Source organism: Lactuca serriola, chromosome 5 (genome assembly GCF_051521515.1).
Source record: "Lactuca serriola cultivar US96UC23 chromosome 5, Lser_US96UC23_V15, whole genome shotgun sequence".
NCBI classification, from domain to species: Eukaryota; Viridiplantae; Streptophyta; class Magnoliopsida; order Asterales; family Asteraceae; genus Lactuca; species Lactuca serriola.
Genome location: NC_136412.1, coordinates 138,142,005 through 138,214,093, shown reverse-complemented (window position 1 = coordinate 138,214,093; position 72,089 = coordinate 138,142,005). Strand labels below are relative to the sequence as shown.

The 72,089-nt window shown below is 34.5% G+C and overlaps 2 protein-coding genes across 2 annotated transcripts; both read right to left on the bottom strand.

Annotated features, from left to right (window-relative positions):
- Nucleotides 1-11,698: 11,698 nt before the first annotated feature.
- On the bottom strand, nt 11,699-12,172 carry LOC145049831 (uncharacterized). Its single transcript, XM_078998186.1, has one exon. The coding sequence runs from the start codon at nt 12,170-12,172 to the stop codon at nt 11,699-11,701; it is 474 nt and encodes a 157-aa protein (XP_078854312.1).
- Nucleotides 12,173-55,394: 43,222 nt separating this feature from the next.
- LOC145051264 (receptor-like protein kinase HERK 1) lies at nt 55,395-57,066 on the bottom strand. The gene is made up of 2 exons (XM_078999338.1): nt 56,036-57,066; nt 55,395-55,828 (listed from the first exon to the last, which is right to left on the bottom strand). Exons 1-2 carry the CDS (start codon nt 56,948-56,950, stop codon nt 55,478-55,480), a joined length of 1,266 nt encoding a protein of 421 aa, XP_078855464.1. The 5' UTR covers nt 56,951-57,066; the 3' UTR covers nt 55,395-55,477.
- Between the last annotated feature and the right edge of the window lie 15,023 nt (nt 57,067-72,089).

Below are 72,089 nucleotides of genomic sequence, written 5' to 3'. Positions count from 1 at the left end.
GGAACCGGACAAACGGTTCTAGCGCCGGTTCTGGTTCCGGTCCCGGTTTTTCGGTTATTTTTCAAATTAGAATCGGTTTAAAATATTATAGATGATATGTTATCTTCTGGAGCTTGTAAATTGTAACACTCAGAATCAGAAAGACCAATAAAGAAAAGGAAAACCCTAAGTCAAAGGTGTCAACTCATCGAGTCCATAGGTGAACTCGACGAGTTGGAGCGGGTTCCGTGTTGGGATTTAAGTGACCGACTCGGCGAGTCGGAGGGACTGACTCGGCGAGTCAGGTCTGGGTTGGGAAACCCTGATTTCCGGGCTTGGTGCCCTATTTAAGCATCATTTCAGGCCTTCACGCCAGCCTCCATCACTCGCTTTACGTTCCCTCGAAACCCTAAGCCTTTATTGTAGTACTCTCAAACTTTCTTTGCCATTTGGGTGCTTAGAAGCAAAAAGGAAGAAAGGAACCTTGGGTGATTCAAGAAGTGGCAGTGGGCTCTGAGTTGGTGTGCTATTTCAGATCATTGGAAGGTATGGAGCTCATACATTGGTTGTTATTCGTTTAGATTCCCTTTCCTAGTTAGATTTTATCATTTTTGGCCATTTCCAAGGCCAATTCGTGTATTGTGCCTTTGTGAGCAAAGAGAACTTCGGATCTAGGGTTGTCTTGGCCAAGAAACCCATAAAGTATCAGTCTTTGGTGTGTTGGTGAAGCATGCTTGTCTCAAACCCTAGCCCTAGAGTGTTTTAAGCCTATAGCTCCTTGGTTTCACGTAAAGTTTGAAACTATACGTGAAGGATGGGCCTTAGAAGAGTGGATCTACAGTTTGGAGCCCCTGCATGGCTCGAAAAGCCACCGTATGGATTAAGAACTGAAGCTACTCGACGAGTTGTATGAAGATAGGCAGGAACTTGACGAGTTAGAAGAACAACTCGACGAGTCTGTTAAAGATTGTCGTGGACTCGGAGAGTCTGTTCTTGGACTCGACGAGTTGGATCTCAGAACCTCAACCTTTTCTGGTTAAGACTTAGATCGGTGAGTTGAGTGGTGACTCAGTGAGTTGGATAGGATGGGACTTAGAGATCGTTGAACTCGACGAGTCGACGGGGTGACTCGGTGAGTTGAGGCGTATTGTGAGTGTTTCTGAGTATAAGGACTCGACGAGTCAACGGGTTGACTCGGCGAGTAGATTCAGTCACGAAGGTTGACTTCGACCAAGACTTTGACTTTTTCAAGAGTGGACTTAGTTGGCTTCTAGAGTTCAGTTTGGATCTAAGTGATATATATATATATATATATATATATATATATATATATATATAGATATTGGTAGCTTGGGGAGCTAGTGGAGCAGCGGTTCAAAGAATTGTCGGACAACAGCCAGAGGGTTACCAACAAAGTTCAGCGGTGCAGGTGAGTTTCCCTTTGTGTGAATGGGTCTACGGCCACAATGTCGGCCCATGTAGTTATGAGTAGGAGGAACCGGGGGTTAGCCCTAGGCACTGTTTGCTATTATGATATTCAGGACCAAGGTCCAATGTCGGGCGGATGCCCAAGGAGTGGTTTGCATGATAGAGTATACTTGTTGTCTGTGTGATGCATGTATGTGCCTGGTAGGGAGGTGAGTGTGGGCGAGGTCCCGTATCTCACCAATAGCAGAGTATGGACGGTGTTCCATATCTCATTAGTAGCAGAGCAGGGGCGAGGCCTGAGATAGGTATGGAGTGAGTGTGGGTGGGGGGGTGTACCTCACTTACAGTAGGAGCTTGGACAGGGTTCCACGACTCACTAGTAACAGTATAGGGTCGAGGCCCAAGACAGGTGAGACCTTAGGACAGGAATACAGTAGGGTATGTTCAGTTATGTGTTATATGCTATTTTGCATTATGTGGTTAGCGAGCGGGGCCCAGAGACAGGTGGGGCCTAAAAGAAACAGATATGTATCCGAGCGGGGCTCGAAGCCAGGCGGGACCGTTGTAGCGGGCAAGGCCCGAGGTAGGGGAGAGGCCCAAAATAGTGGGTGTGGCCCAGTATGTGTTATGCGCAGCATAATAGATCAGACTTCTGTGATCTTTGGCACGGTCAAGGAGGGTATACTGGAGATCTTGGATGAGAGGTTGGGAGCCTTCCGTACCGAGATGATGGCCTTGATGGGAGCGCGTACCTTGACATTCCGAGAGTTTAGAGCTTGCGGAGCACCAGATTATCATGGGGCCAGGGACCCCATTGCCAGTAGCAGGTGGTTGGCCGATGTCGCCAATGCATTCCGTAGGAGCCGATGTCTTGAGGGGGACAAGGTCAGACTCGCCTCCTGTCTTCTAAAGGACAGAGCGCGGGATTGGTGGGAGGAGATTGGACATGCCATTGGTGATGATGCCACGTTGGACGCAATGACATGGAGCGATTTCTCAGCCAGGTTCAGAGCTGAGTTTTAACCAATTATTGAGGTGCAGCAGTTGGCACGGGAGTTTCAGGATTTGACGCAGACTACTGAGACTGTGGTGAAGATCACCGCCAAGTTCAGGGAGAGGGCCCTTCTTGTTCCGCAGTATGTCGCGGATGAGGAGATGAAGAAGGCCCGATATCACGAGATGTTGAGGGATGACATCAGACAGTTTGTGAGCAGGTCCAACTACAAAACATTGGAGGATATGATCACTCGGGCTAGAGAAAGGGAGATTAATTTGGAACAGATCCAGAAGAGGAAGTCGGACGAGGTTCAGGTAGCCATAGGTTCGGGCAAAAGGCCCAAGGGATCAGATTCGAGATCAAGGGATTACCAGAGTTGCGACTGATGCGAGAGGTACGACAGGACGTACGAGGGAGCGTGTAGGAGTGGTAGTGGTGGAGACTCGAGCTGCTTCAAGTGCGGCCGGACATGTCATTTTAGCATAGATTGTACTGTTACCACCACACAGGGATCATACTTGATATGTTTCCACTGCAGTCAGCGGGGCCACAAGAAGGCCCAGTGTCCTAGTTTGCTTCCTGCATGACGGGTGAGGTAAAACTGCTCCATGCGGTAACCAACAAACCCTGGAGCATTCTAGATATGAGCCGAGGGAGACTCGTACTGTGGGTTCAATGGCAATCCAGATGTGAGCTGTGGGCCCGGAAGGCAATCCAGACTCACACTATGGGCCAGGGGTAATCTAATCTGTAAAGATGTGGACCTATTACATGCTGTTAATTGTATATGTGTTATGTGAAGTGTATCGGAATGTTGGCATTCCAACCCAATGGTTGAAGGCATGGGGTATTCCATCCCGATGGATGATTAGACCCATAATATGATGTTTGTTATTGTATGTGTATTATGGTGTGTATGGGTATTTTGGGGGTAACTCACTAAGCCTTCGAGCTTACAGTTTCAGTTTATTGTTTCAGGTTCCGCAAATGATCGCGGAAAGGCGAAGGTGTGACCGTACACTTCCTCGATTGATGATTATGATTTTTGGGAACTCTGATGTTTAAACTATTTTGGAAACAAATTGTAATAATAGAATGGTTTTAAATGATTTAAAAAGTTTTAAATTGGCTCAGATTTTATGGATGTTACAGGGGCTCAGCTTGATAATACTCAGATTATTGAGAAATGTCAACAATGCAAATTATCAAGTGGCAAGATTGAAGATGTATATGTTTGCAAGTTGGTTACTATTTGTGGTGGTTTGGGTATTTTTTATTTAGGATTTAGGAATTAGGGACCCATGTAGTTGAATGTAATTTTGGGTGTTTTTGGATTATGAAATCGTAATAGGGGAATGTGGTAGTTTTTTGCTATTTGATATTGTAATATCGATTTAGGTTTATTTTGGACAACTTCATAAATGTATACCATTTTGATGGTTGATAATGACAATGTAATGTAGTTATCACCTAATGTTAATGTTTATTTGTTGTTTTAGAACGAAATTATCAAAGCCTCTAAATGTGGTTCCATATGTTGGGTTTTGAGCATTCTAACACTCCTAAGTGTACATGCAACCCTAAATACCTTGGATCTATGTTTTCTCTATTATACATGCAAATATGAACTTCCAAGGTATTATCCTAATCTAGCATACAAAACAATGAATATAACAAGATAGAATACATACCTCTTTGATGTAGAAAGTCTTCATGAAGCTTGAGTGCCTAGTGCCCCAAGTGTGACACCTCAAATGGTTCACACAACACCAAATACACTTGGAATAACTTGAGAGAAACTTGAACACTCCTTGAAATCGTCTAGCCCTCACACTCACATATAGTGCACAATTTCTTGAGCCATGGGATTCTTTTATATGGTGGCTATTAGGGTTACACCATGTAACTCATGACTTTACCCATTCCTTCTGCTCCATGGATTTAAACCTCCATGGAGCATCCATGGGTCACCCCATGGACTTAGTTCAACATAAGGAATCTTGGATAACAAGCCCACATATATAAGAATGAATGATTTACACAATCAACCCATATATTTAATTAGTCTCCTTTTGATCACTTAATTAATTCCAAATTAATTCTTGATCAATACTAATTAAATAACCTTATTAATATATTAGAACTTATAATATATTAACAAACCTTAAGTGTTATTTCTCTCATTTTAGTCTATCCAAATGCATGATGCCATGCAACCAAAATGGACCATGCCGGGTCGGGTCAAGTCTTACCAATTATAGTTATGGACTTAGACATTAATCCAACAGACTCCCACTTGGATAAGTCTAAAACTATTATTGCGTATGACTTCAAGAACTGACTGGCAATCGTAGCTCTCAAAAGCTTCTGTCAAACTCTGACCTTGTCGATGAACTCTGACCTTTGTCAATGACTTGTCCATTAGATAAGGGATCATATATTCCTCCATTCTAGATATCATATGGACTGAGATATGGATTATAATCATTCTCTCTGTCCATTTGTTGTTTCCCGATTTCCGATTTATGACGACTGACTAATTGAACAAATCAAATCAGTCCTGGCCCGGCCGAGCACTTCCATTTGTCATCATCAAATCATCGAGGGGCCCACAGATATCGCTTTTATCCCGAAGGTAAAAGGAATGGAGAAACTTCGACTCATATGGCTTGTTCTACTACTTGTTGAGTCATACACAAAGGCACGTTTTATAACATCGAGTTACCAATGCGTTTTCATGCAATCAATGTACTATCAACTCATAGTAACAACTCATATCTCTAGGTTTGAAGAATATAAGATATTATCGTCTCATGATCACTCGTGATAAAATCCATGAAGTGATTCCAATGAGCGCGGGTTGAATCCAATACTCAGAACTTATGAGCACTCATGAGTGTTGTAGCCCTTTGTCCAACACCTTAGACCTCTACAAGCCAACCCATGACAGTCTTAATTCATATCTACTTCCAATATATGACTGACTGTGGATGGTTTGAATAACTTAGTCATTCCGGAAGAATAACCTAGTTTATTCTGGAAGTCAAAACATGCAAAATGAAACACAAGAATAATTGAATCCAATATGGTATCAAAACCTATGAACATAAATAAAACACCTTTTATTTATCACCATATTATTACACATTATTCATTGTATACTGTTTCAGCTATCAACTTTATTCTTGAATTTAAAACAATAGTTGTCCCATGCTCCAAGCATGTACACTATGTTTTCTAAACACTAGTCATGTCATACACCAAGTATGCATACTATGTTTGTCTATGATCTTTACTTTGTGAAATAGATCAATTGAACATAACTCCAATGATTCTCTTTTCACACTCCCTAATCCTTATTGCAAATGCAAGAATTCCAAATTCATGCCATATACTAAAATTTGTTAGATTCTAAACTTATATGCATTGATCTTCTTGTAATGATTATGCACAAAGTCAGAAAGACTTGACAAAAAACATTACAGAGTATTCCAAAGGAGATCAGCTCCTTGGAAACATCCTTCTTGCATTAAGTTTCCTAATCTTACACAGATTAAATAATTTCTAACTTTGAAACATTTCCAGATTCCATTTTGACTATCACTTCTTAACAAGAGTTGCCTCCTTACAGATTATGTCAATATGGTCCTTCCAGAATTATCACTATACTTCCAACTGTCCTTGAGCACCCAATCCTTGGTAAACCTTAGATTGTCCTCGACAATTGATTAATCCTTTTAGTCATATCCAATTCTAGACCTTTTCCCTTTTTAATGCCCCAGGCATTTGGAAAATTTTAGAAAGGATGAATATAGCACATGTAATCGATCCTATATCCGAAGCATATGGGACACGATTCATGATGTCTCACAATAAAGACTAAACCAGTCTTTGCTATAACATTTCCATTTCTATTTGCCAAGTTCTCATAATTCAGATTATGAAAAAGGATGCCGTAATCATAATCGAATTTTAGAACGCAAATAATGGACTCATATATAGAATTTCCTTATGTTGAGCCATTCCAACATGAAATTCATATATATATCCTTGACTAAATGATTAAAACCTCACGATCTAAGCTTATAGATTTGAGATGAAGTATAATTTCCTCTCCCTTAATTATAGCAAAACAACTTTTTCCCAATTGAAACCTTTTGTTTTCTATAATTAACATTGCTAACTTGCAATACTTATCATAATTATCATGCTCCCACTAACATCATGATTATTAGCAGAACACTTATGCTCCCACTAGCTTTGACATGTACTCAGAAATCAGCTCGACTTCTAGAAATCAATACTTCATTGACTTTCTTACCAAAGTTCAGATTTCTGATACTAGATTGCTTTGATAAGACTTTATCAAAATCATACACCTTTCATTAGATAGCTCACAAGCTTATCTAAACAATTTTTAAGAACTATGAAAAGGGATGTCGTAATCATAGTCTCATTTTTTTAGACCTTTGCCACTTCTCACAAGTCCATGTTAGTGTGCCGGTAAACCACACACGCTCCACTAACGACTTTGAGAATGCAAATATCACAATTGCTATCTAGCTAAAATCTACTTAGTGAAAGTGTTTCCTCACCATCATTTTCATGAATCGGAGAGAAACCTTATGACACTTAGATTTAATGGTGTATGTGTTCTTATCCATGTGAATTGTCAAAACCATAGTCACAGGACAAGGATAATGACAAATCCAAACTCATATGGATTGAACTCAATCTAATTTCTTGCCATCTGGCAGCTCAAGGGCCTGCCATTGCTTCCAAGTTGTTATGCACCCAATTGAGAACTCTAAGAAATCATATGCAAAGCCAACTTTAATTGGAATGGACACAGAATATGTCAACACGATAGGTTATAAACCTCAAGTCGTGTGCTAGTGAAGAACTTCAGGTTTTATTCTTGATTAGTTCTTGAGACTTTCAAGACTTTTAAGACTCCCACTGTCCTCTTGACATATAAGACTTTCTTGTCAGATATTCAAGAGATAGTGTGGATTCTAATCAAGACAAACACTTCACACAATTGGCCTTAGTTGGTCTTTGTTTTATCCAAAACATCACAACTTACCAATTTCAAATGTACAAGAGTAGAAAATTTTACTCTTACATTTGCCATGTGTTTTAAACCTTCTTTAAGACATGTCACTCAAGTTACAATCTTGGAGTATGACTCTAAGAATTGCTTTTGGAACGAAGTATGAATCATCTTCTTGATTTAACCACTTCAACAATTTCATAGCTCCTCTTCTTAGCTATAAGAAGGCACTTAGAGGATGAATTGTGATAAGGTCTCTAAATCATTAAGATGATCATAAAACTGATACTAAAGTACTCTCCCATCTTTTCAGATTTGAGAAACTTTTATTCTTCTGCCTAATTTGATTCTTCTTATTCGCTCTGCCTTACATTGGAACCTTTTCCAATGTCTTAGAATTACACTTAAGCTTGTAAGTATAACCATATTTACTGATTAGTAAATTATGACGAATAATCTTATCGATCTTTTGTGGTGGACTTGACCAGTGCACAAGAATGTGTACTCGATCCCTTAGTCCTTTACATGACTCACACATCCATGTGAACAAGTAATTAGTCTTAATTTTCCAATACTTGAAAGTTCTCATTCATCATGCTATACAACTTGCATGATTCCAAGTTCCGGTCCAATTGAAACTTGGGTGATGAGAATCTTTCCTTATTTGGTAAATTTAGACACTACCACAAATGAAAGAATCAAATTCACTTTCCAATATTGCTATCAGTGGAATCTTATATGCAACAACTTTTCACAAATGTCATTGTAAGGATACTTAAAATCAAAACCTTTTTCTTTTATTTTAAAACTTTGCAGAAAACTTATCCTTACAATCTATATGAAAACCTTGTTGTTATCTATTCCTAAGCAATATAAATATCATAACACTTAAGTAATAGGCCAAAATTCTGATCACCGAACCATGCGATTGAAATCCATCTTCGCGATCAGAATCAGCATGCACTTAATAGAGTTAGACAATGGACTTTACCTGAAGTAGAGCCAAACTTATTGACTTTAACATCCTTAGGTAAATTTGGCAGCTTCGCAACCAATGCCCCTTCCTTTGGCAATAGTTACCTATGGAACCTTGATAATGGGACTATCTCAGACTTAGCCTCTCTCTTTACCATTTGGTCAACCGAGTTGACTATGGCCGATCCCTTTCCATAGGAAAGAGAGAGCTTTACTGGATATCCAATGTCATTATTGTCAATGTCCACAAGTTTTAGGAAGTTGATCTTAGCAAATAGATAAGATCATTAAAGGTCTTGTCATAGTCTGTTTCATTGGAGTCCCAAAGGAACTCACTATGTGACTTAGAAATCAGTTGAGGCACCAACTTTCTCAACACTTTGACACCCAACTCTCCCGGCTTGTCAATATGTGATTACATCTCCAAGATGTGATCACACATAGACCTTTGCTTGCCAATAGGGCTTGAGTGACCTTAAAATTTTCAAGAACTTGTGGGTTAGGGAGAATAATTGGAGTAGGTGAAAGAAGTATGATTTCCATGGGACATCATCTTCATTTAGGAAAGCTTGTTTCAAGAGACTTAGGAAGATCATAAATGTCTAAACCAGACATCTTTTTGGGAGATATTCAAGATAGTTGATTTAAAGTCCTTAATATGACACCCAATATGGAATATTAAGGCCAGGACCCAACAAACTATTTTATAACTTAGAAGAGGGATGCCGTAATCCAAGCTATAAAATATTTGAAGGTAGGTGAATGACGATTCACCAATTTCCACCAAGATAAACGAAATGTATTATTAGGTTTTAATTGGTTTTTGAAACTCCTAGATCTTTGAGATTCATTGAACTTTTCAATGGCATGTTTCAATCTCGAGTGTGCCCTTCAGGTTTTGTGACTGGGATGCCGAGGATCACAAAACAAGGTGTAAAGTAACCATGCAAATTACTTGGTACCCTTAAGTGTTTACCCCTCAATCGATGTGCCGGTTAACCACACACGCTCCATTGATACTATGATAAACATTAAGTTACCCTTTGCCTACCTTGTTAAATACGAGTTAGTGTGCCGGTTAACCACACATGCTCCACTAACCGACTTAAACAAAGTGCAAAGTGTAATTTCATGGATTATCATCTTATTCACATTTTCCTAAGTAACTAAGATTGGGTATTTATAAGAGTTTAGTTACTTAGTATTTATCATTAATACTTTTAATGAAGGGAGAATTCTAGTCCTTGTCCTACCCGTTCGGCTAACGACCCTCCATCGGTCAAGTAAGCGATGGGTGAGAGTGGACACCCATTAAACTGCCATTTTATAGGCAGTAACCTTATACCCCCCTCATAGACCGGCTTCGTGAATGAGGCCTACTAACGGTAAGACTGACTTTACTCTTATACATATATATAAATATTATTAACTTATAATATTATAGAGTATAAGGGTTGAATTTTAACTTTTAAAATTCTAAGGGCTAACTTGGAATTAAAGTATTCATGGGGAAAACATTACAAATTCCAAAACTTGAGGGCAAGTTTTGAAACTATTCAAAACTCTTGGATTTTCATAACTTATGATTTTAATTAAAGTTTTAAAAACTTTAATGAAGTGACTCTTGAACATCCATAACTTGAGGACAAGTTATGGAGTCATAAAACAATTTAATAAGGAAAAAGACTCTTCATTTTGTAACCTATGGCAACTTTTATGAGTTTTAAGATTCATAAATGTGACTTATAAGTTACATAAACACATTTTATGAACTTCTTTTAGATTAATTTGGATTAAAGCCAACTATCACATAATTTTATTCATTAATCTAAAATCACTCATAAAACAAGGTAACACAAAAAACTTTTGGTGATCCATAACTTATTCTTAAGTTATGGAATCCTTTAAAACATTAACACAAAATTTTGTAACTCCATAAAAACTTTGAATCAATTTTTTTTAAAACCTTTTCATATCCATAACTTATGGAGGTTTCAAAAATAAAACTCTTTAGATCAAACTTTTAAAACTAATAAAATAATCATATCATTTTATCTTTTATTAAATTTGAACTAATTCAACTCATAAAGCAAATTATTCAAATTTTACAAATAATTAGTTTTTCACAAGAACAAGTAATTATCTTAAAATTTGACAAACTTCATGTTTTTTTTCCTTTTTTTCCAACTTTGAAAATAAAATATTTGTAACAATATAACAGAAAACAACCCGTGGCTCTGATACCACTGTTGGGTTTTGATCATTCTAACACTCCTAAGTGTACATGCAACCCTAAATACCTTGGATCTATGTTTTCTCTATTATACATGCAACTATGAACTTCCAAGGTATTATCCTAATCTAGCATACAAAACAATGAATATAACAAGATAGAATACATACCTCTTTGATGTAGAAAGTCTTCATGAAGCTTGAGTGCCTAGTGCCCCAAGTGTGACACCTCAAATGGTTCACACAACACCAAATACACTTGGAGTAACTTGAGAGAAACTTGAACACTCCTTGAAATCGTCTAGCCCTCACACTCACATATAGTGCATGATTTCTTGAGCCATGTGATTCTTTTATATGGTTGCTATTAGGGTTACACCATGTAACTCATGACTTTACCTATTCCTTATGCTCCATGGATTTTAACCTCCATGGAGCATCCATGGGTCACCCCATGAACTTAGTTCAACATAAGGAATCTTGGATCACAAGCCCACATATATAAGAATGAATGATTTACACAATCAACCCATATATTTAATTAGTCTCCTTTTGATCACTTAATTAATTCCAAATTAATTCTTGATCAATACTAATTAAATAATCTTATTAATATATTAGAACTTATAATATATTAACAAACCTTAAGTGTTATTTCTCTCATTTTAGTCTATCCAAATGCATGATGCCATGCAACCCAAATGGACCATGCCGGGTCGGGTCAAGTCTTACCAATTATAGTTATGGACTTAGACATTAATCCAACACCATAAACATGACAACAAAGTAGTTATAAACCATAAACATCATTCTTTAACAATCATAAAGTTGTTCTAAACCATAAACATGACAACAAAGTAGTTTTAAACCATTGCATAATTCTTTAACAATCACAAAAGGTTGACATTATATTCATGACCAAAAGGGATAAAAGACCACAATAAAACCATGAAAACAAACTAGTTCTAAACCATTACATCCAAAATTCACAAAAGTGGTGCTAAACCAAAAGATATGTTTTTAAACAAAATAAACTAATTACTGCCTTGACTGGCACCTCCATTCCCTCCTTGACTATTTTCTGTATTCCCTCCTTCACCCTTGCAAGTCCTAAAGTTATGAACCCTATTGTTGCATTTCCCACACTTGACACTAACAAAATTTCTGGTAACTTCTTCAGGTCCATTTGCACCATGCTTATGCTTCTGACTATCATACTTTTTATTTTCACTTCTCTTTCTCTTGGTCTTTGGTTTCACAGGTTGAATGTGATGTGGTGGTGGTGTTAATTTCATTGCACATGTACTTTTTTGCCACATGGCTCTACCCTTTATAGGGTCCACATTGTAAGAGTAGGCTTCATTCCAAGTTTTAAGCCAATACACTTTGTTGACATAAGTGTAAAGCTCCCCAACTTTGTCTCCACTATCAGCCATTTCATGTATTGTAGCCATGGCATGTATGCATGGAATCCCATTCAACTCCCACCTTCTGCATGTACATGACATATTGTCACACCCCAAAACCGGAATGGCAGAAACGTTCTGGGGTGGATGACGTCATGTCAAGTATCACAATACATGCATTATAGTAATCAAAGTACAACAACCATTGCATTAATAGTAATAGTTTTACATGGTTTACATTACAATATATCAAAGTAATACAAGTAATAGTATAAGAGCAGCTTGGCACAAAACCGTCTTCAATAGAAGCTCCTGGAATGTACCTGTCTAAAGCTGACCTGAGAATACAAGTTATTTGAAAAGCGAGTATCAACAATTTTACAAATGTTGGTGAGTTCATAAGCATTTAGTGTCATTTTATCCAAGTAACTTTAATAAAAGTAGTAGCTTTAGAGTGTCCATTACATTAGTGTCTTTTCCAGAAAATCCTATATTTTCTTTAATAAAAGCAGTCTTCTACCAAGATTGGACGAAGTTATGTGGTAAAAAGTAGTTTTCCCTTAATCGCTATCATTATCAAAATATAGAATTTGATAATTAAAGAAAGCAAAAGAATTCAGGGAAATAACATATGCCTCAGCAGTGAAGACTGCTGACTAAGGCAACGGAATCATAGACTCCAGTAGAGTATCGAACAAACGACACGCCTGGCTCAGTCTAACAAGGAGAGACACAGACCCCAGAAGGTACCAAATGAAAGGTACGGCTAGCAAGGTCTAAAAACAGAGGATACAGACCGCAGACAGTATCAAATGAAAGATACAGCTAGCAAGGTCTAAAAACAGAGGATACAGACCCCAGGCAGTATCAAATGAAAGATACAGCTAGCAAGGTCTAAAAATAGTGTGGCTCTGAGAGTGGGTATCCGGCATATAGTGTAAATTGCTGGTAAAATACAGTGTAAAATATTGTTACCTTAAGGCCATGAATTATAAGGTAACATGGGATACTCGTAACCATACTAACCGACACTAGAGTACCTGACGCCTTGCAAGCGTCTATAAAATGTGGCATTTGTCACCCCTTGGCTTGGTAGGCCGTGGACTGTAGCTAGCAGTCAGAGTGTGGGGGTATCAATACCGTATAGATCTATACACACAATGCCCGCTCTCCCTACAGGAGACTCTGGTTACCAACTAGACGATGGAGAAGGCCGTGTCCCGAAGATGCATCCCAAATAGTGGGTAGTGGGTTCCAATATAAGTGCTGAACTAGAGGTAGAGACTCATAACTGAACTTACTAGAGTAAACCTATATGTCTATGCTTGCATACCTAATATATAACTAATGAACCAAACGACCTTCGGACGGCCATCCGATCCCACCAGACCAAATGTCAACGAAGAAAAGGAAATAGGGCGGACAAGCCTTCCTAAGTCCTTCAATCATTATTTATATGCATCTATACAAGCACAGGGATACATCTAACTACGTCTAAGTGTGTAACAAGGGGAAACGTATCGTGGAGTATAACCGAATCGTGATGTATAAATGTACAGTGTGGAATAACCGAATCGTGAAGTATAAGCGTACAGTGTGGAATAACCGAATCGTGATGTATAAGCTAGCGTACAGTGTGGAATAACCGAATCGTGATGTATAAATGTACAGTGTGGAATAACCGAATCGTGAAGTATAAGCGTTAACAGGTATAAGCGTATCACAAAGTGGAAACGTTATCAAGTAGGAGTTTAAACTAAGTAAAAGCAAAGCAATGGTGTCTAACAAGTAAGAGTATACAACATGAAAGAAAACCTTGATGAAAAACCTTGGAAAAACCTTTATACTTAAGTAAATCGTAACTTGGTATTCTTTGGTAAAATAAGTTTGAAAAACTTTAGAAATTTCGTGGAAACCTTTCATAAACCAGTTTGAAATGAAACTTTGAATAAACAGTATAAGTAAGAGTTTTGAACAAGTGAAAAACCTTTTGGAAAACCATTTATAGTATCCTACTTGGTAAAACAATTTACAGTGTGGTAAATCCTTGAGCATGCGGGTTATCAATCACATGTGATTGATATGATAACTGACATGTTTAACTTGTATTCCCCCCTATAAAACATGTAAAAACATTTAAAAAGGTTCATTCAGGGGTATGAACTCACCTGGTGTAAGTGGATCCGACGAAGGTGCCGGTTGGGTGCTCGGTGTCAAATAAAGACTTGAACACACTTAGTGACCTATTTAACATATGATAACATATGTTCACATACAATTAGTATATTTAATACTAATTAATCAAGTGTACGCACTCTAAAGAGCGGAAAACACTTTGGTGAAGTGTTTGGGGGTGTCCCGGGTAACATTTAAGGGTGTGAATGACTTAGGAATGGAGTTTACTCTTCAAGAGTAAACTCTATACACTTAGTTTACGGCCCTGGGACAACTCCCCATGAGTTTACGGCCGTAAACTCATGGTGAGGGTGTTCTAGGATGTTTAAAGGCCTTATATTGTTCGTGGAATTTTCCTAGGTCCAAATATAAAAGGTATGAATGGGTTTGAGGCACTTAAATGGACCAAATGGGAGTTTACGGCCCCAACCATGGGATTTTACAGCCGTAAGCTCCCAAGGACATCTTTCTTGGGTGTTGTAAGGGCTTAAGTGATTGAGAATAAATCCTATGTATTTTTCCAAGTCAAATGGGGAGTTTAGGGCACCATTTAACCCCTTTATAGGAGTTTACGGCCCAGGTACCCTTTCATGAGGGGTTTACGGCCGTGAACTCCTTATGGAGTTGTTTTAATTGAATTTAAGGTCCCTAGCTTGTTGGTGGTCGATTCTAGAATTTAATCCAAGGCCATTGGTGTGTTTAAGGGCATTTTTAACACACAAACATGAGTTTACTCCCCATGAAGAGGAGTTTACGGCCCAAGGATATTCTTAGGCAGTAAACTCATGTTTACTCCCCAAAATGCTAGCTCAAGGTGTTCTAAGTCCGATTCCATAAGCCTACAACTCATATCCAAGCCTTAGGGACAATTTGGAGGGGTTTTGGGGCTTAAAAACCCCATTAAATGGTGTTCACGGTCCAAGAGTGTTCTTGAGCCGTAAACACATGATTTTGTCCCTATTTTATGTTTTAAACTCGAATTTGCAGGCTAGATAAGTTATACAACGAGTTACGATAGTTTACCTACTCGTTTGGGGCTCGAAACGGACGATTTTTGGCTCGAATTTAAGTTGTAGAGAGAGAGAGAGGGGGGAGAGTGTAAAAAGTCTCTAATGGACTCCGCTCACCCTTATATAGGGGTTGGAGTTGGGGCTCAGTGGAATTCTACCCGATACTGCCGTTATACGGGGCTTTTGGTCGCACCCGATTTAGTGGTCGCAATAAAATTTACTTTTTCCAAATTAACATGGAAATGTAACTTAAGTGTTTTTACTTTATTTTATCACGAAGAATAACGACATAGAATATAAATAAATAAAACGTTTATTTATTTTACGACCCCAAATTAACGGAACTTTTATAAAATGGAATATTCCGTTAACGGTAACGGGGTAATGTAACGGAATAAACTTTGGGTTGTCACATATATTTGTCATGTAAACCACATGCTGGTCATGCATAGGACCATAAACTTCATACTTTGCAGTCTCATTCCATCTAGCCCTGTATTGGACTGAAGCTTCCCTGTCTCAGGTAACTCACTTAGCTTTGTGTTTATGGTTGTGGATTAAATATTGTTTTTTAGGAAGTCCCCTCCTCCCCCCCCCCCCCCCCCCCCCCCCGAGTATGGAAAAGGCTCGACTTGATTGTACCGTTACACATACATACACATCAAGGGGTTATCCCAGCTAAGTAGTATACATGTGTTCTAGCAGTACATATATCTTACCATAAAAAAGATATACAATATCACATATGGTATAATGAGAAGGCTCACCTAAATCGCAGAACCATAGAAGTACAAATACACTCTCAACTCTTTGCATCGATCAATCTCGTTAATCGTCTAATACCAAATAAAGGATCAACCTCAAACTACAACCCAAATCCTTATAGTTGGACCCATTGTCAAAACTGGTTAAAATTCAAAAGGACAACGGTAAAAAAAATCAACAGTAAGCGGTACCGTTGCATGGCGAGTCATTGACGGTGTCATGGTCAAGTCCAGACAAAAACAGACGTGTTGCAGCACACCACCATGCCGTTGGCCTTCATTGGCCATGTTGTGGTTTCGGTCAAAATGTATTTTCTTCACTAAGAGCTTAATCCTTATCAAGGCTCATAACTTCAAATCAGGTTCTTCCTAATTACATAATGGATAATGTCACACCCCAAAACCACGAACGGCGGAAACGTTCAGGGGTGGAGGACGTCATGTACAGTATCACAACAGTGTAATATAATAAACAAGCAACAACATCATCCATTGCATTATAAGTAAAGTTTAATACATGTGTGTTCTTTCATTGTAATAAGACACCAAAAATATACAATCAAAATAAAAGACGAGACTTGTCTGCTCCGTCTTCTCAAAACCTGGCCTCCGTACCTGTCTACTGATGACCTGAGAATACAAGTTATTTTGAAAGCGAGTATCAGCTTTAAAGCTGGTGAATTCATAAGTATATAAGTGTCATTGCCTTGTTTGTGAAAATCTGTTATGAAAAACCATGTAAACCTTTAAGTGAAAATGTTGAGGTAAGTATGAAATCCCTAGAAAAACCCTTATTTTCTATAAGTATGAAATGTAGTCTTCTACCAAGACCCGAATGTTCTATTTGTAAAATGATAGTTTTTCCTGTGTAATGACTAGTACTAAAAGTGCTTAGTCTAACTCATCGTTTATGTGAATGTATCACAAAATAAAGTAAATAGGAAAATATAACCATGAAAGTATTACTCTTGGGTTACCCGGGGGTAACACAACGTTGCTGACGTGAAAGATATAACCTAATGAACATCCGAAGATGGTTCAATTTAACCTCTGTGGCGAACAGTAGATTCCAGGAATGGTTAGTCCCGTAACTGACTTTACATCGATGTAATCGAAGTAAATAACCTAATGAACATCCGAAGATTGTTCAATTAACCTCTGTAGTGAACAGTAGGTTCTAGGAATGGTTAGTCCCGTAACTGACTTTACATCAATGTAATCGAAGTAAATAACCTAATGAACATCCGAAGATTGTTCAATTAACCTCTGTAGTGAACAGTAGGTTCCAGGAATGGTTAGTCCCGTAACTGTCTCCTAATATATGTAATGACAACCCAATGAACATCCTAAGATTGTCCAATTAACCTCTGTGGCGAACAGTAGGTTCCAGGAATGGTTAGTCCCGTAACTGACTCTACCTTGCTATAAGCGAAATAGATAACCTAATGAACATCCGAAGATTGTCCAATTAACCTCTGTAGCGAACAATAGGTTCCAGGAATGGTTAGTCCCGTAACTGACTCCCGTTGAATTGGGATAGGCAGGACGATTTACTGAAGGTACTAATAATTCATCCTAATGAACCGAGGTTCAGATATTCATGTAAGTATACACAGGTCGATGTATCTACGTAAAGGTATTCATGTAATGTGTTCATGTAAGCGTGTTCATGTATCATGTAAGCATATGTAAAGGTACTCATGTATCAGGTAATGTACTAATAAAGACTCATGAATGAACTGACTCTTGTGTGATTCCTTGTAATAGAAGTAATGTTTGATATCTTCAAATTATCCCTATGATAACTTACTGTAATAACTGGTTGATCATGTAGGTTTATACACTCTTACTACTCAAGGGTGTGGGAAACTAAATGAAAGGTGTAAACTATAACATCAATACATATATAAGAATATAAGTGTATATGCATAGTTTAGTTCAAGAATGAAAGATGGTTTTTGTAAGACATCTTATGGTATTTGAACAATAATCAACAATGACTTGATGTCATTTTAATAAACATTTCCAAGGTAAAACATTTGGTAACAATGTGCTTTTAAGATGTAAAACCATTTCATGCATCACATTTTGTAACATGTGAAATCTGTTAAATGACAAACACAGTTATAAAATACATATCAATGATTTAATAACATGTTTGTTTCTACTTGTATTCCCCCCCATTAAAGCATTTAAAATCATTTAAAACATTGATTAGGGGTATGAACTCACCTGTGGTTGGTGATTGGGATGAACTGAACGGTATAGGATGGCTAGGTGTCAAACGAGGACTTGTGCACACACTACGATCCTAATGAACATATAATCACACATATATGCACTCAATTAGACTCAAATGACTAATTGATAATGTTTAAGACATCCTAGACATAGTTAACACTTTATATAAGTGTTGTAAGCCGTAAGGATTTCATCTAAGTTATTGTGGGACAGGGTATTTGTGTTTAGGGTTTCCAAAGGACCCTATATGAGAGTTTACTCTCCATAAACCATCACACATGGAGTTTACAGTTGTAAACTCTTGAGTTTACGGCCGTAAACTCCCAAACATGTGTTTTTGGTGTGTTTTGAAGTCCCAAATGCTTTCTAGAATTATTCTAACTTAGTGACTAAGTCCTTGGAAGGGTTTAAGGTCTAGAAGTACTCCAAATAGGAGTTTACGGCCTCAAGGCCATTCCCCTTGGAGTTTACGGCCGTAAACTCCCTTGGGGTGTTGTTTTTGTTGCTTTCAAGCCTCTTGCACTTGTGGGATATGTTCTAGACTTTTATTCCTAGCATATGAAGGCATTAGGCACACCTTAGTGCCCTCTTTAGGAGTTTACGGCCCAAGAACCATGTCTTGGCCGTAAACTCACTTGGTTAAGTGATTTTGATGTGGTTTGGTCCTTCCATTAAGTGTGTAACAATTCCTTGTAAAGGCCTAGGGCTTTAGGTGTCATGAAAACACCCTTTTGTCCATTTATATGGAGTTTACGGCCTAAGATTCACTTGGGACGTAAACTCACCTTTGTTTGTGTCACTTGATGTGTTTAAGACCTTAAACTACTTGGGAAAATAGCCTAGATGCAAGCCTTAAAGTCCTAGTGTCCTCAAAACACCATTTAGTGTTTAGAAAATGGAGTTTACAGCCTATGAGAGTTCTGGGCCGTAAACTCCCAATCTTGGGTGGATTTTGGCTTGTTTTCTTGTCCCTAACATGCATACATAAACATCTAAGGCCTTATCATAACACAAGTGTCGGTTTTGGCTTCGTTTCGGGAGTTTACCGCCCAAGAACACCTTGGGGTGTAAACTCCTAGATCTAATGATTTAGCCATCTAAATCATGTTATAAGTATCTAATAAGCATTCTAATACTACTAGAAAGAGTTACTCATAATCTGGGATAAAAACCCGAAGATCCGTCAGAGAGAAAATGGCTTTTCTCTAGTTGGAATTGTGAATAATGAATTAATTTAATTCAGAAAACTATTTATAGTCCTGAAATCTTTTGACAGAAAATACTTTTATTCTCGAACTTGGACTGTAACATTATGAAACTTGAAATGTTCAAATTTCACAAACCCAGGAGCATCCACTCTCCTGATATTTCCTGAAGTGTAAACCCTAAGGTACACAAACTTGTTCGGAAAAGTCTGAAAATCACTGAAACTGGACTGGCTTCTATTGAATAGTTATTGTTCGTACAAATGGAAATTTCGGGTTGTCACAGATAAAGTCTCCAACTTTATTTGATCAGACATCACCAAAATGCAAAATCTTAAACCCTAAGTCCATTAAGCGCTTTAAAGGCCATGTCTTTGTGCATGGATTCAAGAAAAACCAAGCATGGTCCTTTTTTCTCACTAAAAAAAGTCCAATAACCATAAAAGAGCCATATCAAGCTTCAGAATTCCTCAAATCCTAGAGCATCTATAAAGGGACTAAAACCATCCATAATGAGGACAAACTCATATCTAGAAGAACAAAGATCAATGTATGAAATTTATACCTCAAAATGACTAAGAATTATGAAGTGGATGACATATTTAAGCTAGCTCCTTGCTTCCTTGCACCAAAATGGAATCCCTTATTTATCTAGCTTCACCAAATCTAAAAGAACAAGCTCAAAACTAAGCAAACATGCTCATGACCATGTATGGAGGCTAGGTTTTGAAGTTGGGACATTGGAGATTGAAGAGAATGACCTAAACTTGAAGTTAATGCCTTTAAATATGGAATAAAACCAAAACCTCATGGGCTTGGGCTGCAACGTTCACCACGTCATGGTTACCAACCAGACGCGTTTCGTATTTAAGTGACATGGGCACAACGTGGTTAACACCCTACCACATTAGTTGTGCGATGGTCGTGAAAGGAATCAATGAAGTGGGTATGAGATCATAATGGTAATGAAGAGAAACGATGATTGAGGTGGGGGAGAAGAGGCAAAGGTGGTGGTTACCAACGTTAGGGTTTCAAGAGAAATAGGAGAAATGGGTCGTAGAGAAAGTGTCCTAAAGGGGCGTTTGAATGGTGGGGAGGTATTGATGAGGGAAAATTAAGAGACATTTTGGGGAAAGAGAACGACACACAAGAGAATTTGCCTTTTGGTTTATCATGCTTCATTAGGATGTCATGGATATTCATTTGTAACTACAATTTTTAATTTTAAGACTATGCTTAAATATTTGTACATATTATATATAATAATATGCTTTATATATATATATATATATATATATATATATATATATATATATATATATATATATATATATATATATAAAAGCATCTCCAATTAGTATCATTTACTTTTAACGAGAAGGCGGGATTACTTCGCTTAATTTCCCACCGAAAATCCATATTATTCTACCCTTTTCTTGATTTTTTTTTTGCAAATGAATTTATTTTACCACTTTATGTCTTTTACCCTTATACCAATTTACCATTTATCATTTTGTATTGTGGCTTATGACTAATATTTTGATGTTTTTATAATTTTTGAACGAAAAATTGAATGTTTGAAATATTTTTCATATATTTTTCATGATTAAAAATTATAAATTAAAATTATATTTTATTTTATGAGATTTTAGAATCCCGATCTCGATCTTACGATCCCGATCTTGCAAACTCAAAAACCATCCTAGGTCGACAACATTGTTTTCTACACACAATTAAAGGAGAGAAAGAGAATGTGAGAGAAGGAAAAATAAAATAGACAAGAGACCGATGGAGGGGAAGAAATCGAGAGGGGCAGGGTGAGGTAAACGCACAGGGGATTAGAAGTTAGATTCAAAAGACGCGATTTACATACAGACCTTACAAAATTCTCCATCCAATCCCACCTTCAGATTTCCATCATGAAACTAAAATTGAATCTGTACCAAGGACGACTAAATCCCATCTCGGCACTTTAGTTCATGTTAAGCCCTAAAAATTAGAAATTAGTTTCAGTTTCACAAATCATTCATAGACACATACGACAAGAGGAGGTCTCTCAAATTCTTCCATCCCAGTTTTAAATCATCAACATTGCATCAGGTTCTCCATGCTCTTGATTCCAACTCGAAGTTGCACAAAATGGGGCGCCTAAAGTTATTTATCTATTATGCACTGCTATAAAATTGTTTTCTGATCAAAATAAAATTCCTGAGTAATGTGAATTCTTCAAATTTTTGAAAGCCATATAAAGAAGTATTACTATTATCCTTATATGTAGAAAATAATAATGTTTATTTTTTTTAAAACAATTTAGGAAATAAATAAAGGTTAGAACTTAGATCAGATAAGATAGACTTGAGGAACAAATGGTACTCCCCTGTTCTTAGTGGATGGTGTAAAATTTTTTATTTTTTTTCAATGCTACTTTCCCTTGCCTGTAGTACACACGATACTACAAACTTGAAGTGGTGTTTTTCTCTTCTTTTTTATCATTAAACTTATTGGTTCTTCTTCAGACTTGATACTTGACCTGGAGTCGTTCAAAGCTTCGTCATTCTGAAACTCCTAACAGGTAAGCATGTAATTTTCAACCTTTTTGGATAGTTTCTTAATTGATTCAGGACTACTTGCAAATTCTGATCTGAGCCAGAGAAGCAATGGATAGGATGAATCAATATTTTTCTTGGTAGCTTTTTCCTAATATGTATTAATTTTTGATTCCCAACTGATGTTTGAAAATTGATTCAGGACTAATCTCTTTGCATAGAGTGGACATGTGACAGGTGTGAGATCGTCTTGTTGGCGTTTGTTCATTGATGTGCATGTACTGTAACTCTAGTGTTCTGGACAAAAACCATCAATTCGTAACAAACAAATGATGATGAGTGTTCTATCCACACCATAGAAGCTAAAGTGCTCATCAATCCTTATTTTCTCCACCTATTTGTGAATCTGGAATTATGTCTGATAATTTTGGTATACAAGGAGTTAAATAGTATTTGCTTACAATTATAAAAAAATGAATAGCTCTAAATTTTTGTGTTCCAAAAAAAGTAAGGTGGAATATTTATTAATAACAGAGCAATATCTCTTGCGGAAATATATACATTTACAATTTATTTGTTATTTTTTAATTATAATAAAATACAGTTTAATCTAGCTATAAACCACAAGATTTTTGAGGTATATTAATTACACAATAAGGAGAACGCCAAAAAAGAAATAAAGAATCAGAAGTTGATGCTTTAATAGACTCATTGGAAAACTAGAAACCTTGAAGCATTGTGACTAACTGACTTATTATGTTCTTCCATAACTCGTATGTTAAAAAAAACCTGGTTGTTATAAAAACGGGTCCTATAACCTTCACATAAATCGTGTTTCATATTTATAGAATTAGGTTGTGTTTTAAAAACCGAGGCACAAAAGCTTACAACTAAAAGTCCCGGTTTTGTTTAGTTATATTATACAACCCGGTTTTGTTCTTGGAACCGGGTCATATGGTCCTCTCACTTAGTCTTATGTACCTTTTTCTAGTAGTGGTTGGTTCTTGTTTCTCAATTTTGTGGTCGTTTGATTTCTAATTTTGGCATGAAATTCATTGATGGAACATGATCACAAAGGGTCTTGGTTTGAGATTATGGGTTCGCTTTCTCACTCTCATCTCGTCTTTGACGGAAATGTATTTTGTGTGTTTGATTTTTGGTTTGATTGGATTGAATATTTGGTTTTAATGGTTTGATTCTGTTTCGATTTTAGATTTGATTTCCGGTTTGAATTCTTGGTTATGATTCTTGGATTCGATTTCGGTTTTGATTTTTTAGTTTTCGTTTTCGATCCAATTTCTGGTTTGATTAGGTTCGATGTGGATTTTATTTTCGGATTTCAAAAGTGGTGGTGATTTGCTCCGGTAGCATAGATGGTGGTAGTTCACACCAACATGAGAGAACCTGATGGAAGACTATAAGTGACAACGGATGTGTGTAATGTACTAGATTAATCTTAAATATATAACAATAAACAAAAAAATACATAAACATAAATTAATTAAAAAGTAAATTAATGACAACATAATAGTCTTTTAGGTCCGGAACCAAGCGCACAACAAAAACATAATAAGGATCAACCGAGTTAAAAAAAATTAGGATCAAGTGCACAAATTGCCCCAAACCACATGGACCAATCATGTAATTTAGTCTAGAATTATTAAGTTATTATTTTTTTGAACTTTTACAAATAAAAAATTAAATAACATTTTACAGTTTGTTTCTACTTATCTTCCTATTCATATAAAATAATGACAAATGGAACCCACTAATTCTTTTCCTAATTTCGGGATTGGCTAAAAAGACACCCCATTTTTCTATATAGACACCCTATTTGATTTTTAAGATATTTTTATTGGTTGAATTTGCGTTGTTTTTCGAAAAATATTGAACATCCCAAAATAATGACATAAAATTTTTGTTTTCCAATAATAAATCGTTAATACAGATCATTTCCATAAAACCAAGGTAATCAAGATTTAGCAAAAGATCATCGAATCAGAGTAAATCACAAAATGCAGGAAACATGTGGTGTGTGCTCTGCAATCACCCCAAGCTCTTCCATTTGAAAACCAAAGTACTTGAAACATAAACTGAAAACAGTAAGCGCAAATCTTAGTGAGTTCCCCAAGATACCTCATACCACACATGCATAAAATCACATAATGTGCCCTACCCTTCATCGGGACCCCCCCAACATCGGACCCCGTTAGACATCGGGCCCCACCCGACATCGAGCTCCGCTCGGTAAACATATGTCACTCATCAGGTTGCGCCTGGCAATGGGCCCCACTCGGTATAAACATATAAACATACAATATATGGTATAATCACAAAGATAAATAACATATAGACTAGCCTTCAGTCCCTGCCCGACATCAGGTTGTACCCGGTAATCATAAAACACATACAAATGACTATCATACAATATACTCATCAGGCCTCGCTCGATAAACATAAGACACATAACACATGCAAGAATCACGCAGACAACAAGCATACTAAGCATAACAAATCATGGGTCGGCATTGGTGCATTCGACCTGCTAAACATAGGGAGGTGACTCACCTCACACTACCGAATCTCACCGAAAGAATCTTTGGCTGCTGGCTCGAACGAATCCCCACGTTATCAATCGCAAGTTAAACATCCATCAATAATCAGATCCGACCCACACTAAGTGTCCAAACTAGGGTAAAAGACCTTTTTACCCTCTTCATAACTTGGTACAAAGCCAAGACGAAAGACCCTAACTTTCGTTTTTTTTTGAAAGACCCAAACTTTCATACTTCACAATATTATTACTCCAAAACATGCTACTTGCATATTCATAAAAGCAATATATTACATTGATAAAGAGATTACAAACTACTGGATACAAACCGACTATTACAAAGTATTATATATTACATAACTACCCAAGATATTGTAATTTATACAAACATAAACTGTAGTACAAAAGTACTATTACAAACTATTCCAAATCTTTCAACAGTATAAGATCATACTGGTTACTTATCACCTGCAATTGTTAAATATTGATTGGGTAAGCAGTGACGCTTAGTGAGTTCAATAATAGATACAATATAACGTTATGCCATATATATACTTAAATATGGCAGAAGCAAAGAGAAATAAGGAACAACAAAGGCATATGAGAATCATGTGTTAAGCTTTTCATATCATGCGATGAATTGATTCAAAGATATACAATCAATGAGACATAACAATTTCCATACTTGATATACATCAATAAAGCTTTGGCCCAAATGGCATAGAAGACATACAATTTGTGATTAACATCTTGTTAGATTTCAGGCTTATAATCCTGTCTAACCATTTTCCAATACCATAGAATATAAGTCATTCTCTTACGGAGACATACTCTACATGGCCAGAGGCTACGTACCAGTACCAATGTGAATCTATGTCCTTTCACTAATCACATGGTCAAAGGTATTACATTTGCTATAAAAATATCAAATAAAAATAACACAGGAAAATAACCCGAAATAATAACACTGAAAAGCACATAGCACATATAACACATAACATACAATTGTTTCTATATATTGAACTCACCTTGAATTAACCGGGGGTCAAAATAGTAATTTGGGCAGCACTTCGGCTTTAAATATGACTTTCTATGTTGAAAACCGGGAGCTTAATTGAAAACCGGGCTCTGCGAAGGTAGGGCTTCAAAACCGAAAAGATAAAATTTACGGGGTTCTCGGGAGCTTCGGGACGTGTTTCGGGTGCTAAAATTGATACCGGGGCTTCAGGGAAAGTCAAAATGAAGAAAATATGGAAAGAGGAGCTAAAAGTGTCAAAATTTCAAAGTTAGTCGGCAAGTCTCGCAACCCCCTTATTTATAGGGTGCGAGACCGAAGGTTCGTGGCTAGGGAGGTTCGACGTCGCCTCTGCGAGGCTCGGTCCGGAGGGTGACAAAGCAGCTTGCGAAGCAGCTCGGTGGCATCAGCAACGAGGGCTCGTCGGAGGCTGGTATGCAAGACATGGCTCGCATCGGATTGGCCACCGATGCGAGGCGTGTCCAGATCTTAGAGGACCTCGGCCTCGAACGAATTAGATTGCGACACGTGTTGCTTCTCGGATTGGGCCACGACCTCGGTGAAGCACCTGCTTCGTGCGATGTGACGTGGCCTCACCTTATCCATGCGAATTTCTCGAGAAATGCACCCAAATCTTCTAAAATCCATAACTTTCGCATACGAGCTCCGTTTTTGACGTTCTTTATATGCACGCGTAGCTAAAATTATGATCTACAATTTTCGTTTAGACTTCATCGGCTAATTTTGAATTTAATTTTAATATTATTATTTTTAACAGACCGGGACATGAAAATCCGTTAAAAATTCATAACTTCTTCATTCGACATCCGTTTTCGTCAGACTTTTTACCGTTGTACTACAAATGACGAGAGATTCAATTCTCGTTTAGGTTGTGTCGGCTAAAAATCACTCGATCTAAAATTCGAGTTTTTAGCTGTCTATTGCTAAGCTGAAACTTCGAAAAATCATAACTTCCTCATACGAAGTCAGATGTTGGTGTTCTTTTTATCGAATTTCTCGGTTTAAAGAATACTACGACTTTCATTTAGATTCCTAAGGCTAAAAAGTAGTTTATCAAAAACTCACTTTTTACGTCATTCAATGCCGTGTCGGTTTTGTCGCGGATCTTCGGTTGGTCATAACTTCTTCGTTATAACTCGGATTTCGACGAGGTTTTCGCCTACAAGTTTCGAACGAGATTATTTACAACTTTCAATAATAAAATTTTACTTATTTCAAATTTTATATTTTCATTAAATTTCACTATTTGACTTTTAATTGGAATCTCATAAGACTTCCAATATTTTATGAGTGATTCTAAACATAGATTTACTTCATTTCTAGTAAAAACCATATGTTAGAACTCAACACTCCATTTCACATAGTATTTCACAATTTTATTCATTACAAAACACGATTTCAAAACGTGTATGTTACAAATACCTCCTCCTTTTGAGGATTTCGTCCCCAAAATTACATCGATTAAAATAAATGGGGATATTTTGCTTTTATCTCATTCTTATTCTCCCAAGTATAGTTTGGGCCTCAATGGTGTTTCCATTAGACAAGCACCAATTCCACTTCTTTATTGCGTAACTTAGCTGTTCTTTCATTCACGATTTCTTCAGGCTCTTCAACGTATCTTAACTTATTATCCAATTTCACCTCGGATAATGGAACTGTCACATCGTAGATGCTCAAGCATTTGCGCAGATAACTCACATGAAACACATCATGAATACGTGCCAAATCTTCGGTCAATTCTAAGCGGTATGCTTGCTTTCCAATTCTCTGGATGATTTTGAAAGGACCAACAAATCTAGGGCTCAACTTTCCTTTCTTCCCAAATTGCATAAGGCCTTTCCATGGGGATACCTTCAGCATCACGAAATCACCCACTTGGAATTCTATAGGCTGTATTCTCTTTTCTGTATAGGACTTCTGTCGATCTTGGGCTGTCTAGCAGTCTTTGGCAATTTGATAATAAAATCCATGGACAGCTCTACCCACTTCCATACAGGAACACTAAGGCTTTCTGGAGTTCCGTAAGGCTTTTGGTGCTCTATTTTGACTTGGAAGCATACTAAGCATTCCTGCACATATCGTCCAATGTCTCTCTTTAATCCAGGCCACCAATAATCAGCTCTTATATCATAGTACATTTTACTTGTACCAGGATGTATTGACAACTTAGATTTATGAGCTTCATCTAAAATCTTCTGTCTTAATCCACCAATCTTTTGAATCCATAGCCGATTCTTAAATATTTTTAATCCTCGTGGATCATCAAGTAAAACATCAGCATAATGTACCATTCCTTCCTTCTTCACATTTTCTGGCTTTAAGGCCTCAACTTGCCACTTCTCTAGTTCATCAAGAATAGTGAACTTCACTGTAGTGTGAGTAATAGTATAACACATACTATTACGATAAACCTTCCTGCTAAGTGCATCTGCAACTACATTAGCCTTTCCAGGATGGTACATGATTTCGCAGTCATAATCTTTGATCAGCTCCATGGCTCGTTGTTGTCTCATATTCAGAGTTTGCTGACTGAATATATACTTGAGACTCTTGTGGTCGGTAAACAATTGGCATTTTGTACCAAAAAGATAATGTCTCCAGAGTTTTAGGGCAAATACCACAGCAGCGAGTTCGAGATCATGGGTGGGATAATTCTTTTCATAATCTTTTAGCTGTCTTGAGGCATAGGCTATCACTTTACCACGCTGCATCAACACACAACCGAGTCCCAATCTTGAAGCATCGCTATACACGGAGAAATCATCATCACCTTCTGGGAGTGATAAGATGGGAGCATGAGTCAAAAGATCTTTTAAAGTCGAGAAAGATTTTTCTTGGGCTTCACTCCATTCGAACTTTGCTTCCTTTCGAGTAAGACTAGTGAGAGGTACAGCTATACAAGAAAAATCTTTAATGAATCTTCGGTAATAACCCGCAAGACCGATGAAACTACGAATTTCGGAAGCATTATGGGGCACTTCCCAATTTTGAATGGCTTTGATTTTGGTAGGATCTACAGATACACCGTCACCAGAAATAACATGGCCAAGAAATTGAACTTGGCGAAGCAAAATTCACATATCGAGAATTTAGCATAAAGTTTCTCCTTTCGAAGAAGTTATAAGATTTCACGAATATGAACGGCATGATCAGCTTCAGACTTGGAATAGATTAGAATATCATCAATGAATACGATGACAGACTTATCGAGCATTGGGCGGCATACTCGATTCATCATATCCATGAATACAACAGGAGCATTTGTCAAACCGAATGGCATGAAAAGGAATTCGAAATGCCCATAAAGAGTACGGAATGCAGTCTTCGGTACATCTTGCTCTTGTACTTTCAACTGAAGATAGCCATATCTCAAATCAATCTTTGAGAAATAGCTAACACCCTGAAGTTGATCAAATAAATCGTCGATGCGAGGTAGTGGGTACTTGTTCTTGATAGTCACCTTATTCAGCTCATGATAATCTATGCACATTCGCATCGATCCGTCTTTCTTTTTGACAAATAGTACTGGAGCACCCTAGGGAGAGGTACTCAGTCGAATAAAGCCTTTGTCAAGTAATTCCTGCAGTTGGATCGTCATTTCTTTCATCTCGGCTGGCGCAAGACGATAAGGAGTCTTTGCAATCGGAGCAGCACCAGACACAAGGTCAATTCAGAATTCTACTTGCCTGTCCGGAGGAAGTCCAGACAGATCATCAGGGAAAACTTCAGGATATTCGTTAACGATGGGAACATCATTTACAGTTTTATTATCCTTTCTTGAGATGTCAACTCTATAGGCTAGATAGATAGGGCAACCTTTCGATATAAATTTACGAGCTTTGAGGAAAGAGATTATTTTTAAGATCCTTTGTTCACAGTAGACATGAATAGAATCTTCCCCTTCAATAGGACTGTGTACCATCTTTTCGTAACACAAGAGTTCTGCATGGTTCATTGACAACCAATCCATGCCAAGAATAATATCGAAGTTGGGCAAAGAGATAGGGATTTGGTTAGCAAGAAAATTATAGCCTTCAATTTCTATGACACAATCCCTATATTTTATCAGCAAGTAATGATATACTTCCCGCAGTATCTACGTGAAATGGTTGCGCGAGTGCATAACAAGTAGTTTGAAAAGAATGCCCAAATTCATAAGATACGAAAGAATATGAGGCACCAGAATCAAATAAGATGTGAGCAGGTCTAGCGTTGACAAGAAATGTACCCGTCACAACATTCGGGTCCTCGCATGCTTCATCTGTGGTAATCTGGAATGCACGACCCTTAGCTTTTGGCACCTCCTCCTTTTTAGCTGGAGTATTCTTTGGTTGTTGGATAGGGACTTAACTTCTCGCCGGTTGCTAAACAGAAGCTTGACTTCCCGTCACTTGGCTGGTAAGAGTAGGGCAAAAACGCTTCTTGTGGCCAATAATACCACATGCATAGCAAGTCACATCCTTTCTTGGGCAAGCTGGCTTTATATGACCAATTTCTCCACGCCCATAACAGACAATGGATTCCTTGTCTATTTTGCATTGACCCGGATGATTCCTTCCACAAACGCGACATGAAGGCGATTGAATAGAAAAAGATTGTGACCTGCCACGGCCACGAAAAGTACTTTGAGATTGCGCTTGCTTACTAGGATCAGTTCGAACAGATTGAGCTGGTGGAATAGTGGAAACATGAGTGGTTCTTTCAGTACGTGGATGCTTTGGAATAGTAAAAGTGGCACCACGTATCTCTAAGTCATGCTCACGCCTTCGAGCATACTCAACAACTTTATCAAATGACAGAACATCCCGATTGGCAACAAAATCATGGATTTCATGTCGTAGTCCTTCTAAGAATAATTGAATTTTCTCGTCTTCAGTTGGAATGTACTTTGCAGCAAACCGTGCTTTTTGATTGAACTGAGTTTCATACTCGTTCACAGTCATTCCTCCTTGTTTGAGCTCGAAGAATTCCTTCTCCAATCTTCTCCTTATATCTAGAGGACACTACTTCTCTAGCACATGAGTTTTGAACAACTCCCAGGATAAGTTCTCCTGGTCACATCCGTTGAGAGCTTCATATGTTGCTTCCCACCAGACCAAGGCTTCTCCGATGAGCATTGCAGAAGCATAGATAGCCTTATCTTCATCATCCACATGAGAGACACGAAATACTTTCTCGGTGTTCTGAATCCAAGTTAGAACAACTATAGGATTAAGGACATCAGAAAATTCCATAGCACCACTACTCTTGAAATCTTTGAACAAGGGACGCTTCACTTTTTCGCTTGAAGATTCTCCAGTGGCTTTCTCTTTTCCTTTATCAACATTCTTTTTGTGTTCTTCGAGAGTCTGTCAAATAACACCAGTAAGTTTACCCAAGAGTCGCTCCTCATGAGGAGATATTGGAGTATTCACTTCCTCGAGTTGAGGACCTCCACCAACCTCAGGGGTATGGCTACTTACTTGTTCAGCCATTGATCTGAAATACGGGGTAAGATAGCATTTTAGAATATTAGGGTTTATTATTACCTAATACTTTTACTTATATATTTCCTATGGTTTGTATCCCTAAACTTACAATGATTAAGTTCATATATTGAACTTCCAATAGTTTAAATCTAAATACCAATCCGTGGAATTTAGTTCGCTTAAACTACTGCTCAGATACCATGATTGAAAGACCCTAACTTTTGTATTTTTTTTTTGAAACACCCAAACTTTCATACTTTACAATATTATTACTCCAAAACATGCTACTTGCATATTCATAAAAGCAATATATTACATTGATAAATAGATTACAAACTACTGGATACAAACCGACTATTACAAAGTGTTATATATTACATAACTACCCATGATATTGTAATTTATACAAACATAAACAGTAGTACAAAAGTACAATTACAAACTATTCTAAATCTTTCAACATTATAAGATCATACTGGTTACTTATCACCTGCAATTGTTAAATATTGATTGGGTAAGCAGTGACGCTTAGTGAGTTCAATAATAGATACTCTACATGGCCAGAGGCTACGTACCAGTACCAATGTGAATCTAAGTCCTTTCACTGATCACATGGTCAAAGGTATTACATTTGCTATAAAAATATCAAATAAAAATAACACAGGAAAATAACCCGAAATAATAACACTGAAAAGCACATAGCACATATAACACATAACATACAATTGTTTCTATATATTGAACTCACCTTGAATTAACCGGGGGTCAAAATAGTAATTTGGGCAGCACTTCGGCTTTAAATATGACTTTCTATGTTGAAAACCGGGAGCTTAATTGAAAACCGGGCTCTGCGAAGGTAGGGCTTCAAAACCGAAAAGATAAAATTTACGGGGTTCTCGGGAGCTTCGGGACGTGTTTCGGGTGCTAAAATTGATACCGGGGCTTCAGGGAAAGTCAAAATGAAGAAAATATGGAAAGAGGAGCTAAAAGTGTCAAAATTTCAAAGTTAGTCGGCAAGTCTCGCAACCCCCTTATTTATAGGGTGCGAGACCGAAGGTTCGTGGCTAGGGAGGTTCCACGTTGCCTCTGCGAGGCTCGGTCAGGAGGGTGACAAAGCAGCTCGGTGGCATCAGCAACGAGGGCTCGTCGGAGGCTGGTATGCAAGACGTGGCTCGCATCGGATTGGCCACCGATGCGAGGCGTGTCCAAATCTTAGAGGACCTCTGCCTCAGACGAATTAGATTGCGACACGTGTTGCTTCTTGGATTGGGCCACGACCTCGGTTACGCACCTGCTTCGTGCGAGGTGACGTGGCCTTACCTTATCCATGCGAATTTCTCGAGAAATGCACCCAAATCTTCTAAAATCCATAACTTTCGCATACAAGCTCCATTTTTGACGTTCTTTATATGCACGCGTAGCTAAAATTATGATCTACAATTTTCGTTTAGACTTCATCGGCTAATTTTGAATTTAATTTTAATATTATTATTTTTAACAGACAGGACAGGAAAATCCGTTAAAAATTCATAACTTCTTCCTCCGACATCCGTTTTCGTTAGACTTTTTACCGTTGTACTACAAATGACGAGACCTTCGATTATCGTTTAGGTTGTGTCGGCTAAAAATCACTCGATCTAAAATTCGAGTTTTTAGCTGTCTACTGCTAAGCTGAAACTTCGAAAAATCATAACTTCCTCATACGAAGTCAGATTTTGGCGTTCTTTTTATCGAATTTCTCGGTTTAACGAATACTAAGACTTTCATTTAGATTCCTAAGGCTAAAAAGTAGTTTATCAAAAACTCATTTTTTACGTTATTCCATGCCGTGTCGGTTTTGTCGCGAATCTTCGGTTGGTCATAACTTCTTCGTTATAACTCGGATTTCGACGAGGTTTTCGCCTACAAGTTTCTAACGAGATTATTTACAACTTTCAATAATAAAATTTCACTTATTTCAAATTTTATATTTTCATTAAATTTCACTATTTGGCTTTTAATTGGAATCTCATAAGACTTCCACTATTTTCTGAGTGATTCTAAACATAGTTTTACTTCATTTCTAGTAAAAACCATATGTTAGAACTCAACACTCCATTTCACATAGTATTTCACAATTTTATTCATTACAAAACACGATTTCAAAACGTGTATGTTACACAAGAACCAACTAAACAATCCAAAAGCCTAAATTCCAAATGAACACCCAAAGCCCAAAATAACCCATGGTCAACCCTGGTTAAACTTCTGGTCAAAGTCAAAGTTAACAGTCCATGTTGACCAAACACGCCGTGTTGACTTGCCAATACACCGTGCTTCGCCACTATCTAAACGGTCAGTAAAATCCCAGCCAACACGCCATGCTTTGCCATTATCTAAATGGTCGGGAAAATCCCAGCCCACACGCCGTGTTAACTTGCAAACACGCCCTGTTTGCCTGAATTCTAACAACTTAATACATTAAGCTACTCTTTCTGATTCTAAGAGGTGCAAATCTCAAATCTAGACCAAAATGAGACTTAGAAGGGTAAAGTTTCCATCTTTACCCATAGGGATTACCAAAAAGGGTCCAAATCCAACCAAAAAGGCTTGATAGTGCAAAGGCTTAACCAAAAGGCACTCAATCCTTAGAGACATAGCCTTAAAACATAGATCTGACTTCCTTGAGTTAGAAACCACTTAAAGTTGCCAACTTTACGCTCATGCATGTCTAAATGAAGCTCTTAAGCTTAAAAGGGACTTAATAATTGACTTAATTCATGCATGACATCAACAATCTCATAAAGCTTGCGCCTTTTTGCTCAAGGATCCCAAAACAAACTCAGATCTAGAATAACAAGCCTTAAACGACTTCACCCTCTCATCAACCCAAAAGGGACCAAAAGCACAACAAAGCACAAAATGAAGAGATCTAAACATCTATAAGTCAAGGTTCAAACTCAATACCTTAGAATGCTTGCACAAAAGAAGATGGTTCTGGATCCAAAGCCGATTCACCAATCAAGACAACTTCAAGATCTCCTCTTCCTTCACAAAGGCCAACAATGAGCACCAAGAACTTCTTACTAGCTCAAGAACACCACCAAGAGACTTAGGGATCAATTTTAGGGTTTCAGTGTCAATGGAGGTTGGTAAGGAGACCAAACCTTAGGGCTTAAATAGATTATATAAGGTGCAACATCCTAAAAATTAGGGTTTCCTTCCCATCTTCCAACACACCGTGTTTAGACACCAACACGTCGTGTTGACTTTAATGAGAGTAACACTTTTACTTAACTAGACACGCCGTGTTGGTTCCTCCAACACGCCGTGTCTAGTCCTCAAAATGGGGTTTATTCCTTACAATTACTCCTCAAGATTCTGGGTGTTACAACTCTCCACCACTTGAATTAGATTTCATCCTTGAAATCGTTCCGTACCATCCCTAGCATCCAGACAGCTTGAAGAATGAAATTATAACCCCAGACACACACTGCCTTCCCAAGGCTACCGAACCCAACCATAGCAGATCTCTCCAAACCGAAGAAGATTAATCCATAATCCCATGTAGAAAGTGTTGGATTAGTGTCTAAGTCCATAACTATTTTGGTATGTACTTGACCCGATGATGAGCATGGTCCTTTTGGGTTGCCTTCACCATAGCAATATGTAGGATGAAATTAAGGAGAGAAAGGTTTAATTATGATTTATTAATATATTATGAAAATAAAGGTTTAATTATGATTTATTAATATATTATGAAAATAATATATTAAAGGAGAAATCATATTGTTTAATTAATATTAGTCAAGAATTAATTAGGAATTAATTTTGTGGCTAAAAGAGATTAATTAAACTTAAGGGACTTATTGTGTAATTATAAGATAATTACATAGATGGGCTAATGGACTCCATAGAAGGTGGAGCAGACGAATTATATGGGGAAGCCCATAAGAATTCGTCCAAGGCTTCTAAAGAATGGGTTCATGGACTGCTTAGGGCTTAAGTAGTCAAATTAGGGTTTCCTTGTTAGATAACCCTAATTGTCTACCTATTTAAGGAGCCCCTAAGCCCCAAAAACATGGTGAATGATTCCCTTAAGGTTTCTGGACGATTTTGGTGCTCCTTCCTCTTCTCTTCTTCATCTTGTTGCTTAGTGGTGTTTGTGACTCCATTAGAGGTGCAACACTTGAGGCACTAAGCTTTCCTAAGCTAAGGAATAGATTGTTATTGCTACATAACAATCAAGGTAAGATCTAAACCCTAATTCATATGTTAATTTGATTACTAGTATGCTAGATCTAGGGTTTGTAAGTCTTGGAAGTTTATTGCATGTTCAAAGTAGAAAAACTATATCCAAGCAATTAGGGTTGCATGAGCACCATAGGATTGATGTTATGCTCAAAACCCATCAGTGGTATCAGAGCCTAGGTTGTTTTTCTATTGAATAGATGCAAAATTGGACTGCCAAAGATCAGAAAAATCAAAATTTTTGCATTCTGACAGGCTGACTGGCCGAGTCCATTCATGGACTCGACGAGTTAGCCCAAATCGACGAGTTCCATGGTGGACTCGACGAGTCCAAAGGTTAGTTTCCGGGATTTTCGATTTTTTGAGCAGATTTTGTTAAGGGTAATTACCAAAACTCGTTTTTATTGCCTAAAATCGATTTTTTATGTTTGGAATGTTTATCCTTTTCAAAATTGATGGATTTGGTTAAATATTGATAATATAGGATTATTATAAGATAAATATTTGCTCTAGTAAGTTTGAAAAAGTTTCAATTTACTCCCTTTAGGTTTAATAGTTTAAATTTGAACTTAAAAGTTTTTATTTTTGAAATTTAAATAGTTAAACTTTAATGTTTTGAAAGGTTTCAAAACTTGTCCTCAAGTTTTGGAATTTAAATTTTGATTAAAAGTTTAATTTTGAAATATTTAAATTCTAAACCCTAATTTTGGAAAAGTTTCAAAACTTGCCTTCAAGTTTTGGATTTAAATTTTAATTAGAAGTCTTAATTTGAAATCTTAAGATCTAAAAACCCCTAGTATTTTAAAAGTGTAAAATACACCCTATAATATATATGTGTAACATTAAAAGTCTAATATTATATATATATATATATATATATATATATATATATATATATATATATATATGAGTAAAGAGTCAGTCTTACCGTTAGTAGGCCTTATTCACGAAGCTGGTCTATAAGGGGTGTTTAAGGAAATTACCTATAAAATGGCGATTGAATGGGTATCCACTCGTACCCACCGTACTCTTGACTAGTGGAGGGTCGTTAGCCGAACGGGTAGGATAGGACAGAAACCTTCCATTATAAGTATAATGAAATACAAAGTAACTACATGCTTTTACAAATTCCCAAATCATAGTTGCTTTAGGAAAAATGTGAAATTGTATGCTAATCCATGGAATTACACTTTGTACCCTTGTCAAACGTTAGTGGAGCATGTGTAGTTAACCGACACACTAATTTGGGTTTGGCATTGGTAGCGAAGGGTGAATCGATGTCTGTCATAGATCAATGGAGCGTGTGTGGTTAACCGACACATTGATTAGGTGAGCATGACATTGAGTGCACCAAGTACATTCACATGGTTATTTACACCTTATTTGTGATCCTCGGCATCCCAGTAACAAATGAAGGGCATAATCGAGATTTAAACATGCCATTGAAAAAGTTCAATGAATCTCAAAAGATCTAGGAGTTTCAATTCATTTAAAACTTAAATTTCATTTTCGTTTTTCATGGTGGAAATTGGTAAATCGTCATTTACCTACCTTCAAATATTCTGCAACTAGATTACAACATCCCTCTTCTAGGTTGTAGAGTATTGTGTTGGATCGTAGCCTTGATGTTTCATTTGGGTGTTACATCAAGGATTCTAATCAACTTAACTTGAATTTTCTCCCATTTTGTAGATGACTGAATCTAACAATGGTCTTCCCAAATCCCATGGAACAAGTTTTCAAAATGAAGATGATATTCCACGATATAATCGAGGAACCAGGGATCATGCTTCACTTCCTCCACCTCCTCCTATTGTTCTCCCTGGCCCACAAGTTCGAAGGATTGAAAAGTTCAAGCTAACTGAAGCCCTTTTGGCAAGTAAATGCGAAGATGGGAAATCTGTGTGTGCACACGTCTTAGAGATGAAGTCACACATTGATAGGTTAAGGATGTTGGGTGTCGAGATTTCAGGTGAGTTGGCTGTTGACTGGGTTCTGCAGTCACTTCCTAAATCATATAGTGAGTTCGTTAGAGAGTACTATATGATGGATCATGACGTAACCCTCATTGATTTGACATATTTGCTTATAGATGCTGAATTAATAATGATTTGGCATGCTGGTCAAGCAAATTTGTCTGGTGAATCAAACTCCCAAACTTCAATGGACACTGGCAAAATTGAAAGTCCAGAAAGGACTAAGTATGAGATTGTCCCATGTGTTGTGCCAAAGGAGTCCATTTGCTTTTATTGCCAAGAGAAGGGGAATTGGAGACGAAGCTGCCCTATTTACCTGAGAGATCTAAGAGATGGGAGAGTCAAGACGTATGGCTCTACTTCAGGTGAAATCCACCATCTAACTCTTTTAAGTTCCTATTCTAGATTCTTAATACATGATGTGATAAGATTACATTTTCATGTTTTGAAGGATCGAAGAAAAGAGAGAAAGCTTAAGGGAAGAAGTGAGCTGAATCTGATCGTGAAGAAATGGATTTCGATCGCATTGCTTAAAGATCAGATTTTTGAGCTGCTACTTTGGAGTTAAGATAGATTGTTAAGAAATATGTAATAGAATAGTTTTCAATTGAATTGCATTGTAAGGAAATGTTTTTCCGCAATAAAATAAATTTTGAGTTTTTATTTATTTATTTATCCTTACAATGGCATGTGTGAAAATGGATGTTTGTGTATTTCTAAATTTAGCAATGTTAAATTGGATATGATTCTTGTTTTGATATTTGTGGAAATGTTGAGAATTTACCAAATAGGGAGAGTTTCTCATCGCCCAAGTTTCAATTGGACAGAAACTTGGAATCATGAAACTTGCATTGTGTGATGAATGAATAACTTTCATATTTGGAAATTAGACTAATTCCTTGACAAAGAGTCAAGAGAAGGGCTAGGGATCTGGTACACTTGGTTGTGCGCTGATCAAGTCCACCACAAGAGTGATAAAGATATTCGTCATGATTTACTAAAGTTTAGTAAATATGATTATGCTTATAAGATTAAGTGTAATTCTGAGTTGATTGAAAAGGTTTCAATAAATGGCAGAACGAATAAGAAGAATCAAGAAGGCAGAAAGATAAAAGTTTCTCTCTTCTAAGAAGAAGGGAGAGTACCTTTTATTGTGTTTTATGATAAAGTCTTAATGATTAAGAAACATATCTCAATTGATCCTCTAAGTGAGTCTTAGTACATTTGTATGTCTAAGGAGAGGAATCGGGAATTGTGGGAATGGTTAAATCAAGAAGTCAATCATACTTCGTTCCAATATCGAGTCTTAGAGTCATACTCCAAGATTGGGAATTGAGTGACACGTCTTTAGTAGGTTTATAACACTCAACAAACGTGGAATTGGAAAAAGTCTACTTATTCCTGCACATTTGAAATTGGTAAGTTGTGATGTCTTGTAGAAGACAAAGACCAACGAGAACCAATTGAGCGAAGTGTTAGTCTTGATAGGATTTTGTGACAACCCGAAATATATTCCGTTATTTTTAACCCCTCGTTCCGTTAATAAGCCTCGCTTTGTTAAAATGTCCGTTAACCTTTTGGATTGGTTAATTAATTTGAGACTTTTATAATGACTTGGTAAGGGTTGAAACAAATTAGAAACACCCTCATTAATCCCTGGAAAAGTTTTAGTTTCAACCAAGCCAAAATACGACCACTTAATCGGGTGCGACCAAAAGCCCCGTTTAACGGCAGTATCGGGTAGATTTCCACTAAGCCCCAACTCAAGCCCCTATATAAGGGAGAGTAAACTTCATTTCCACCCTTTTCACTCTCTCTCTACAACTTGTTTTCGAGTCAAAAACGCCCGTTTCGAGCTCCAAACGAGTAAGTAATCTACCCTAACTTGTTGTATAGCTTAGTTATCATGCAAATTCGTGTTTAAGACATCAAATAGGGGCAAGATTATCTGTTTACGGCCCAAGAACACTTTTGGACCGTGAACACCCTTAAGTGGGGTTTTTAAGCCCCAAAACCCCTCTAAACTACCCCTAAGGCTTAGATATGACTTGTGGACCTACACCTTCGAGCTTAGAACACTAAAACCTTGCATTTTGCAGAGTAAGCATGAGTTTACGGCCCAAGAACACTCTTGGACCGTAAACCCCTCTTCATAGGCCGTGAACACCTTTTAAGGTGTTAGAAATGCCTTCAAACACCTCCTATGGCCTTGGAAAAAGTCTAGAAGCAAACCCCATTGAAGTAAAGGCTTTAAACATTAAGGAAACATTGGACTTAGGAGTTTACGGCCGTAAACCCCCCTAGGAATGGTCCATGGGCCATAAACTCCCAAAAAGTGCCCAAATGATGCCCTAACTTCTTCATTTGACTTGGAAAAATGCATAGGACTTTATTCTCTACCATTTAAGACCTTAATACACCAAAAGAATATGCATATAGGAGCTTATGGCCATAAACCCCTTGTTTAGGGCCGTAAACTCCTCAAATGGTCCATTTGTTGCCTTAAATCCACTCATATGCCTTATATTTGGACCTAGCCTAATTCTATGAGTGAGATAAGACCATTTAGCATCCTAGAACACCCCCACCATGCATTTACGGCCGTAAAATCATGGGGAGTTGGTCTTAGGGCCGTGAACTCTATAAAGAGTTTACTCTTGAAGAGTAAACTCCCTATCTAAGCCATACACTCCCTTAGATGTTACCCGGGACACTCCTAACACTTGAGCAAAGTGTTTTCCACACTTTAGGATGCGTATACGTGTTTAATTAGTATTATAATTACTAATTGTATGAAAACATATGTCAACATATGTTATTAGGTCACTAAGTGTGTTCAAGTCTTCATTTCACACCGAGCACCCAACCGGCACCTTCACCCGATCCACTTACAACAAGTGAGTTCATACCCCTGAATTAACATTTTAAATGTTTTTACATGTTTTTATGGGGGAGGGGGGGGGGGAGAATACAAGTTAAACATGCCAGTTATCAAATCAATCACATGTGATTGATAACCCGCATGCACAAGGATTTATTACATTGTTAACTGTTTTTCCAAGTATGATACAATAAATGGTTTTTCCAAAAAGTTTTTACTTGTTTAAATCTTTTCTCAAATTATCTCTTGTGCTGTTTCAAACAAAGGTTTCTCTACCGATATTGTTTATTCGAGATTACATTCAAAACGTGTTTATGAAAGGTTTATCAAAGGATTTCTAAAGGTTTTCAAACGTGTTTTACAAAAGAATACCAAGGCACAATTTTCTTAAGTGTAAAGGTTTTCCAAAGTTTTCATCAAAGTTTTCTTTCATGTTTTTATACTCCTACTTCGTGAGATACTACTACTTCTTTATACTCCTACTTAGTTAAATGCTCCTACTTAGTTAAATGCTACTACTTTGTTAACGCTTTTACTTCGTGATACGCTTCTACTTGTTAACGCTTCTACTTTGTAAACGCTCCTACTTATTAACGCTTCTACTTGTTAACGCTCCTACTTTATAAACGCTCCTACTTATTAACGCTTCTACTTATTAGCTCTCCTACTTTATTAATGCTACTACTTCGAGAAACACTCCTACGTTATTAATGCTACTACTTCGTAAACGCTTATACTTTATTAACACTTCTACTTCGAGAAACGCTTCTACTTTGTGAAACACTTCTACTTTGTTAACGCTTCTACTTAGTTAAATGTATGCCTATACTTGTATAGCTATATAAATAATGTTTAAAGGACTTAGGAAGGCTAGTTCGCCCTATTTCCTTTTCCTCGTTTGGATGTGGTCTGGTGGGATCGGATATCCATCCGAAGGTCGTTTGATCATTAATTATATATCATGTATACATGTATAGACATATGGGTTTACATTGATCAGTTCAGTTATGAGTCTCTACTGCTAGTCTAGCACTTACATCAAAATTCACTGTTCGGGATACATCTCCAGGACACGACCTTCTCCATTGTCTAGTTGGTAACCATAGTCTCTTGTAGGGAGAGCAGACATTGTGTGTATAGATCTATACGGGATTGACACCCCCGCACCCTGACTGCTAGCTACAGTCCAAGGCCTACCAAGCCAAGGGGTGACAAATGTCATATTCACACCGACGCTTGCAGGGCGTCAAGTACTCTAGTGTCGATTAGTATGGTTACGAGTATCTCCATGTTACCTTATAATTCATGGCTTTAAGGTAACGAAGTTTAACACTGTATGCTGGAAATACACTCTTAGAATTACACAGTTTTAGACCTTGCTAGCCGTATCTTTCATTTGATACTGTCTGGAGTCTGTATTCACTGTTTTGGACCTTGCTAGCTGTATCTTTCATTTGATATTGTCTGGGGTCTATATTCACTGTTTTTGGACCTTGCTAGCTGTATCTTTCATTTGATACTGTCTGGGGTCTGTATCTCCTTTTGTTAGACTGAGTCAGGCATGTCGTTCATTCGATACTCCCCTGGAGTCTATGGCTTCTTTTGCCTTAGTCAGCAGTCTTTACTGCTGAGGCATATGTTATTTTCCCTAATGTTTTTACTTGTAATATCCTTCTACTTTCTTTAAAGTCAAATATCGTAATTTGGTAACGATAATATTTTAGGGAAATTCTCTTTAAAACATAACACTGTCGGGTCTTGGTAGAAGATTGCTTTTAATTAAGAAAATATAGGATTTTCTGGAAAGGACTCTAATACACCGTTGATTCTAAACTACTACTTTTTATAAAGTTATTTGAATAAAATGACACTAAATACTTGTGAACTCACTAGCATTTATAAAAATGCTGATACCCGCTTTCAAATAACTTGTATTTTCAGGTCAGCAATAGACAGGTACATCCCAGGAGCTTTTGGTGAAGACAGTTTAGTACCAGGCTGTACCTATATTATTACTTGTATTACTTAGATGATTCTATGACTTGTAACCAGTGTAAAACTATTACTATTAATGCAATGGTTGTTGTACTTTGATTACTATACTGCATATGTTGTCATACTTGACATGACGTCATCCACCCCAGAACGTTTCCGCCGTTCCGGTTTTGGGGTGTGACAGATTTCGCACTAACTCTTGAATATTTGTTTTGTCAAGAAAAGTTCCTTGACAAAGAGAATCATATATGTCAAGAAGTCATTGGGAGTCTCAATTGTCTTGAAAAGATCAAGAGCCAATCAAGAATAAACCGATAGTTAATCACTAGCACACAACTTGAGGTTGGTGACCTATGGTGTTGACATAATTTTGTTTATGTGCCATTCCAGATTAAGTCAACTATGAAATATGAGTTCTATGAGTTCTCAATTGGATTGAATAAAGGCAAGGCACCCTAATCAATGGAAAGTACATTGATAAGGTAAGGGTGAGCTGCTTAACAACCTGGAAGCAATGGTGGACATTGATGCTGCAATAAGGCGAGAAATCAAGATTGAACAAGTTCAATCCATATGAGTTGGATATGTCACAAACATTGTCTTATGAATGTTGTTATGACAAATTCACATGGATAGGAACACATACATTTTAAAATCTAAGTGTCATAAGGTTTATCTCCTTCATGAAAATGATTGTGAGGAAATGCTTTCACTAAGAGAGATTTTAAGAAGATTGCAATTGTGAAAATTGTATTCTTAAATTCGATTATGATTACGACATCCCTTTTCATAGTTCGAATTGTGAGATTTGGCAATTGGTTTGAACATTTGGGACTTAGTAACATAAGTTTTGAATTTCTTTAAGACACACATGTGAGCTTTCTAAGGCAAATGTGTATGAGTTTAAGAAGCTTAGATAAAGGTTTATCAAAGCATCAGGTATTTAGAAATATGAACTTAAGGAATTCAATAAGCATTGTTTTTGGAAGTTCAGATATTTTCTAAATATATGTCAAAGCTAGTGGGAGCATAAGTGTTATGCTTGTATGGTAATAATCATCGTGTTAGTGGGAGCATGATTATTTCAAGTATTTCAAGATAGCAATATTAATTATAGAAAACAAAGATTCACTTGGCAAAGTTGTAGGGGTTGAAAAGTTGTTTTGCTATAATTAAGGGAGAGAATATTATACTTCATTTCAAATCTAAAGGCTTAGATTGTGGAATTTTAAGCAAATTTAGTCAAATATATATGAATGTTGTATTGGAATGGTTCAACATGAGGAAATTATATATATGGAAAGGATAATTGCATTCTCAAAATTTGGTTATGATTACGGCATCCCTTTTCATAATCAAATTTGTGAGAACATGGCAATTAGAAATATTATAGCAAAAGACTGGTAAAGTATCACGTCTTTATGTAAGACATTATGAATCGTGTCCCATACACTTCGGGTATACGATCGATTGCATATGCTATAATGTTTGATCGTTCTAAATTTTCCAAATGCTTAGCGCATTAAGAGGGAAAAAGGACTCCAACGGTTTTGACTAAAATAATTAAACAACTATCAAAGAACGATCTAAGGTTCGCCAAGGATTTTTTGCTTGTGAGTAGTTGGAAGTATGGTGTTGGATGGACCATATTGACATTATTATGAATATATAAGATTCTATTAAGAATGAGTTGTCGTATGGCAAATATGGAAATGTTTCCATATTTGGAGTTGGAAATTAAGAATTTATGTCTAGATTAGAAAATTTTATGCAAAAAGGATGTTCAAAGGAATGTACTTTGAGTGAGAAACATCACATCTATAGAATTGTTTTGTAACAATTTCTGATAGAGAACCTTGTATTTTCATTGGCCAAGTCTTGGTGACTTGTGTGCTATGATTTTACGAAAGGATCATTACAATCATTCTTGAAATCTCTTGCAAAAAAAAACTATCATCATTTTTGAATGAATCCCTATTCACCTTCTTGTTTCGTTTCTGGATGTCATGCGCAAATTTGACCTTTGAGCCACTTCAAAATACTCTTGCATTCTATTAGATTGACATTCTGTCAGAATTTCATTACATAAGAATGAATTTATACAAGGAGCTACAGAAGGAGATAAACTGAAGGATGGTAAGTGATCCCTAGATAAAACTTGAAACATATGAAAAGCATAAGAAACAAATATCATGATAAAACATTAAACCTTTTACAATAGAACACTATCAAAATCATTCTTATTTGATTTTACCATAATCATTCTTATGAGATTATACTGGAAATACAATTCTGGCAGAATCATTCTTATGTGGTTCTACAAGAATATAATACTATTTACACATTATTCAAATGAAAGAATACAATATCTGCCAAATATTCTTAAAGAATGAAAAATTTAAAGATGAGAATAAGACCCGTTGACGAGGTAAGATAGTTATTCTCATAGAATTAGCTTAATTAGGTTAAAGGGAATACACTATGGAATGCATTCAAATTTCACAAAAATAAATCCAATTTAAAACCCTTTTTAATGCATGTAAGGAGGAGTAGCTATCAAACCAACATCTGAATTCATTGATGCATTAGGTCGAATACCTGGAGACGGTTGAAAGGTGAATGAGCATTGAAACAATAGACATTCCATTGAGCAGTGGTGTTGCATAAATCTTCCAAATCGAAGTACTACTTACTGGTGGTGTTGCCTACAATTAACGCAACAAAAGAATAATATCATATCTGGAATTATGAAGCTTAAGAACTCTTAGGAACGTATTAATAGCATATGAATCTCAAAATAAAAACCATTAGGATCATCATAGAGTTTTGAAAAATTGACATACCTGCTATAAGTGGGTGAAAAAGATTTGTCATTTTTGAAACCCACTTATAGAGTTTTGAAAAATTGACATACCTGCTATAAGTGGGTGAAAAAGATTTGTCATTTTTGAAACCCACAATTGACAGTTCATATAACTTCAAAACTGATCATAATTTGCTTTTAGAAAGAAATTTGATTTAGGGTTTCCTGTGAAAACAAAATCGACATACATGCTATCCTCGCCAAAGAGACTCATGGGGATTTCCTGTGAGATCTTGTGTTAGGGTTAGGGGAAAATCGATCTAAAAGCAAAATTGACATACCTTTGTTTGGAACCTTCCCTCACCGTCGTCTTCTTCAGGACGCCACTATTTACGACTATTTTTTATGAGAAATCGGAGCCATCGTTCCCTATGGATGTCGGTTGACAACATTTCTCTGTTGCATCTCTCTCTTAGTCACGTTTGGGTGTTATTCAGTCACATTTTAAGGTAATTGCTCCATAAATCAAGGGGTGTGAATTGATTTCGTTCTTTAATTTTATTAGTGGAGGGTGAGGAATGATTGCTAGAATCACAATGTCGAGATGGTGGACGCAAGTGATGGCGGTCAATAGTGGTGACTGGTGGGGGATCGACGTGAAGAGGGTGGTTGATTTTTTTGGTCAGCAATTGAAGAAGGTGGAAGTGGGCTTGGGTTTTAGATCGACTTTGGTCCTCCTACTTTTTCACCGTCGGTGGTAGTTGGATCTTTGAAGACGGGATCAACTTAAAAATTATATATATAAAAGATTAAAGGTTAGGATCTTTTTTTCATTTTAAATTAACAGTTTCCATAGAAAACGGGAATATAATTAAGATTATTATTTAATTAATATAAAAGATTACTAATTTACCCTTATTAATTAATTAAAATTAAAATTAATTATATTTAAAATAATTTGTCCATAATCATTCTTACGTCCAGACAATAATTAGTTAGAACAAATGAATCCAACTCTCTCTCTCTCTCACACACACACTCTCTCTCTCTCTCTCTCTATATATATATATATATATATATATATATATATATATATATATATATATATATATATATATATATGACCATTTTACTTTAGATGTATATATGTTACAAAAAGTATATTTGATATTCTTTTAATTTTGTTATCAATAGTAATAACATGTGAAAAAATAAAAATTATTGAGTAAACAAATCTAACTTTTAAATGTTATCAAATAAATTAGAATTTATTTATTTTGCAAGAAAGGAGATAATTATTAAATTAAATTTAACATAAATGGATTAAACTAATTCATTTGTTTACGACTATCATTATATCCTTGCTGCTTTATCTTCCCCAAGCCTCTCACGTCAAACAATTAAAAAAACCTATGTATACATGATTTTGATCGTAGAAATTAAATAGCTTTTCTTAAAAAAAAATCATCAAAGTGTATGTGATAATCTCATCCAGGATGAAATAATCAAAGTAAGTTTTTTTTTTCAATCCCCTGTTTTCAGTAATCGTTGTATTTGAAATTTATCTTCTTAAAAGATGTGATAATCATTGAATGCTTTTGCAACTTATTACTTATGGTTTGGTAATAGAATGATTCGTAGACGCCCATCCATTCCCCTTGAAGCTCTTTCTGAACCCATTTTAGTCGAAATTATTGAAAAATTAGGATCACAGTCAACTAAAGGCATACCCTTTGCAAGTATTTGGTAATTCTCACACACTTAATCATATAAATGTATTTTACACAAAGTAGGACTTGATTTATTTTGATTAACATTTAATATCTACTTCATTAGTTGTAAATAAATAAATCAAACCGGGCAATATCTAATTGTGTATAATTCAACATCCCTAGTTAATCATTTTACTCAAACTCGTGGAATGTATTTACAAATTGAAGAATAAGCCTTTTTAACTTGAAGGAAGGAAACCCCGTTGCAAGATACCGATTAGGAATGGTATACATCTTTTGTGATCAATTTATAGGAACATGCATATTTTGTTTTTTAATTATTGTTGTCTTATAGCCTGATTTTAATCTCATTTTTATGTTAAGTACTATTCCAACTCTAACTTTGAAAGAGGATTACGGTTGGTACATTTCAAAAGAGATAAGGAACATCTTGAAGCAAGTTATGTGCTTGGGATGATTTATATCTCAATGGGCCAACCTCTATGCTATCAAGGTGTGTGTATATATATATATATATATATATATATATATATATATATATATATATATATATATATATATATATATATAAGACACACACACTATTGTTAATATATTTTGATATTTAGTAGAAGGTGCAATCTATGTAAGACTATAAGTTTAGCATTCATGTCAAACTCTTGAACTAAGTATATTTTTTTTGTTTTGTATATGGAATGAAAATTTAAACCGTTAAATTTGATGATTGTTATTTATAACGTTTAATTCTAGGTTTCCAGATACATGAAGATGATTTTGGAGCAAGAACACCTCATGATGAAGAATTTATTGAATGTTCAATAAGTGTGAAGCAATTTATGGTGAATATATCATTTGCTCATAAGCCAATAAGAATGATATCATCTTACATGTGAAAAGAATGATCATTTAACCGAGCGTACATTTGATGAATTTTCCGAGTTTGATTTTCAATTGGATCATTTCCCTGTTTGTCGTTAGTATAGGTAGTACAATGTAGTATGTCACTTTCATTGGCATCGTATCGTCAGGTGGTAATTGTTGTAAATATAATCTTTTTGCTATTTTTTGGATGTTTGTTTAGTAGACAACACTTAATTATATTTATAAAGTAATGCCTCAATGAAGATAATTTTCTTATTATTGTAAAAATGTTTGTGTTTTAATTAGGGTTGATGGGTTAGGGTTTATGACATTAAGTCGTATGGGTTAGATGGTCATATTTGGCCACATTATTTGATTGGGACTAAAAGATACATATGAACACACAAACTTAAAGAAATGCCACGATAAAATGATTACGGCCACATGGTTAGTCACATTTATTATATGCGGTTAAATGAAACATATGACCATACAAACAATTCAAGTGAACATGTGTATTACCTTAGCCACATTAGAATCTATTGCACATTATTTTCGATAAAACGAACACAAATATGTGGTAGATGGTCATATTTGGCCATATTATTCAACTAAGGCTAAAATATACATACGGACACACAAAATTTTTAAAAAATGCCACCATAAAATGTTTACAACCACATGGTTTGTCACGTTTATTATATGTGGTTAAATGGTACATATAGTCATACAAACAATTCATATGACCATAGATATTACCTTTATCCACATTAAATCCATTGCACATTAATTCCGATAAAACGAACACAAATAAGTGGGAGATTGTCATAGCCACATTAATAGAGAAAGGTTAAAAGATACATAAGGACGCACAAACTTTGAAAAAAATGTCACATAAAATGTTTACATCTACATGTTTTGTGACGTTTATTATATGTGGCTTAATGGTACATATGGACATACAAACAATTCATGTCACCATATGTATTAACTTTAGCCACATTAGAATGCATTTCACATTATTTCTGATAAAACGAACACGAATATGTGGCAGATGGTCATATTTTACCACATTTTTCGACTGAGGCTAAACTATACATTTGGACAAACGAACAATTAAAAAAAACGCCACCACAATATGCTTACGGCCACATGGTTTATCACGTCTATTATATATGGCTAAATATATATATATATATATATATATATATATATATATATACTTATAAAGGAAGCATTTTTCCTTTCACCACATTCATTTGAAGTTCCCATGACTTTTCAATTTCTTTCTAATAATGATTATAAGTTGGTCAATAAGGTTAAATAAATATCAAACTTAAAGCGTGATCATATATAAACTAAATTTTGTTATTAAAATAATATCTTACTTCTACTTATAAAGCTATATCTTTAACGTTTAACGTATTATACTTAATTTATTATTTTAATATGTTGTTGTATGTAACCATTATCATTTTAAAGCTGTAAATTTTGAATAGTTTGGATAAAATACTTAAATTGTCAAATAAAATATAACACTACATGAATAACTTAAATATAAATTTTAATTCAACATAAACAACCCAAAGCATATGTTGTAAATAGTTAAAAGTGATAAATTGTAGTGTCTTTCTAATAATGATTATATGTTGGTTAATTAGGTTAAATAAACATCAAACCTAAAGTGTAATCATAAATAAACTAAACTTCAATATTAAAAAAATATATTTACTTCTTCTTATAAAGTTATTTCTTTAACTTTTAACATATTATACTTAATTTATTAGATTTAATATGTTGTTGTGTATAAACCATCATCAATTTAAATTACAACTTTTGAATAGTTTGGATAAATAATTAAATTGTTAACTAAAATATAACATTACACAGTCAACTTAAATATAAATTTCAATTCCATTTAAAAAACTAAAAGAATATTTTCAGAATAGTTAAATGTGATAAATGCAAAAAGTAATTGTAATCTCAATTTAACTAAAATATTTCCTAAAGATATTTTTATAATCATTAAAAGTTTTCAAATAAATAGTTTAAAATAACTTACAATAACAATAGTTAAAAATAACTCTATATGAATGATTATATTGTTACCTTTAAAAACAAAAAACAATGTTTGATGTTTTAAATAATTACAATGATAGAAATTAAAACGTTAAGAAAATAAAATTTAAAAAATAATTAACAATAATAATAACAATAAATAACATTAAACCGTATATTATATTTAATTTTATTCCTGAGTAACCCGTGCGTAGAGGTCATTCAAAGGATTGAGATTATGTAGTTTTAATAGATGTATATATTGTCATATAATTCAAAATAATAAATATATTATATATACTTAGTATACGAAATATTATATAAAATTTAACAACTTTATTGTTATATTTAAGAAAAAACATATATTTTTAAAGCTTTCAACTAAATAGGTGTTTATGCTGTTAGGGTCGAAGTCTTGTATATATATATATATATATATATATATATATATATATATATATATATATATATATATATATATATATATATATATATATATATATAGGCATATAAACAATTCATATGGTCATAGATATTACTATTAACCACATTAGATTTCTCTATGTGTCACTAAATGATACATATGGTCATATAAACAAATCATGTGGCCATATGTATTACCTTTTCGCCACACTAGATTTCTATATGTGACAATATATATACTAACGATCTCATCGATAACCATTACGATTTTAAAATATGTCGAAAATAATCCAGGATTTTATCAATGACAAATTGCCACACTTTTAACGAAATCATAACATTTTTTTCCAAAATGTGGCAAAGGGATTTTTAAAAAGTGTGGCTGCAGGTTATTTTTGTTGTATTGTAAGTAGTTTAAATTTTCAAAACACTTTGTCTTTTATTAAAATATTAGTTATTTATATATGAATAACAAATGAAGGCATTATAATTTCAAAACATTGTTTTCTACTTATCATTATCATTATATACTTATAAAACTATTATTTTCCTTTCACCACATTCATTTGAAACTCCCATTCATTTTTCCTTTCACCACATTAATTTGAAACTCCCATGATTTTTCAATTTCTTTCGAATAATGATTATAAGTTGGTTAATAAGGTTAAATAAATATAACAAGGCTAAATAAATATAACCTAAAGTGTAATCATATATAAACTAAATTTCAATATTAAAAGAAGACAAAACTTCAAAAATGGTCCCTATGGTTTTCAAAAATATCAAGTTTAGTCCCTAAGTTCAAAAAACCTCACAGATGATCCATGTGGTTTCAAAACTTTTAACAAATGGTCCTTTTCGCTAACTCCGTTAACATTTGACCGTTAAGTGAAGGACATTTCTGTCATTTCACCACCATAGGGACCATTTATGAAGTTTTGCCTTATTTTGTAAAAAAAAAAAGAAAAAAAAATATAATTATTTAATATTAAAGGGCCCACCCTCTCTCTCTCTCTCTCTCTCTCTCTCTCTCTCTCTCTCTCTCTCTCTCTTTCTCTCTTCCCTTCCCGTTTTTCTTCACCACCGGCCAAGAAGAGGCTGCCGACCATCGAAGTTGCCTCACCTTATTTTGTAAAATCAATCCCACCACCATCATTGTATATTGTTAGGTGAATTCTATTCTTCCCCACCTTCATCGTAAAACTGTAATTGAGAATCGTCGTTCCGTTAACAGACACCAAGATCGTGTTGCTGGAAACAGATCACCGACGATCAACAAGAAATGCATGTCTTCGAGACTAGAGGAGTCCGACGATCTTTTTTGTCTTGGATTTGAGTTCAGTGCAACAAAAAATGCAGGTCTTCTTGACCCATTTCGAACAGTTCAAGAAGCTTTCTCCTCTGTTACCCAAGGTTTGTGGGTAAAGGTGGAGACGAAGTGAGTCGATTTTTCAATCTCTTTCAGATCATCACAGTTGTTAGATCGTTACAGTTGTCGGATATCCGACGACCATTCTCCTTCTCCGCCACCACTACTGGACCTTCGTTGCTTCTCGTTATTCTCTGATGTTGGAGACGAAGAAGGCGGTGGGAGGGTTCGGGTTTTTCTTACCCTTTACTGCCCTAGTTCACCCCACCTCTCCATATTCTCTAATGTCGGAGACGAAGATCGGAGATATATGTTCTATAGTATTTACTCCCCTGTTCATCACACATACGATAAGACTCTAATGTCGGAGACGAAGATCGGAGATATATGTTCTATAGTATTTACTCCCCTGTTCATCACACATACGATAAGACTCTAAAGGGAGGGGACTGATCATGGATTGAAGGATTTCTTGGGACTACCAACTACACACGCACATATGAAGTGTTCATCTTGGGTAAAAAGAAAAAGGAGAAGGAGGTGGGGGTATATGGTGGAGAGAGAGAGAGAGAGGGTGGGGCCCTTTAATTAAATAATTATATTTTTTTTCTTTTTTTTTTAAATAGTGAAAACCTCATAAATGGTCCCTGTGTATTGAAATGATGAAAATGCCCCTCACTTAACGGTAGAAAGCTGACGAAGTTAGGCGGAAGGACCACTTGTTAAAAGTTTTGAAACCACAGGGACCATCTGTGAGGTTTTTTGAACTTAGGGACTAAACATGATATTTTCGAAAACCACAGGGACTATTTTTGAAGTTTTGTCTTAAAAGAATATATTTTCTTCTACTTATAAAGTTATGTTTTTAACTTTTAACATATTATACTAAATTTATTAGGTCTAATATGTTGTTGTATGTAAACCATTATCATTTTAAACCTACAACTTTTGAACAATTTGTATAAAATACTAAAATTGTTAATTTAAATATAACCTTACATAATCAACTTAAATATAAATTTTAGTTCAACTTAAACAACCTAAAGAATATTTTGTAAATAGTTGAAAGTGATAAATTGTAGTATCTTTCTAATAATGAATATAAGTTGGTTAATAATGTTAAATAAGTATCAAACTTAAAGTGTAATCATAAATAAACTAAATTTCAATATTCAAATAATATTTTCACTTCTGCATATAAAGTTATGTCTTTAACTTTTAACATATTATACTTAACTTATTAGATTTAATATATTGTTGTATGTAAACCATTATAAATTTAAAGCTACAACTTTTGAACAGTTTGGACAAAATACTTAAATTGTTAATTTAAATATAACATTACAGGGTCAACTTCAATATAAATTTCAGTTCCACTTAAAAAACCAAAAGAATATTTTGTGAATAGTTAAAAACGATAAATTGTAGTGGTAAATGCAAAAATTAAATTGTAATATCAATTTAACTAAAATATTTCCTAAAGATATTTTTATAATAGTTAAAAGTTTTCAAATAATTAGCTTAAAATAACTTACAATAACAATAGTTAAAAATAACTCTATATATATGATTATATTGTTAACTTTAAAATCAAAAAAAATGTTTGATGTTTTAAATAATTACAATGATAGAAATTAGAATGTTAAGCAAATAAATTTTAAAAAATTAATTAATAATAACTGCAACTATAAATAACATTAAACTATATATTATATTTTATTTTATACGTGAGTAACTTGCGAGTAGAGGTCATTCAAAAGATTGAGATTATGCAGTTTTAATAGATGTATATATTATCATATAATTCAAAATAGAGTAAATTACATGAATGGTCCCTATGGTTTAGAGTAATTTTCATGTTTGGTCCCTGACTTATTTTTTTTAACTCGGAAGGTCCCTACTATTTTCTTTTGTTACGCACTTGGTCTTGTCTTATCAAAAAAGACTATTTTTTCCCTTGATTTTCTAATTTATTTAAATAAAGACACCCCAACCCCACCCATTCACCTTACCTTACCTACCCCATGATTTTTCCCTATTTAAATAATAGTCTTTTTAAGTAAGACAGAGACCAAACGCATAAAAAAACAAATAGTAAGGGCAAAGCACGTAACAAAAACAAATAGTAAGGACCTTCCAAGTTAAAAAAATAAGTTAGAGACAAACCGCTCAAATCACCCCCAACCATAGGGACCATTCGTGTAATTTACTCTTCAAAATAATCAATATATTATATCTCCTTAGTATATGAATTATTATATAAAATTTAATAATAACATTATTGTTATATTAAAAAAAACATGCAAAGATTTCAGTTATATAAATGCTTCTGCGCAACGCGCGGACATTTGCCTAGTATACTTACAAAAGAAACATTTTTCCTTTCACAATATTCATTTGAACTCCCCTGAATTTTTAGTTTCTTTCTAATAATAATTATAAGTTGGTTAAAAAGGTTAAATAAATATCAAACCTAAAGAGTAATCATATATAAACTAAATTTTAATATTAAAATAATAGTTTTACCTCTACTTATAAAGTTATGTTTTTTAACTTTTAACATATTATAAGTAATTTCTTAGTTTTAATATATTGTTGTATGTAAACCATTATCATTTTAAAAGTACAATTTGGGAATAATTTGTATAAAATAATTAAATTATTCATTTAAATATAACATTACAGGATTAACTTAAATATAAATTTTAGTTTAACTTAAACACCTCAATAAATATTTTGCAAATAGTTAAAAGTGATAAATTGTAGTATCTTTCTAATAATGATTATAAGTTGTTTAATAAGTTTAAATAAATATCAAACCTAAAGTGTAATCATAAATAAACTAAATTTCAATTTTAAAATAATATTTTTACTTTTACTTATAAAGTTATGTCTTTAACTTTTAACATATTACACATAATTTATTATATTTAAAATGTTGTTGTATGTAAACCATTATCAGTTTAAATATACAACATTTAAACAGTTTCCACAAATACTTAAATTCTTAATTTAAATATAATATTATAGGGTCAACTTCAATATAAATTTCAGTTCCACTTAAAAAACTAAAAAATATTTTGTAAATAGTTAAAAGTGATAAATGCAAAAACTAAATTGTAATCTTAATTTAACTAAAATATTTCCTAAAGATATTTTTATAATCATTAAAAAATTTCAAATAAATAGCTTAAAATAACCTAAAATAGCAATAGTTAAAAATAACTATATATAAATGATTATATTGTTACCTTTAAAATCAAAAAACAATGTTTGATGTTTAAATAATTATAATGATAGAAATTAAAACATTAAGCAAATAAATTTAAAAAAATTAATTAACAATAACAACACTATAAATATATTAAACCATATATTATATTTAATTTTATTTATGTATAACTCGCTCGTAGAATTCATTCAAACGACTGAGATTATGCAGTTATAATAGATATAACATTACATCAATTTAGTATATAAATTATTATATCAAATTTAACAACAACTTTATTGCTACATTTTAAAAAAAACATATATTTGTTAATATATCAACTATATAGGTGTTTCTGCGCAAGCGCATACATATACTAATAGTTGCTTACATTCTTGATTGGACAATTACAAACATTTTTTTTATATCCCACAAAGGCACAAACACATTTTTTAAAAGGTGTAGAACTTTAAAATTTTGAAGTTAAAAACACTTACAGTGGGTCAGTGGCCAGCACAAATTCCATACTCTCCTCCTTGGAATCCGGTTAAAAGATTTAAAATTGGATCTAATTCAGCCAAAACACTAAAATATCACAAAAGTCAACTAAAACTCTCACATCGTAGGTAATGATACAAATATATATTAGCTGCAAATGAAGCATTTCATAAGATCCAAAACACTAATATATCAACGAAGTCAACTAATACTCTCACATCGTAGGGTAATCATGATCAAAATATATATTACCTGTAAATGAAGCATTTAATATGTATATTCTCGTTACATTTCATGCACTCCTTGGAATCTAAAATCTGCAATTACATATATCACAATTACATATAGCACACCCTTTGCATATGTTTTATGTTATTCCGAAAAGGAGTTCCTCCAATTTTCCTTGCTCGTCCAACACATTAATTTCTTCTGCTCCACCGACGTACTTACCATTTATAAACAGCCTTGGCGGTAACACATTTTTGCGGAATATCTCCTTTAGTTTACTCGATAACACATTGCGTTCTTCGTATGAAACCCCATAATCGTCGAGTAAAGCTAAAATACGTGAGCAATCATAGAACGACTGTGGGATGCTTTGGTCGTATCCTGTGTACAAAATCACTGAATGGCGTCCGGGTGGACAGATAATCTCGTAATCATCTCCATTCTTCTGTACTCTGTTTTCCGTCTCTGGTTCTTTAACCTCAAACTCCACCTGCTCAAAAGTGGGTGAAAGGGATTCAGTTTGAATAAATCTAAATGACTGTTAACTTGCTTGTAGTCTGTAGAAGTGGAGCCAATTGGTTGACATTTTTTGGGCTAAGAATTATATATTTCCTCTATTCATATTTTTCAATTTATGACAAATACAAATATATGTTCAGATGCTTATACAAACAAAAGGAAAAAAAAAACAACTTACCTGATATTTGAGTGCAGTTTTGAGTTTGCTGACGACCAAATCCATTGACGGACGTCGTGTCCGTTCTTTTTCCAAACATTGATATGCAAGTCTTACAAACGTATCCAACGAGTTTTGTTCGATTTGTTGCCTTATGTTAACATCGATAATTGTATGTAAAGTTTGTTCTAAATAGCACTTTTTTGCCAATATCGTTAGGGATCGACGTTGATCATTGAACCTATAATCAACACAAGGCCTCGAGCACAAAACTTCAAATAGCACAACGCCAAAAGAGTAGACGTCTGATTCTTTGGTCAATAACATTGTCTCTATGTACATGGGATCACAATAACCAAGGGTGCCTTTGGCATCAGAAAAAAGAAACGTGTGTTGTTGGTTGGCAGGGCCGTATTTGGATAGGCCAAAATCTGCAATTTTGGCATTCCAGTTTTCGTCCAACAAGATGTTGGCACTTTTAATATCACGGTGGAGGACTCTTTGTTGGGTCCCCCTCGGATCATGAAGGTATTGCAAGCCACATGCAGCCCCGACACATATCTTCAGACGTTGAATCCATGTGAGATCGGGGCCAAATATATGAAAATCAAGGCTTTTATTTGAGGCATACTCGTACACAATGATCCTTTGATCACTCTCATCACAAAATCCTAGAAGTGAGATGAGATTTTTATGACTATAACTGGAAAGCAACATGATCTCTCTCCAAAATGAAACATCTGCTTGATCTTTTGATCTATCCAAAAGCTTGACCGCACCAGTGATCGGACCGCCAGATTGAAAGAATTCTGCTTTGAATTCTCCTTTGTATACCTTCCCGAATCCGCCTTCTGCAATGAAGTTGGAAGCCCCAAAGTTGTTGGTGGCATGTTTTATGAAGTCAAGTGGTACTCTAAGGTGCTTAAACTCTTCCATGGAAGAGGTTGTTTATATGTGAGGTCGACTGGAATTGTGATAGAAAAGTTATAATTGGAGAGGTTGAAGAATTGAAAATCACAGCGCAACAGATACTAAGACCGACAAAGCATGAATATTGTTTCAATCTATTGTTGCAAAGCTAGTAGTAATCTATAATGTATAAAGAACAATGGAATATATAGAACTTAATTACTTCCAAAACCAGTCATGCATCGGCAACATGATATATATATATATATATATATATATATATATATATATATATATATATATATATATATATATATATATATATATATATATATATATATATATATATATAGAGAGAGAGAGAGAGAGAGAGAGAGAGAGAGAGTTAGGTTTATATATAACATCTAAGTATTGTGTGAGCGTGTGACTAATTGTGGACCAATTGTGGACCAATCATTTGAAATAGATGAATTAATTAAATTGAATAATATAATTATAATTTTTATTAATCAATTAATTAAATAACCCTAATTAAAAGCCTATAATTATGGAAAGTTATCTCATATATTGTTCATTCACTTTTTATGGAAGATTACATCGACTTATTCAATGGTTTTTTTTTTCCTTAATCCAGAATCAACCAATTCACAGGAAGAAGAAAAACAATAGTATAGTGTAAATCGAGAAATCCAACATCGAGCAAGTAAGAGTAAGATTTTGATACTTTGGTATTGCATTTAAAAAATTTTAACGATTAAAATAATATTTTCAATTTATGGTGGATCAAATTTGAGCACTATATGGATTTAAACATTTTCTTAACGCTGCATACAAAAATTATTGTTCAATTATTAATTTTGCATATGGATGGGGTTGCCTTTTCTCTTTTTTTAATAACAATAATCTAGAAGCATAAATGTTTATGCCCTAATAACTAAAATCTCTTCAAAGATGAATCTCTCTTTTATACGATTACATAATCACTTTATTATAATTGAATTAACCAATTAGGGGTAATTGGCAAAAGATGTAAATGATGAATTAAATAATTTTTTATTAATCCTCTTTTCAAAAAAGAAACTTGAATGAATTCATACACATTGAACTTTCGTTTAACATTAACACAATTTTAAGCTCCATTCTTGTTGTATGTAATATGGTGATTCTTGTTGTATGTAATATGGTGGTGAGGAAAATACAACAAAGTCTAAGCTTTTGTTTTGGGTATCCAACCTTATGCTTATTTTATTAATCTTACAAAGAATACCCTTAAAATGTATGACGTGAATATCTTTAATGTGTATAACGTCAAATTCCTTTATTCTTGAAATTTCATTTTTTTATGGAATTTGTTTATTCATTCCTTTTATGGAACACATTAGAATATAAGGTGGAATGAAAATTGATTCTTGAATGTAATATGAAATAATTGAATGCAAAACTGAAATAAATTTTTGAAGAATAGAAGGCAGAACAATTACTTATTCTTGAAGAATTGAAGAAACAAATGAAACTGATTATTGAAGAATGGAACATAGAATTGAAATTGATTCTTAAAAAACATAATACAAAAGAATGGACGGTAGAAGATCGAGAATGACTATGAAAAGAATGTTATTTTTACAACAATATATACATTCATTGTATTCTAATTTTTTATATAAATATGTCAAACATTGTGTCAAAAATGGATAAATTTAAAAAAATAAAATTTGATTCTTTCAATAATTTCGTTCTCATTTACACATGTACCAAATATTCTTTAAGAATGCTTATAATAATTGGTACTTTGAATTTATGATTAACTGATTATCGATTCTTAAAATAATACTACAAACAGTCTTAATATGATTAACTTATATGACTTTGTATTCTTTAAGAATGTTAACTATAAAAAGATCTCTTAAATGAAGTCATATTCTTTAAGAATGAAAACAAAATATATGAGAGCGAACTGGATGATTAACTTATATGAATTCGTATTCTTTAAGAATGTTAATATAAAAAGATCTCTTATATGAACGTATTCTTTAAGAATTAAGAATGCAAACAAAATATATGAGAATGAACAGAACGTTTTCAATGAATTCGTATTCTCAAAAAATCAAATTTAGTTTGAAAGTAATTCATAAAATCCGAAATTTGAATTGATATTTATTAATTAAATTGAATTAGCTGCCTAAAATGTAGGTCATTTTGATTTCTCTCTCTTAATAACATATCATATTTGCATTTATGATTAATTAAAATGTTAATTATTTAGTACATGCTATCACATGTTAACAACATGTACCTTAAGATCACAATGGTTAATTCTTTTAATCTGATGGCCAGAATTTGGTTACACATTCATACAATATTTTTGATTCATATTTGATCCTAACCCTATATATATATATATATATATATATATATATATATATATATATATATATATATATATATATATATATATATATATATATATATATATATATATATATATATATATATGGAAAACTGAATATACCTTTAAGGGTATATAAACTTAATACGTCATTTAGTTTGATATATATTCATTATAATTATCTTAAACTTCAACCCCTAATTTTATTTACTTTCAAAATTTCGAAATTTCACTATTATTTTCCATTATATCTTTTTGACAAATACTTACTAGGCTATATATATTATAGTTGAAAGTGAAAATTAAGTAAGAAGAAGATAATGTTGAATTTATAAAAATCTTTGAAGTAAATCAAGTTACATGTTGAATTATAAGAACATTTGACAATTACAATGTATATAAGATATAAAACAACGTACTATTGTGAGTTTGGGTAGCTAAACTTATATATACTTAAGGGTATATTCACTTTTTCTATATATATATATATATATATATATATATATATATATATATATATATATATATACACACACACGTTAAGTTCAAATGAGAACACTATTTAATGTGAGACCGTGAGAACACTATTTTATGTTACTATTCTACTATGAATTTAATATTTATAGTATTGTAGTAATTATAATATGAATATATTCAATTTTATATTGCTATTCTACTTTAAAATTTATATATATATATATATATATATATATATATATATATATATATATATATATATATATGTAGTAATTTAGTAAATTCTAATGTGAATTTTAAATATGTGATTGTTCATATATTCGGTGTTGAATAATGTCATAAAGTTGTACATACAAAATTTTCATGTGAATATTAATGGGTGATTGTTCGTATATTTGTTGATGAATAACACATATCGTTGTATATACAAAATTCATAGTAGAATAGTAACATAAAGTAGTGTTCTCACGTTCTCACATTAAATAGTGTTCTTATTTGAATTTAACTATATATATATATATATATATATATATATATATATATATATATATATATATATATATATATATATATATGGTTAGGTTCATGTGAGACGGCCTAATTTTGTGAGACCGTGAGACACATTTTTTTATTTATTTTTATTTTTTTTAGTTAATTCAAGTTCCGAAAATAATACTTAAAAAAAGAATTTTTTGATTTTTCCATTTATTTTGCATTTTAAAATTATTTTTAGAATATGTACAGTGTAATATTATATTTAGAATATTTCACGTATTTTTCCAAAAAAATGGGATTTTATTTTTATTTTTTTAGTTAGTTCAAGTTCCGGAAATAATATTTAAAAAAAGAATTTTTAAATTTTTCCATTTATTTTGCATTTTAAAATTATTTTTTAGAATATGTCAGTGTAATATTCTATTTAGAATATGTCAGTGTAATATTCTATTTTTTTATTTATTTTTATTTTTTTTAGTTAATTCAAGTTCCGAAAATAATATTTAAAAAAAGAATTTTTTGATTTTTCCATTTATTTTGCATTTTAAAATTATTTTTAGATTTGGTCTCACGGTCTCACAAACTTAGAATGGTCTCAAATGAACCTGAACATATATATATATATATATATATATATATATATATATATATATATATATATGAAAAAGTTCAAATAAGAACGATTATGAAATTGAGAACGCGAGAACAAATTTGGGCTACATATTTTTTTTTCTCGCAAAACTCTTTCATGTACCGGCGCGACGGAGAAATATAGTATTCCTATTTTAAAATAAACCACAACCACCATTCAGACACATTTATTTTTGCCGCAAAACTCTCTTGCGTACCGGGGTGACAAAGAAATCTAATATTCATATGTGAATATAAAGGTTAAGTATATTCTCGAGTTTACCACCCTCGCCATCACAAACACGATTGCCACATCCACCGCTACTCTTGCCACCGCCACCACCTACGCTACCGTCAACCCCTCTTTAACCCCCACTACATTGCCTACCACCCTACCAACACTACCACGTGCCGCCATCATAAACTCCTACTTTAACTTCTCCACCACCACCACATGTAAGTAAATGATGTTATTCACATATGATTAAAGCATGTTATTCACATGTAAATATACACACTTAACGATTTTTTTTTTTGGATAAATTTTCTTATTGTGTCGTAACGATTTTTTTTTGATAAATTTTCTTATTGTATCGTATGTATGAATAAGCTATTCACATGTGATTAAAACTTGTTATTGATATGCTAATACGCACATAACTGTTTTTATTAATAATTTTTCTTATTATATGTATTTCATCATATGCTATGGTTAAGTTATTCACTTATGATTAAAAACCTTTATCTAAATATCGATAAACACATAAAAGTTTTTATTTTTTTTATTTTTTTTTTATTTTTTTTATTTTTGTTATTATATGTATTTATCATAATTAAACCATGCTATTCGTATATTATTAAAGTTTTCATCTGTGATTAAAACATTTTTTTTCATATGGGAATAGTTTTTTTTATTATATGTATTTATTCACATGTAATTAAACTATGTTATTCACATATGATTAAACTTTTCATATATGATTAAAACCTTTTATTCACATGTGTATATACATATAATAATTTTATTTTTATTTTATAATAATTTTTCTTGTTATATGTATTTAATAACATGTAATTAAACCATGTTGTTCACATATGATTACACTATTTTTTCGTGATTAAAACATGCTATTCACATTTGATTAATCTATTTTCTGGTTTTCAATTCCATAATTGTTCGCGTTTGAATATCCCACATACTTAATATTTATACATACGAATTTTTTTTTAATGTAAATATCAAATCTCCAACTTATGTGTTTTAATCCAATTTAATGAGAAAAAAACTTTAACTCATCACGTTTACGGTATACAGAAGGAATTGGAAACCAAGATAACAACAATAATGAATCTTTGATTTGAATAGTAACAAATAAAATTATATACGAATCCTCTAACTATATCTAACTTTCCTTGTAGCATTAAAAAAACAAAAGCTTTAAATAATAAAAAAATGAATAATGACTTGAGATTGTAACCAACTATAGTCTTTGTACATATTTGATCATTTAATTTTTTTGGTGCTGAGTTAACCATTAAACTTGTTATTTCGTTCAAAAGATACCATTGCTACTGGGTACTGAAGGTTAGCCGGTCAAATTGAATTTTCCGGCGAATGCAACCTGAAATCAAACCCTAGGTCCAAGTTCTGGTCCTTTATACATGGTAGCTTTGAATACCAATCACACCTCCACCTCTATTGTAACAACATGTTATTTCGGCTTTATGTAATAAGTATATATCAATAATAAAGAGAAAATTTTATATACTATGTGTATTTATATATCGACCCTTAAAAATGAAAGGTTAAATAAACTTGTTTGGAATGAATATAGTGGTAGAAATCATGTCAAGGATTCAAAAAATATAAAGAACATCCAATTCCGAGTTATAACGAAAAAAGTTATGACCTATCGAAAATCCGCGACAAAACCGATAAAACACTATTTAATGTAAAAAGTGAATTTTCAATAAAATATTTTTTAGCCTTAACCATCTAAATTAAAGTTATAATATACGTTAAACCGAGAGTGTCCATAAAAAGAACGACTAAATCTGACTTAGTGTGAAAAAGTTATGATTTTTCTAAGTTTTGAGACAACAGTACACAGTCCGAAACTCGAAATTTAAATCGAGCAATTTTTAGCCAAAACAACTTAAACGAGAATCGAAGATCTTATCAACAAAAATCCAACGGTAAAAAGACAGACGAAAACAGATGTCGGATGAAGAAGTTATGAATTTTTAACGGACTTTTCATGTCCCGGTCTGTTAAAAATATAACTTTAAAAATAAATTCAAAATTAGCCAACAGAGTCTAAACGAAAGTTGTAGAGAATAGTCTCACCTACGTGTGTATATAAAGAACGTTAAAACGAAGCTTGTTTGTGAAAGTTACGAATTTTTGAAGTTGAAGAAATGTGAGTATGCCCATCGTACTCAGAAGCAAGGGCTCTGATGGTCCACGTTGCATCTTTCTTTGCATGCAACACATATCTTGGATCATCGACACATCCAAAGCCAACTAGCATTTACGTCCAGCGTACATAAAGTTTACGCCCGGCGTAATGGGACTAGCCTCGACGGGTGCCTTGTAGCTTCACCACGTCCGAAGATTGGATAAGACTCGAGCTAGTACGCCCAACGTACACAAGAATTACACCCAACGTACTTAGGCAGGAACTCTCCTATAAATAGGATGTGAGGCCTCTGGGTTTTGTTTAGAATTTTCAAATCCTCTCCCCACTTAAACACTCCTTTAGGCCTTTCTAAACCCTTTGAAGTCTCGGGTACCTCCTTACCACCTGACGCAAACCCTGAAGTCCCGAAGACCTCAATTTTAAGATGAAACTCTGCCTGAGTTAAACTGGCTTTTCATCAAAAACTCTCAAGTTACGTCAAGAAAACTCCCTTATAAGAAACGAAACTCTGCCTGAATCACCACGTATCATGTGAGTTCATACCCCCGTATTTTGAATAGTTTTTACAATTTTAAGGGGGAGAAATAGAAATGAAACATAATAAAACTGTGTTAATATTATAAAAGTTTTCAAATGTTTTTAGTACTTTTAAATTGTTATAATTGATAAAATTACATATTTATATATGTGTAAATTATATAATTTGGATTCAGAAGATTCAAAATATGTAATTTGACCCCATTTCATGTTCCTTGTTTGGTTGTGGGCTTGAGGTAAAGTTATTTAATCAAAGGTCTAATTAATCACAATTATATAAATATTACATTTATATAAATATAAGATGGGTACAAACAGAGAATTTCATGTAATAGCAGTATTACAGATTTTTGGAGTAAAACAAACAGCTAAACTATAATAGATATAGTTTAGAGGACTCATTCATTGGTTTCAAGTTTCAAAATACATAACAGGAAAACTAACATAGTACATAATAGAATACAAATAAAATACATAATAGAAAACAAGCAGAGAACATTATGATGACAACAAACATAATACTTTACTAAGAAACAAACATATAAAACTATATTTTATATGGTTTATGAAACTTACTTTCAGTATAGTAATTACAAGGTAACTTTTTATTCTACATGTAATCATCGATATAGCTCTTGTGAGACATGCTTCGAGTACTTATTTAAATATAAATCAAAATTCCTAAAAATTATAACTAGAGTCTCCTTGTGTGAGAGTGTGACATTTTTGTATAGATCTATACGGGTCTGACAATCCCGCACCTAAGCTGCTTGCAACAACTATGCCGGTAGGCCTAGGGTGACAACTGTTGTACCATATTTCGACGCCTGAAGAACATCGTGTTTTAGGCGATCATAGGTCATGATGCATGGTTATGATAACTCACAATTTGGTATTGAATAAAATGATTAGTGTATGAATAAGTAACACTTCACATAGTTTTATTTAATTACAAAACTATATTACAATTATAACCATAAATATACTATTTTAATACAGAGAAAACATACTTTCATGGTTTTACGAGAATTAAACTACATTTTACAAACTCATAGTACATAAAGTATCACACATTTTGCCTACATAACAACATAGTATAAAATATAGGAGTTTCTGGGAAAAACATGTTTACTTTATCAATGAACGAGAAAAAAGATTTCATTTACAAACATATTTGTGAACTCACCAACTTAATTGTTGAAACTTTTCCTAAATCTACTTGTATTCTTAGGGAAACAATGATACAGGTACAACCACATCTTTTTTGAGATGATAGAGATTTATAAACTCCTTTCTTTTAATCATGTACTTTTGAGTTCATATACGTTATATTTTGAATACATTTGTAAAACTTATAACTTTGTAATACGATGGTTGTTGTTGTACTTTAATTACTGTTATGAATTGTTGTGATACTTGACATGAAGTCCTCTACCCCTGAATGTTTTCGCCGTTCTGATTTGGAGGTATGACAGATTAGTATCAGAGCAATTGTTTATAGTGAACTCAGTATATCAATTCATAAAAGATATACAACTATAAATACAATGGGGCCAAAGTTCTCTTACTACAATTATTCTTTTAAAATATAAGTATTTTATAAGAAGTATACTAACACTCACTCATACAAAAATAGTATCACTACATAAAAGTATTTGGATGTTGGACACTACAGTTAAACCTGAACATTTATGTAATCATATCTGGGATCAATATAGTCTGATCAACTATATTTTAATTTGAGCTATGACCAACATGTGTTTGGGAGTGATGGTGGTGTTATGACTAGTCTAAAACTTACCAAACTCTACTAATATAATAAAGCTTTAAAACAAAACACAGATTTAAAATACTATATGAGTATTTTGTAATACTACATCATTTCTATGTATCTTATCTTTAAATTCCTCGTATAGACCTTATGGCAGGATATCCTCCGCATGGGGATCCCTACTTCCTAACCAAGGGAATCATGGTTGGATAGAAGATGATCCTGAAGAGGATCCCGAGGAAGATAGCGAAGAAGAAAATTTAGATGGCACAGAATCGAAACTAGACGAAATTAATCCACCATAACGAGTACAACGCCCAGTAGCCAGACAACATTATCATGGTCCAACCCCAACATGGGGTGAAGAACTTCGCAGGTGGAGTCACCAATAAGGACAACGTCCTCCATTTGGTATGAATAGAGACTTTTATGACATCAGTAATGGGGGATCGGCTGACAGGGCTCTCTCTATTATATTGTATCGTATTTCTCGACAGGTTGATTAATCTCGTATATCGATCAACTGGTTTTTAGAAGTCACAGCTGTCTCCCAACAAAACGCTACAAATATTCAGTGTCCAGATGGAGATCATTACGAAACCAGACACCACGCAGACATGCTCCATGTAGAAATGATTGCTGCTCAAACTGAAATGAGAGCACTCCAAGATCGTTAGATTACACTAGAGAGGCGTTTAAGGGAATCAAAACCCCAAGTGACAGAGCCCAGTACTAGTGTGACATCCCCAATTTTCACGACCAGAAAATACTGATTTTGTTTATGCTTTATAAAAATCAGAGTACCTCTTTTAATAAAAATGTTGCGGAATCTGTTCCTAGTAAAACATGATAAATATGTTATAAACGCATTTCCAAAGAAAAATATTTTTTATTCATTTTAAAACATTTGGGATGTCATCGCCAATACAGAAACATAAGCATAAACAGAACTTATATTCATTATCACTAGTGATTTATATCTCCTTAATCTCTCAATGTAATGTGACTTCATATCAACACATGTGATATAAATAAATTGAGTGGGTCAGGTTGGGAAACCTGGTGAGTGCATAGGGTTTTCAACCCACAATAAATAAGTTTATTAACTTTATCAAACCAAACAAACCCGATTACTCATTCCCGTTATCCTCACTTTATGTCCTTAAAACATCTAAAACAAGGGACCTAGTCTAAGGGACTTTCATCGGTGTGACAACACATGCTTCATGTGACAACCCGAAATTTCCATTCTGTACAAACTATATCACTTCAATAGAAGTTATAGCAGTCACAGTTAATTTTCAGACTTTTTCGTGTAAGTTTGAGTAATTCAGGGTTTACACTTTAGGAAATATCAGGAGAGTGGGTGCACTAGGGTTTTGTGCAACAATGTTATTCCAACACTCTATTATATTAGAGATCATTTCAGGAATAAAAATATTTTCTGCCAAAAATATCTCAGGACTATAAATAGAATTCTGAACCAAATTCATTCATTATTTGCATTTCCAACTAGAGAAAAGCCATTTTCTCTTTCACGGATCTTCGGGTTTTTATCCCAAATCGTGAGTACCTCTTTCTAGTAGTGTTAGAAAAGCTTAATATGTGTTTATAACATGATTTAGAAGGCTAAATCACTAGATTTAGGAGTTTACTCCCCAAGGTGTTCTTGGGTGGTAAACTCCCGAAACAAAGCCTAGACCGACCCTTGTGTTATGCTACTTCCTTAGACTCATTTATATGTGTATTAGGGACAAGAAAACAACCAAGAAACACAAACACATGGGAGTTCACGGCCAAAGAGGATCTTGGACCGTGAACTCCAATAAAAAGGATCAAAGGGTGCTTTTAAGGCACCTAAAACCCTAGACATTTACATGGAATTGTTCCCACTTAATTGAAGGACTAAAACACATCAAAATCACCCCTTTAAGTGAGTTCACGGCCCTAATAAGGTTCTTGGGCCGTGAACATCAAACAAAGGCACCAAAGTGTGCCCAAGGCCTTCATATGCTTGGAATAAAAGTCTAGAACCTATACCATTTGTGCAAGAGACTTGAAAGCATCAAAAACACCCATCCTTAAGAGTTTACGGCCGCAAACTCTAAGGGCAATGGCCTTAGGGCTGTAAACTCCTAAATGAAGTGTTTCTATGCCTTAAACCCTTCCAAGGACTTAACCACCAAGTTGGAATAATTCTAGGGATTATTTAACACCTTAAAACAACCAAAGAGATTGAGTCTTGGAGTTTATGGCTGTAAAATCAAGATTTTACAACCATAAACTCCATGTGTGATGGTATATGGGGAGTAAACTCATATATGGGGTCCTTTGGAACCCTAAACACAAGTGCCTTGTCCCACAATAGCTTAGATGCAATCCTTAGGGCTTAAAACACTTATATAAAGTGTTTATTATGTCTAGGATGTCTTAACTTTATCAATTAGTAATTTAAGACTAATTGATAGCATATATGTGTGATTATATGTTCATTAGATCGTAGTGTGTGTACAAGTCCTCACTTGACACCTAGCAATCCTACGCTGTCCAGTTCATCCGAACCACCATCTACAGGTGAGTTCATACCCCTAATCAATATTTTAAAAGATTTTAAATGCTTAATGGGGGGGGGGGGAACACAAGTAGAAAACAAGATGTTATTAAATCATCTATAGGTATTTTATAACTGTATTTTCATTCAACAGATTTCACATACTACAAAATGTGATGCATGAAATGGTTTTCTATCTTTAAAATACTTTGTTATCAAATGTATTACTTTTGAAATGTTTATCAAAATGACATCAAGTCACTTTTATATTTGTTCAAAACCCTTAGATGTCTTACAAAACCAATTTACATTCTTGAATTAAACTATGCATATACACTTATATTCTTACAGCTTTTATATATGTATTAATGTTATAGTTTACAGCTTTCATCTAGTTTCTCATACCCTTGAGTAGTAAGAGTGTATAAACCTACTTGAACAGCCAATTACCTTTTAGTAAATTATCGTAGGGATAATTTGGAGATATCAAACATTATTCCTATTACAAGGAATCACACAAGAGTCAGTTCATTCATGAGTCTACACCAGTACATTACCTGATACATGAGTACATATACATATGCTTACCTGATACATGAATATGTCTACATATAATTACCTGATACATGAACACACTTATATGAATACCATACATGAACACCGTTACGTAGGTGCATTATCCTGTATTCACTTACCTGGATACTTGTATCTCAATTTGTGAGGATGATTTATTAGTATTTTCGGTACAAATTATCTTTCTTATCCCCGTCCAATGGGATATCTCGGCGGGACTAACCATTCCGAATCCCATCTGATTAACACCAGTGGTAGATGACCATCTACGGAGGTCTAAGGTTATCATTTATATTAGGAAGATTTATTCGTACCTTCTGTGTAAATTTTCCTGCCTATCCCTGTTCGATGGAATGTCTAGACGGGACTAACCATTCTGGAACCCAGCTGTTAGCAACACTGGTTTACGAACATCTACGGATGTCTAAGGTTATCACTTATCATAGATAGATTGATATCGGAACTAACCATTCCTCCATCATGCTGTTGCAACAGAGGATGAGATGAAAATCTTCGGATGATCATTAGGTTACCACTTGTATTAGGAGTCGGCTACGGGACTAACCCTTCCTCCAACCTGCTGCTGCTACAGAGGACAATTGGACCATCTTCGGAGGTTCATTAGGTTATTCATATTGCTTATTGCGATGGCGTGTTAGTCCTGGTATCCAGGGATAACACTTACATGGTTATATTTTCCTAATTACTTTATTTTGTGATATATTCACATAAATGATGAGTTTAGACTAATTATTGTTAGTAGTAGTCAAAAAGAAGGAAAAACTATTATTTTACTTACAAAACATTCGGGTCTTGGTAGAAGACTACATTCTCATAACAAAACATTCGGGTCATGGTAGAAGACTACATTGTCATAACAAAACATTCGGGTCTTGGTAGAAGACTACATCTCAAACTGATAGAAAATAAGGGATTTTCTAGGGCTTTTCATACGTACATCAACACTTTCATTTCAAGGTTTACATGACTTTTAAAACAGCTTTTAGTAAGCAAGACAATGACACTTAAATACTTATGAATTCACCAACTTTAAAGCTGATACTCTCTTTCAAAATAACTTGTATTCTCAGGTCATCAGTAGACAGGTACGGTGGCCAGGTTTTGAGAAGACGGAGCAGACAAGTCTCGTCTTTTATTTTGATTGTATATTTTTGGTGTCTTATTACAGTGAAAGAACACACATGTATTAAAACTTTACTTATAATGCAATGGATGATGTTGTTGCTTGTTTACTATTTTACATTGTTGTGATATTGTACATGACGTCCTCCACCCCTGAACGTTTCCGCCGTTCGTGGTTTTGGGGTGTGACAGATTGGTATCAGAGCGTTGTTTATAGTGAATATAGTATATCAACCCATAAAAGATATACTAACTATAAATACATGGGGATTAAAACACTCTGTCTAAGAGTTATACTTTTAAATAATAAAATATTTAAGTAAGTATATGTGCCTGCATTCATATTAAAATCAGTGTCACAACGACAAGAACAAAAGTATTACGATTGTTGAATATCACAAGTAAGCCTGGGGATATATGGTCAGTCTTGGGAATGACATAGCCTGATCAACTATGCTGGTCCGAGGAGTGATTAACATATGCCCAAGAATGGTTGTGATGTGGCAACAAGTCTAAAAACTTACCAACACAACCATAAAGAAATACCATAGGGGTATTTGGTCTTACTGTAATTATCATAGTTAGTTCGTCCATTTTAGCTATTTCTTATATCCTTTTTCTCGCATAGATTAAAATGGATGGATTTCACCATGGCGATCCGTACTTCCCAAACCAAGGCAATGCTGGTTGGCTAGAGGTAGAACCAGAAGATGATCACCCAATCCCTTTGGATGATCACCATGCTGAGGGTTTTTCCGATAGTTCTGACTCAGAGCCTGAAGTCAACAACCTACCCCCAACTGCTCAAAACCCAAACCTGAACCCCCGTCCCGCCTTTCAAGGACCCACGCCTCTGTGGGCCACTACGTTGGCTAGATGGAGCCAGGAACAAGGTCAGCCTATTCCCTACAATGGAGACCGAAGTTTCTACAACCTCACTGAAGGAGGTTCTGCTGATAGGGTCCTACCCATCATGGTTCGTAGAATTTCCAGAAACACGATACTGGGTCAAGCGACTATTGACCGGGTCGTGGAGATTGAAGCCAACTCTGGCGTTAACACTGTCCACATTCGCCAACTAGAGTCTGCTTATGAAAGGACTTTGGTCCGCAATGCAAATCTGCAGAGGGAACTTGCCGAAACTCGAGCTGAAGTCAGGGAACTTCGAGCTCAGCAAGTGAGAGCTGACAGGCGTATGAGGGACATGGAACGTCTACTGTCGGGATCGAGAACTCATGCTAGCAGTTCTCGTCGCCGATAGAATCTCGTCGACTCATCTTTTGGATATAACCTAGTTTATGTAAAACTTTGGTCTAATTTCCTATCTTTATAAATCTTAGACCTATTAGGTCTTGATCTAGTCTTAATTCTGTCAAAATTTTCCATCTTGGTTGATGTAAGGCCTACTTCTAGGCCATTTTTCCTGAACTGGTTACATCTGTGATTCCAGTATTATTGATAGATATTTAATCTTATGGAAATTATTATCCAAATGTTGTCATCTTCATTTAGGCATACTATTCCTTCTGTTGTTGGGCTATGGGGAGTTAGTCCATGAGTCACATTCATTAATCATTTATTCTTATCCATGTCGTCATCTTTTAAACGTATAGTTAAAGATGCCGCCACACAGAAATCCCAGGCGTAATCCAAACAACGAAGCACCGATACTACCACCTCCACCTCCACCTGAACCTCTTCAACCACCTAATCCGTTCAATGCTAATATGTTCCAGGCAGCTTTCACAGCAGCAGTTGCAGCTGCTGTGTCAGCAATCAACGCTCCTGCCCCTAATGGATCAGGAACAAGTGCACCTCCCTCGAACCACGGCGAAAGCCATGGACACCCTCGAGAATGCACCTACAAGAACTTCACGAACGCCAAACCCCGCAGCTTCAATGGAACTGGGGGTGTTATGGTGTTAAGACAATGGATTGAAAAGATGGAATCCGTCTTTGAAATATGTGCTTGCCAGGAGGGAAACAAGGTCAAGTTTGCAGCTTGTATCTTCTCTGACAGAGCACTAACATGGTGGAATAGCCATGTTAACTATCTGACCTTGGTGGTGGCATATTCCATCAGCTGGGAAAAGTTGAAAGACATGCTGATGAAAGAATACTGTCCTTGAGGCGAAGTACAGAAACTCGAGCAGGAATTCTGGGGTCTTCAAATGGTTGGATCC

Coding starts and splice junctions, on each gene's coding strand:
- LOC145049831 (XM_078998186.1), bottom strand. CDS start 12,172: ATGTCATGTACATGCAGAAGGTGGGAGTTGAATGGGATTCCATGCATA.
- LOC145051264 (XM_078999338.1), bottom strand. CDS start 56,950: ATGGAAGAGTTTAAGCACCTTAGAGTACCACTTGACTTCATAAAACAT. Junction 55,829..56,035: donor AAACTGCACTCAAATATCAG/GTAAGTTGTTTT, acceptor ACTTTTGAGCAG/GTGGAGTTTGAGGTTAAAGA.